The sequence below is a fragment of the Apodemus sylvaticus genome, chromosome 5, assembly GCF_947179515.1.
Source record: "Apodemus sylvaticus chromosome 5, mApoSyl1.1, whole genome shotgun sequence".
In the NCBI taxonomy this organism is placed as follows: Eukaryota; Metazoa; Chordata; class Mammalia; order Rodentia; family Muridae; genus Apodemus; species Apodemus sylvaticus.
In genome coordinates this window covers 163,815,815-163,876,762 of record NC_067476.1, presented here as the reverse complement: position 1 = coordinate 163,876,762, position 60,948 = coordinate 163,815,815, and the positions used below count along the sequence as shown (strand labels likewise).

The window sequence follows — 60,948 nt, the reverse complement described above, 5'->3', positions numbered from 1 at the left end:
TACCCAAAGTGGGTGAATGAGGGATGGGCTGGGGACAGCTAGTAAAGAGCATGGTAGCACTGCAGAGGCACGTCTAGGAAGGGGCAAGATTGGGCTAAGTGGGGAATGGGGAGCATCAAGTAGCAAGTTCCTGGCAAGTGGGCAAGGAGCAGCTGACCAGGGAGGGGGCCAGCCTAAGGCCAACTTGGGGCAGTGGGCGTGTCTTTGAAAGGGTGTGATCAAAACTGGGCGTGGCCACGCGGGCGGGGCGGAGCCTGTCCAGGGTTTGAACTAGTGCAGCACACCCAGGCCACGGGTGGGGGGGGCGGGGGCGGGGCAAGCGGGCGGGCAGTTGGCTGGGGGGCGGCGGGTAACGGAGGGGCGTGGCCCAAAAGGGGTGGGGTTACCGTTGTGGGCGGGACTGCGCAGGCGCACTGCTCCTGTGGTGCTCAGCGGTTTCCCTCCCCCAACGGCGCGCCCGCGGTGGCCGGCGCGTCGTCTGCGGAGGCCGCGACCCCGCCTCGCCGCCCGCCCGCGTCTGCGTCGCCGTCCCCGCGCCCGCGCCCCGCCGTTGGGCCGCGCCGCGCCGGCATGTCGGGCCCCGGGCCGCGGGAGCCGCCGCCTGAGGCAGGCGCGACGGGCGGCGAGGCGGGCCCCGAGGGCGCGGGCGGCGGGGACGCGGCGCTGGGAGAGCCGGGGCTGAGCTTCACGACCACCGACCTGAGCCTGGTGGAGATGACGGAAGTGGAGTACACGCAGCTGCAGCACATCCTCTACTCGCACATGGAGGCGGCGGACGGCGAGCTCGAGGCGCGCCTGGGCTCCGCGCTGCTGGCCGGCCCGGGCGCGGGCTCGGGCGCGGCGGGCTCGCTGGCGCCGGCGCCGCCCGTGTACCCAGTGCTGTGCCCGCCGCTGGCGGCCGACGCGCCGTGCCTGGGCCACGTCGACTTCCAGGAGCTGCGTATGATGCTGCTGGGCGAGGCGGGAGCGTCGGAGAAGACGCCTGGCGGTGCGGACGGGACGCGGACGCGGGCGGACGGCGCGGCCAAGGAAGGCGCGGGCGGCTCGGGGCCCGACGGCGCACCCGAGGCCCGGGCCAAGCCGACCGTACGCGTCCGTCTGGAGGACCGCTTCAACAGTATGCCGGCCGAGCCGCCTGCGCCGCGCGGTGCTGAGCCCGCAGAGTCGGGCGTGGCGCTCAACAAGTGCGTGCGGGGCGCAGGCGCGGGGGCGTCGGGGAAGGAGGGGCCTGATCACAGAGCTGGTGTAGGCAGATGGGGTCCTTCTGGGCACCTGCCGGGTCTGGGTTGATACCTGAAGGGCTCCAGCAGGGCCACCTTTTGGGTCGGGAAGGATACCTGGACGGGGTCAACAGGGCTTTTTGCGGTGTCTGCGTGGACACAAGGGCAAGGGTAGGTCTTATACTTGCGAGGGCTAGTGTAAAGGGGCAGGCAGTCTGGGAACTATATAGGTCAGGCAGGTCGGCTCTGACTCACCTGTAGGTGAACTGGAATATGCACTCTATACAAGTGCTAGGTGGCAATTCTAAGGAGTACCTTGGAGGTTGTGAACCTTCGGTCTGTCTCTGCACCCCAAAAAGTAAGGGAAGCGTTCTGGGAATTGTCCCTTTTGCTCATGTTTCCCTCCTGAGTGACATGGGAAGCTACTCTGGCCTCCCATGCAGATTTGGGATATAGGCTTACAGATGTGGACTTGTGGCAGGAAAGGAGAGAGTTTTAAGATTAAGTTGAAATGTGTGGCAGCTCCTGGCCCAGTAAAGTGACCTCTCAGGTAGCTGTTGAAGACACTGACTCTGCAGTTTTCTACTCTGGCTGTCCTGGTCTTGCCCATCCTTGTCAGATTTTAAGGATGACAAATTGGTATCAGGGAGTGTTGCAGGCAGGGAGGAAGCAATGGACTTCACCAGCGCTACTGGCCAGTGGATCATTTGGCCATGTCCAGGACCATTTGAGAAACAGGGCAGAGTCTAGCATGACCTGTTAGTGGTGGAATGGGTGATGGCAATGTTTTGGGAGCCTCTCTGCCACTTATTCCTCAGGTTTCTGGGTTTTCTTTTGTCTTGGCAGTTTGGTAACTCTTATTCGACATCCATCTGAATTAATGAATGTTCCTCTTCACCAGCAACAAAACAAATGTACGACCTTAGTGAAAAATAAAACTGCTGCTGCCACTACTGCTTTGCAGTTCACCTACCCACTGTTTACAAGTGCCTGCTCCACTGGTGGGAATGCCAGCCTTGCACAGACGCAGGTAGAGCTTCTTCATTTGTGTTAAATGCAGAGCTCGTAAGTTAGTGTGATCTTGTCCCAGGATTTTTGTTTTTAAGTACGTCTTGGTGACCTTTTTAAGTTGAAATATTCGTATTGTTAGGAGCTATTAAGAAACCTAATAAAAGGGCTGGAGAGATGGCTCTGTGGTTAAGAATGCACATTATTCTGCTATATGATCCTAGGTCAGTTCCCATCTCACAGCTGCCTGTTAACTTCTGCTTTAGGGAGAATACCTACAGTCATATGCACAAACTCACACAAATACACAGTTTAAATCTTTTTTTTTAAAGGTGAAAGTTTTTCAGAAGATTTGAGCATAATTTTGTTGAGTGCAATTTACTCATTCTGTAAAGAGCTGATATTGATAGCATTCCTATTACTTAATTTTTTCCAGAGTTCTAGTAACTCATGCTCTATACTGGAAGCTGCCAAACACCAGGATATTGGACTGCCTAGAGCATTTTCTTTCTGTTACCAGCAAGAGATTGAGTCAACCAAACAGACAGGAGGAAGTAGAAACAAAGCCTTGCCGGAGCAGGTTTGGATTAAAGTGGGAGGTAAGTGTTTTCTTGGTAAACTGTAGCTGCAGGGGGCTTTGCTGGGTGGAGCCAGGAGTGGTAAGAAACCTTAGGGGTTCACCCTGCACTCCTCATTTTCAGTAATCTCTTTGAACTCTTCTGAGTTTTGAACATCAGAGTTGGCCCAAATTTGGACATTTTGAATTTGGGATCCTTTTCTTTAACAGTAGAATGAGGACAGACAGCTTCCAGTGCCTTAGGCACTGAAGGCACTTCTGGATTTTGTTTGTTTTATTTCACTTTTTGGAACAGGGTTCCTCTGTAGTCCTAGCTAGACAGGCTGGCCTCGAACTCTGAGCTCTGCCTGCCTCTCCCTCCAGAGTTCTGGGATTAATGACGTGCACTACCGCTGCTCGTGGGATTAAACATGCAGGCCACCACTGCCCAGCTGCAGCTTATTTTATTTCATACTTTGTGGGTGATGATGGGGTCTGAAATTAGCTGAGAGCTCAGAAGAGAAAGAAAAGCACTGTGTCATGGGAGTGGCAGGGCTCAGCAGGTGGTCTCTGGTATAAAGAAGCAGCATAGGCAGATGAACATTAAGGTGGGCCGTTCTTACTGTGGAGGCCAAGGAAGAAACAGCAGAGCTTCTGAATTCTTTCTCTGTCTCTCTCAAGATGTTATCCAGAATTGGTGTTAAGGACCCTTGGCTTTTTGAAACTTGTGGGAGAGGCTGTCTATCACCTGCCCTTTTTTTTGTTTGATTGAATTTGACTTATTTCTGTTCTGTGTACAATAAAGTATAAAACTGTGTTGGTTTTTGTTTTTGTTTTTTCCTTTTTTGTGGAATCACTTTAGCCTGAGAATATATTTAACTATGAACCACTTAAGTTTTGTTCTTATGTGAGGTAAAGTATCATATTAGAATATTCTCATATTAGAATAATTAGATATGAAGAAAATAATTTTTGGTAAAAATATATAATATATTCTTTTCCATCCCAAGTTCTAGAAAAAGAAAACAGAGTCTCTGTTTGTACATTCATGGGTAATAACAACTGTTGACTAAAAGGGAGGAATGAGGGTTTTAGTTCAGTGGTAGAGCACTTAAGGCCCTGAGCTCCAAATAAAAAGAGGGAGAAGCTGACATAGTTGTGTTGTTGCATGACACTCAGAAGGGGCGTTTCAGTCAAAGTTTGCAGTGTGCTGTAGGATTGGCGCTCACTGCCCAGAGACTCTGACATCACAGCTTCTGATTTCATTAATTCCTACTTGATAGTGTTAGAATATTGGATTGAAATGCAAAGCATGTATGTGCATGGGCAGACACATACAGACACACATGGGAAACAAACCAAAAAACAGAACTGAATGGTGCACACCTGTAATCCCAGTACGTAGAAGGATCAGGGATTCACAGATATCCTCAGCTACATTGAGTTAAGGCAAATTGGGCTTCCTGAGGCTCTTGGTCAGAAAAAGCAAACCCAAACAAGGTGTCAAAGATATTCAACATTAATAGGGATAAGTTAAGAATAAAAAATTAAATGACTGCTTTTTTCTTCTTTTGCAAAGAAGAAGCGCTATGTAAACAAGCAATCAATAAGAGGAATAGGAGTAGAATCCGCCAGCTGGACACAAGCGTGGAGCGAAGAGCCCTTGGAGAGATTCAGAATGTGGGTGAAGGCTCTTCAGCTTCACAGGGCACCTGGCAGTCTTCAGAGTCCTCACAGTCAAACCTGGGGGAGCAGACACAAAGCGGACCCCAGGGAGGAAGGTCTCAGCGTCGGGAGAGGCATAACCGAATGGAACGAGATAGAAGGTAATACAGTGATGGGCTGTCAGCTCCACGCATACAGTTGTTTGAGATTTGCTGATAGTCAACCTCTGTTTGGAGGGAGGTTTAGGAGCCCCTAGACTCTGGTCTCTGGTGGGCTCATGCTCTGACTGACTATGGTGGCATAAGGCCTCCTAATTGATTACTCTGATGGCATGCTCTGAAGCTACCAATGAGGCCATCTGACAGGAGGGTACTATATTGGTGCCCATCACATGATAGTTGCTATCACACAGGCTGCCAGTGTGAGCCATGTTTCCTGCATTAGTGAGATCCTGTGGCCTGCTCCCCAAGCCCAAGTTCCAAGACACTAGTGAAAGGCTAGCCTTGTCAGCAGGTCTTTAAGGAGAGTATTGGGCCTTCAGGTTAGTTGCACAGTAGATAATGTAGCTTTGTTTTGTTTGGAAGACAGGTGTGGAGGCACACATTTGTGACTGTAGTGTTTAGGAGGCACCACCACCCTGATGAAGTTGGACAGCCTCAAGTGTGAGGACAGTCTGAGATGTATAGTGAATTCTAAGCCAGTCTTATGTAACAAGACACTGCGTCCAAAAAAAAAAAAAAAAAGAGGAAACAAAAGAAAAAAAGAATGTTGGAAAAAAGGAGGTTAAAACTGTTACTGCAGTGAGTTTTATTTGTGCTCCTCAGGGTAGTATAAAAGTTGTAAGTTTTTCTCTATTGGAGTTGTTTTGTTTGAGATTTGTAGTCCTGGCTATCAAGAAACCAGCTCTGTAGACTAGGCTGGCCTTGAACCCACAGAAACCTATGTGCTTTTTCTTCCTGAGTACTGGGAGGTGTGCGCCACCACTGCCCTGATGAAGTGGGTTTTTATTATGATGTTCAATAATAATCAATTTGGTTACTTATTATTTATTTCATGTCTGTTTTAAACTCAGTAATAATAGTATATAATTTATTTTATGTATGTTGGTGTTTTGCCTGCATGTATGGCTGAATTAGGGTGTCAGATTCCCTGGAACAAGAGTTACAGACAGCTGTGAGCTGCTATGTGGGTGTTAGAAATTGAACCCAGGGCCTCAGGAAGAACAGCCAGTGCTCTTACCTGCTGAGCCATTTCTCCAGCCCTGAATAATAGTATTTAATGAGATAATAGTGAGTATTAAAGTCCCATTATTGAATGTTGAGCCAAGGTGATTTATTGCTTTTTAGAGGAATGTATTAAAACCGAGTAGATCCTTTCTTTATTTTTATTTAAAAATTTTTTTTGTTATGGTGTTTTGCCTGCATGTATGCCTGTATACTACTTGTATGCCTATGGAGGCCAGAAGAGGGCATTGGATTCTAATTGAGTCTAGAATTATGGATGTGGGTGCTAGGAATTGAACCTGGGTCCTCTGGAAGAGCAGCTAGCCCCTGGGCCTTCTCTCCAGCTGTGTTCTCTCTCTTTAAATTTAAGATTTATTTATATAATTATGTGTATGAGTGGTTTGTCTACATGTATGTATGTGTACCATGTATGTACCTGGTGCTGCTGTGAAGATCCTGGAACTGTGATTACACATGTTTGGGAGCCACTGTTTGGGTGTGGTGATCAAATTTAAGTCTTCTGTAAAACATGCTCTTAATTGCTGAGTGTCTCTCCAGCCCCGTTGTGATCTTCTTTGAGACAGGGTTTCCTTCTACAGCCCAGGCATTTTTCTTGTTACATCTATACACGGGTCATGTTATACCTGAGGAACTTCCCTTAGCCTACTCTGAATTGTAAAGCAAGTTCTGCTTACCCTGATGTGTGCTGAGTGACACGAATGGGACAGCTGCTCTGTTGAATTCTTGACAGCTCCTCATTTAATGACTTCCAATGAGTTCAGTGTCTCTCATTGTAGGGTAAGGTTACTACCTATCATAGTCTTGAGGTCAGAACGACCTGAGCTCATAGGAAAGGAGTTTGGGCTCTTGACCAGAAGTCAGAGTGCATCCAGTGAGTGCCAGTTACCATTTGATTCTAGCTGTGGGGATGAGGATGTGTAGAGTGAGCTGTACTGTTTAACTGAGTCAGCACAGTGAGGGCTTTATTTCTGGATGTGATATGTAAAGCTTAAAACAGGATGTGACAATTTTCTCAAATTTTTTTTTTCATGATGGGCATGGAAGCTAGGACCCCAGGGTTCAATAGGCAAACATCTACCACTGAGCTTCAACCCCAGCCCAAGCGCTAAATTCTCTTTTACAAAAGGAGGGGAGGGACAAGTTTGTTTTATGAGACAGGGTCTTATTACATAGCCCAGGCTGGCCTTGAATTTATGATTCTTCTGCCTTACTCTGATGCTGTCTTAGAGGCATGTTATCATCATGCCCCACTCATTTTGAAAGCTGTTCATGTACCTGAGTACATGTTTCTTCTATACATGGTAAACAAGTCATGATGCCTGAATAACAATGTGGTTGTGGGTTCGGAGCCCAGCACTGCAAGAAAAGAAAAAAAAAACAATGGAAAAAATACTTACAGAATTTTTTTTACAGAAAAAGTGCATACAGAATTTTGATTCTGAGTTCAGATATTTGCAGTCATCCCAGATGTAGAGAACTGGGCCATGAGAAGTAAATAGAGAAGTATAAGGACCCGGAGGCTGTCAGGCGTTGCAGGTGCCCTGGGGACCATGGGCAGCAATAGCCTTAGTGCTCAGTGGCAAAGGGCCTCCTGGCTCACCTGAGGCTTACAGGTGGGGCATGTCTCCAGGCCCTCAGAGGGCAGCTCCATGCATTCTGCTTTCTTTGAGTGAATGATGAACTCTGTTGCTCCTGCACTTCACCAGCTGCCCTGTATGATTACTGTGGATTTTGACTGCAGGCGCAGAATCCGCATTTGCTGTGATGAGCTGAATCTTTTAGTTCCATTCTGCAATGCGGAGACAGATAAAGCAACAACCCTTCAGTGGACCACAGCATTCCTGAAATACATTCAGGAAAGACATGGGGATTCTCTTAAAAAGGTGAGTATTCATGAAATGGACTTCAGTATTCCTGAGTTTGCTCAGAAGATGGGGATTCTCTTGATGTGGTGACTGAGCAGGTGGGCAGAGCTTGAGAATTTTCTGTTCTAGTTGTCAGTGTTACCTCTGATCCCTCTTCCTAGACTGCACTGGGTATCCTGGGCTCTGAGGTCAGATGTAAAGTCCAGTATGAAGGGAGTTCTCCCTGTTGATGTCACTTACTGAAGTCATGGTCACGACCCAGATTGCTTATGAAATATATGACTGTCAAGTGTCAGTTGTCAAATACCAAATTGTACCTGTTGTGTAGTAAATTACGTTGGGTCTGAACAGCGTTCAGGACATGATGTTTTCCTCTCAGGACTTGGTAAGGACAGCAGCTGTAGGTTTGTGGCAGAGTACTTGCCTAGTGTTTGTGAAGCCCCAGGAAAGGAAAAACAAAGAAAGCTTTGAAAGAAATGAAAGCAAGAATAGCAAAAAAGATATCAGTGTGGGATGTGCAGATAAATGCCAAATCAGGAGTCTGGCCTTCTGGTACAGAAGGAAAATTATTAGATTTTTTTGGTGTGATTAACCAGACCAGGCTGAGCCTTCACTGCCCACACACTTCTGGTTCCTTGGGGACTGCTGACTCTGTTCCTTTCCTTTCCTTCCTTTCACATGTGGGCTGTAATAGCTGGCCAGCCCTCCTGGTTTTGCCAGGACAGCTTGGTTTGGGAGTTGGCTTAGCCCTGGGATGCAATGGAAGAAAGGGAGCAATTGTGGGTTGTTTCTGTGCTGTGATTAGGAGACCCCAGTGCTAGGTTTTGGTCTCAGAATTCTGGTGGTCATAATCTGTAGCCTTTGTCCTTCAGGGATAATAAGGCCTTAGAGAAGTAAGTGAATTACTGTTTTAGGTGTATTAGAGTTTTCTAGAGGATCAGAACTGGCAGGAAAAAAAAGAGGGATTTATTAGAATGGTTTATAGGCTGTGGTCCGGCAAATCCAACAATGGTGTTCTCAGCGGAAGGCCCAAGAATCTTCAGTACACACCGGAATCCAAAAGAAGTAGGCTCTAATGCCAGTGAAGAAGTGGAATTGCCAGCCAGAGCAAGCAGGCAAAAAGCAAGCTTCCACCTTCCATGTACTTTGCATAGGCTGCTAGCAGAAGGCTAGCCCATATTAAGATGGATTGTCCCATCTCAAAAGATTTGGATTAAAAATGGGTCTTCCCACTTGAAATGATTTAATTAAGAGGAAAAAAAAACCTTACAGGTGTGTGCCCAGCTGCCTGGGTTTTAGTTAATTCCACATGTAGTCAGGTTGACAACCAAGAACTGCCATCACAATTCCACCCCTTTTCAACTCACCATACAATCTATATCTCGATATGTCATGCTTAATTTCCAAATAAAATAATAACCAGGTCATAATTACACCTAACATGATACAACTATTCTCAAGAACAATTTCAAAAGCATTACATATTTAACCATGTCATAATTACACCTACCATGATATAAGTTCCTAATACAACCACAAACACATTATAAATTTAGAATTGGTGATAATGCCCCTTGAAGGACATCGTTTTAGTATTTCAAACTTAAATATGATAACCATTGATATTCTATTAATTGATTTTACATTACATGATAAATCAAAAAACCAAATATTTCTGCAAACATTTTTAACAAAATATGACAAAAACACTCATGTCAGTTATAATTCTTATTTCTGCAACTGGTTACATGGCCTTAGCTAGTATTTACAACTTCCCCTCTACCCATTCTGTATTTCCTCCACTGTACAGTTACCTTTGTAAAAGGCTATAAGTCTGTTTGGGGAAGGACTGAAGAAAGGTTAACAGTAAAACTCAGGTACCTGTTTAATCAAGGTTCTTCCTCAGGGGAACCTGGTCATCGTTCATTCAAGGGGTTCTGAGTCTGCAAAGTGTCTCATGTCTGGAAATTGGTTTATGGGCCAAGAGTCCATTCTGCCACAATTCAGTGTAGCCTTTCATTTGAGAATTTTTCCACATAGGTAGATCAAACAAAAATGTAGTATGTTTCTTAGCTATTTCATGCTAGAAACACTATGATTGATTAGCCAGTACCAAAGGCCTGTGCTGACCATTATAAGTCAGGTCATTATGGACATTGTTTTGTCTATGCTGCCCATTATAACTGATTCATTATGCTCTTCAGTATTTTAGTCCACCTCCCAGAGCACTACATACACACTCTCTCCTCTAGAAGCCTGCTTAACTTAAGTCTGGTTATAGGTCTAGAAGCAGCTGTTGGTGACTCGGAGGAATGTATTGTCTTGCTTGGCATTTCCTTTAGACAAAGTCACTGTTGGTTTAGCATACAATGAATAATTTCCTTAGTCAAAGATGGAAAAGACAATCTTTCCAGGAGTTGAGGTGTAAGTTCATCTTCTTTGGGTGGGATAAACCCTTGAGAATCTTCAGGGTTCAAAGTTCTCAGCTTCAGTAGGTTCTTCCCACACATCCCTATCCCAAGTTACAGGATCCCATTCTTTACCAATTAATGCCCTTACTTTAATCGCTGACACCCTCTGAGGCTGGGACTTGAATTTTTGCTGTAATTCAGCCAACTTTTTTTTTTTAGATTTGGTTTTTTAGAGACAGGTTTCTCTGTATAGCCCTGGCTGTCCTGGAACTCACTCGGTAGACCAGGCTGGCCTTGAACTCAGAAATCCACCTGCCTCTACCTCCCAGAGTGCTGGGATTACAGGCGTGTGCCACCACCACCTGGATCAGCCAACTTTATAATGAGAGCTTCTATTTGATTTTCTGCAACTTGGGCTCTGTGGCTGCTGGAGAGAAGATTCTCTTCCAGGGCACACTTAGAAACCTTTAGACTGTTATGTGCACATGAAGTCAGTCAATTTTATCACTAAGTTCATTGTTCTCCTCCACTGTATTCTGAGATGTTAAAAGTTGGTTAATTTTATCACAGAGCTCATTCTTTTCCTTTGTCAATTTATCCAGAGATGCTAGGGACAAGCAACCAGCATCTTCATTTCTCTTATTTTTCCACAAATTATTGAAAGTTTTATATACAGAATCATTAAATCTATTGCCACTCACAATTGGTGAATCAGGATAAGCCAATGCATTTGTCTCCTTAAGTTTGTAAAATAGTTCACACCATGGGTTTTCGATACTCTCTGAACTTCCAGGAGAAGCTTCAGTAATTTATCTGAGTAGCAACATCTTCAACACTAAAGGTTTGGCACAAGGAAAAGGAGAACAATAAATGTCTTCAAATGCACCAGTGCCCCTATGGCTTCAGTAACTGTAGGTGTTGACAGATTAAGAAGCCTATTCTGGATACTTTTAAAAATCCGCCCTAAGACTTCTGTTGCTTCAGAACCACTTCTGGTACCAAAATCTGTATTACTCAGGGTTTTCTAGAGGAACAAACTTATAGAATATATAAAAGGGATTTATTAGAATGGCTTATAGGTTGTGGTCCAGCTAGTCCTACACTGGCTGTCTACCAACAGAAGGTCCAACATTCCAGTAGTTATTCAGCTGGTAAGGTCTCAACTTGTCTTCAGTACACACTGGCATCCTGAAAAAATAGGCTGTAATGCCAGTGAAGACATGGAGTGAGCGCAGCTTCCTTCTTCCAAGTCCTTTATGTAGGCCACAAGCAGAAGGTGTGGCCCAGATTGAAGGTGGATCTTCCCACCTCAGATGATTTAGTTAAGAAAAATCATCCCTCACAGGTGTGCCCAGATGCTTACTTCCAGATATAGTCAAGTTGGCAACCAAGAATAGACATCACACCTGTGTTGTGTGGGGCCCAGCAGGAGTGTGCTGGGAATAGGTTCAGATGGCGTGGCAGACCTGAGAGGCCTCCAGGGAGCCAGCCACACTGAACTGGACATTGCCATCCTTGTCTTGGCCCCTTTTATCACTTGTGTCTGAGTGACATTTACATCTGTACACTGTGTTGTTGCTGAGCTTTTCTTAAGTACACCTGGAGTGCACGTAGAGCTGTGCTCTTCATGGTTATTGATAACATTATTTGCTAGAATAGACTGCTGGTCTGTCTCAATAAAGCTTTACTATTTGTTAAAAAGACTTAGTGTTTGGCTTTGTGTACCTATTTGTGGTAAATTGTTGATATAAACCAGTCCAAAAAAGTGTTTATAATTTTTTAAATAAAATCTTAAAAATATGCTCAAAAAATGAAGCTTTTAAAACTAAGGATTTTTTGCTTTTTGAGATTATAACGTAATTACATTATATCCCCCTTACCTTTCCTTCTAAATCTTCCTATATATTCCACCTTGTTCTCTTTCAAATTCATGGCCTCTTTTTTTATAATTGTTGCATATATATGCATGTATGTATGTATGTATGTATGTGAATGTATATATGTGTGTGTGTAATAAATTCTTAAGTATAACTTAATCTGTATAATATCATTTGTATATATGTCTTCAGGGCTGAACGTTTGGTATTGGATAACCAATTCATGTCCTTTTCTGTGGGAAAGACCATTATATTTCTAGGCTGTCTCTGAGACTTTGTCTCACTGAACTTGTAGATGGTTTCTAGATCAGATTATTGGGCCATCATTGGCCTGAACATAATTTTGATTATTTCCATATAACTTTCTGCCTCTTATTTGCATATATGTCTCTCTGTGTGTGTGTGTATGGTTTTTTTATTTGTTTTTTTTTCGAGACAGGGTTTCTCTGTATAGCCCTGACTGTCCTGAAACTCACTCTGGAGACCAGGCTGGCCTTGAACTCAGAAATCCACCTGCCTCTGCCTCCCAGAGTGCTGGGATTACAGGCATGTGCCACCACTGCCCAGCGTATATTCTTGTTCTTTAGGATTCAATAATAAGAGTTTGCTCAGCAGATGTAATGTAATAGGTACCTACTCCAGAGTCTAGGAACCTGGTGGAGATGAGGGCTCCTGCTGGTTCACAGGGAAACAGCAGACAGTACACAGTGAGTGCCAGTCAGATTCTGCCATGGGGTGGAAGCCCCAGTGGGCCAGTAGGACTACAGGGGAGCTTTGGGTTTTAGTCAGGATGTGCAGACTGGGAAGCTGCAGTTGCACAGGTTTTCAGGTGGGATTGGCACATGTCATGGCTAAGGAGACAGCAGTGTCTGCAGCTCCACTTCTAGGGTTGGAGGGAACATAGAATTGGCAGCTGTGAGTGCAGTGGTTCTTGGGTCTTTCTGAGAAGGAGAACCCCTGAAAAGGAATTTGAATGGAGAAGGATACATGGTTAGACCACATTTCATATCCATTACTTGCTACTGGGTTCTGGTAGAAGGCTACAGCTGCAGCTCTGGAGACAGACTTGGCCAGAGGGCAGAGGAAGGAACAGCCAGCAAAACTCAGCACTGCTGTGGGCCACGGAGTGTGGGACACAATGGAAAGGTTTAGGGATGGCTTGCAGCCCCTTGGGCTGGGCATGCTGAGTTTTCAGGTCTGGCCAGCCCCTAATGGAGATGCAGAGGTACTGCAGATGAGATTTGATGTAGATAGATAACCATTGCATAGTTGAGTTCATAAGCATGTGTAGAGCCAAGAATGTGTGCCATTACCTAACCCTCAGCTGGTGTGTTGTCACTTCATCCATACATGAAATACAAGCATTATACAGATTAAGTTAAATTTAGGAATTTATATATTATACACACATACATATACATTCACATATATACATATTATTAATTTTTTTTAATTTCATGTGTATGAATATTTTGCCTGTATGTCTGTGAGCTATATGTGACTGTGGTTCCCATGGAGGCTAGAAGAAGACTTTTGAATCTCCTGGAACTGGATTTAAGATGGTTGGGAACAGCCATGTTGGTGCTGGGAATTGAACGTGGGTCCTCTGGAAGAACAGCCAGTGCTCTTAATAACTGAGCTCCCTTTCCCCCCCATTTTAGACACAATTACAGGCTTCTGTCTTCATCTAAGACTTTTTCTACACAGGCCTCTAAAAGACAGATCTTGTCATATCAGCACAGAGCTGGTGACAGAGTCTAATACCCAGTCTTACTGACACTTATGTAAGGATTCTTTTTTGTTTGTTTGTTTGTTTGTTTTGGTTTTTTTTTTTTTTTTGATTTGGTTTTTTTGAGACAGGGTTTCTCTGTATAGCCCTGGCTGTCCTGGAACTCACACTGTAGACCAGGCTGGCCTCAAACCTAGAACTCTGCCTGCCTCTGCCTCCCAGATTGCAGGGATTGCAGGTGTGCGCCACCACCCAGCTCTAACACCCGGTCTTCCTGACACTTCTGTAAGGATTCTTAAAATGACCTGTCGAAGTTTTTGTTTTGTTCATCCAGTTTCCTCCTCTCACCCCACTGTCCAGCCATGGCTCATGTACTATGTTTGATTCTACCCTTCAGTTTAAGCAACTACAATCCCACCACCCCTGTTTATGGAGGTGTTGAGGTTTGAAGAGAGATGGCTAGTGGTCTGTAGAATGTCCCTTTTGGAGTTGGGTCACTGGTGGTGATTTCTTAATTTCAGGCACAGTTATTACTTTTTAAATTAATAGTAATTTTTAAATCTCAGACACAGATATCACAAGAACCCATCCGGGCCTGCTCAGTTTCCCAGGTTGCTTGTGTGTCTGAATGATTTTTTGTAGTGAATTACAGATGCCATCTTATACCTAAGTGATGGGCTTTTTCTCTCCTTTAGTGACACAGATATAGACCAGATTAGATCAGATTAAAAGTAGATAAAGGCAGGTTTATTAGGTGCTGCTCCTGAAGATCAGGGCTCAGGATGTCGTGTACCTGGGCTAGGATGGGGAACTTACGATGTATCAACCATAAGCTGGGTCCATGCCCACATATGGTCAAGAACTGAGCACTTAGGTGGGGATTTGGGTGGCTGACAGCTTCAGGGGAGGAGGTTGCAACAGCTGCCAAGAATGTGGAACTGGGTACTTGGAGCCATTCCTTTGATCAAGTGTTTCAGTACAGGCGGGGCTGGGGGGAAAGAGGGCAGACAGGGTTTCCCTGCTTGTGCAAGGTTCCAGCCTAAACATCCCAACTTTTTTAAGTATAGGGGTGCTGGTTTAGATCTGGCTACTTCCTGCTGGCAAGGGACGATGTGGGGGTGGGAGGGGGTAGTCAAGGGTCTGGGCTGGTTATGGGTGTAGGAGCATTTAGATAACTGTCATCCTGGAGATTTTGCAAATCCATTCCTGAAGGAAGAAGAGAAGGCAAGGAGCTAGAAGAAAAGACAGATTAGTGCCATCGGCTCTATGACCGGAGCTAGCTGTGTGAAGAGTGAAGACTGCCAGAAAGAGTGGAATGGAGATGTGCCCTGCTTGTACTGGCAGAGTTCTTCAGACAGTTGTGGAGTGACTCAATATGGGTCTCCACCAGGCCAGACGTGCTCGATGTAGTAGCAGCACCTCTCTCCCAGGAAGACGCATGTGCCACCCTTACCAGCTGTGAGGAGGTCAAGGACTTTGTAGTTAGTTTTGCAGGGCTATTGAAGCTTATGAGAATCTTTTTAAGTTAATAAAAAGTTAAGTTTTAGGCATGTTAGTATTACTGTAATCTGTACTGAAATCCACATAGTAGAAAAGACTCATACCTTTGTGTCATAGTAGAGGCTTGGGAAATGATTTTGGATTAAAAGCATGAACTTCCTTTTTTTATATTTTATTTTTATTTTATGTACATTGGTGTTTTAACTGTATATATGTCTGTGTGAGGATGTCAGATCCCTCTGGAACAGGAGTTACAGACAGTTGTGAGCTGCCATGTGGTTACTGGGAATTGAACCTGGGTCCTCTGGAGTTGTAGTCAGTGCTTTTAACCCCTGAGCCATTTCTCCAGCCCCGCATGAACATTTTTAAGGTGAGCTCAGGGAAGACAAATCTGTGGAACAGAAGGGGCAAAAGCTTGATTTATCTTGATTATTTATTTATTTATTTATTTTGGTCTTTTTGAGACAGGGTTTCTCTGTATAGCCCTGGCTGTCCTGGAGCTCACTCTGTAGACCAGGCTGGCCTCAAACTCAGAAATCTGCCTGCCTCTGCCTCCCAAGTGCTTGCATTACAGTCGTGTGCTACCTCGCCCGACTTATCTTGATTTTTAGTATGACTACAAACTGTGAGAAGGGGCTTTTTCTCTCTATCCAGAAGACTGGATACATATAAATTTAGCACAATGAGAAGTCTCTTTTATGTCTATACTTAAAAGACAGCCAAAGGAAGTTTAAAATCTTGAACTTGTGACTATGATAATACCCATACTATACAAGAGCTAGAATAAATAGTGTATCAGAACTCCATTGATTAGTGTTAAAACTTCGACCCTTTGAAGTCTTTACAGTAGTATAGTGAGGGAAAGAGGCCAGAAGTATTTTCCATCCCTTTGCCACCATGCAGCACATTATCACTGTTGAAGCTTTCACATCTGACCTTCGTAATTTGGATTTACCAGCCTTACACTCAGTTCTCCAGTGTTTGCCTTTTGCACACTGTCTTACATAAGCAGAGCTCTGTGGTCAAGATTGGCATGTGGAACATTAGTGAGCACTGTAACCTAACACTGTTAATGTTTGTATTTTGCTTCTTGTCCCAGTAATACCCATCTCCACAGCTATTTCCCTGGTCACAGGTAACATTTCATTGTGAAAGGCTGTTAGGGATTTGTTGCTATAAACTTCAGCAAAATGTTCAAGGCTGCTGAGCCCCTTCTCTTCCCCCCTCTTCAAGGAAGACTCTTCCTCATGGCATCACAACACCCACTGCCATCCCATGGCTCATCTGCTTTCCTTTCCTCTTGTCACCAAGGGAGGCCACACCATCACCTGGTTACTCCCAGACCCTATCCTACCACACAGGGCTTGACCCCAGACCTTCTCTCTTAACTGAATAAAAACGGCTACCATTTCTCCTAGTGTTCTGGGGAGCTCTGGGTCTGTTGTCCTCTGCTGACACTGCCCTGTTCTTTGCCCTGCTTGCCGCTAGCTGAAAAACACCTATGCATCCCCTCAACTTAGCCCTGCTCTCAGGTCTCAGGTCTACTTCCAGAAGCCTTTCATTGTTCCTCCCAGTGTTCAGCCAGACAGGGGCCCAGGCAGGTCCTGGAGACATCCCTTGGCTTTCTGCACTGACTTTTTAGGACATCACCCTCCTGGGAGTCCTCTATGTCTGTCTTCTCAACTTAATTATGGGGTGCCCCTGGCTCAGTCTGGGATCCTGAACCTGAACAGTCAAGGCAGGTAGATGGACAGTGTGCCCTTTGTGTGCAGTGCCCCCTGTTTGGGTAGATAGTAGTGTATGTTTCTGAGTCCAAAATTCCTCCATCATCCTTTCTAGTCTAGATTCAACCTTTTGCACCCAGTGTAGGGAAGACGCACCTAGCAAAGACTACACCAGTCTTTTTGAGAACCATCTTCCTTGCAGAGATTCTGAGGCTCTCATGGCAAGACTCCTGAGGGTCTTATCTACCATTGACAGCTGGCAGCCCTTGGCCTGTCTGCCTACCAATGCTGTGCCCCATGCTCTGGTTTGCATAAACCAGAAGCTGTATTATGTATATGATGGAGAATGCCCATTTAACTGCAACCTTTATTATCTCATCCAAGTACAGTCCCTGCTACAAAACAGACCCACACCAGGTAAGTGTCATTCATGCAGCCTGTGGGGGTTGCCCTGCCTGGGTGCACTGGGGAGCTGAACTCTCTCTACCACTGACTTTACCAGATGTTGGGGGCTGGGGTCCAAAGTGGAGCTGATACAGCAGGTAATAAACACAGCTTTCCCAAGAAGAGGAAAGACAGCCACCACCAGCACTGTATGGGCTCTGCAGTGTTGATAAAGAACCTAGCAGCTAGAGTGAGTGCTGAGGCTGGTATAGAGCCCTTTGCTACACATAGCCTACACTCAGAGGTCCTAGGGTTGGGACATGAAGCTTAATGACTACACGTTTCCAAGGGTCCTGTGGGAGCATGGTTGGCACAGATGCAACAGTAGGAGAGCTAGAGAGTCACGCTTTTCAAACATTCCCAGGGAAACTGCTGTTCGTTGTAGATTGACCCCCTTTAGAACATGCCACCAGAAGTATCTGTCAGCCACCAAGCAAGCAACTGTGGCTTGTCTGTCACTGAGTGGCCAAAACTATGGTGATATGTTCTAAAAATAAAGTATTTTACACAAAATATCCCTGTACTCTATGTCCTGATCTGTGCCTGCATTGCCCATTTACTGTTCTGGGTGGCTCCTTTCTAAGGGTCATGCTCCAGGTCATGCTTCAGCTTCCTTGGTTTATTCTGTATGCATTAGTTTTTTATTTTGTTTTGTCTTTTTTAGTTCTAGTTTTACCCATTCTTGCTCTGTCCTTCCTGAGTTAAAATTAATGTCCCCTAGTCTATTCTTAGTGGGTGCATTTAAGATAAACATTTCTTTTCTCTCTTCTTTTAGAGTTAGGAGACAAGACCTCATACTACATGTAGCCCAGGCTGGCCTCAGACTCTGTGTAGCTAAGGTTGACTTTGAACTTCAGGTTTTCCTGGCTCTAGTTCTCAAGTTCCAGAATTACAGGCATATGCCACCATACCCAGTTTATGTTGGGGATTAAACCCAGGACATGAGTACCCTCTCAACTCCACCTTCCTCTCAGTCTTAGGTCTATTCCCAGAAAGCCTTTAGTTGCTGCTCCCATAGTGTTGAGCCAGAGATGAGCCCAGGTGGGTCCTCAAGACATTCCTTGGCTTTCTGCACTGGCTTCAAGAGCATCTCCCTCCTGGGGGAGCCAGGGATATAACTTAGTATTAGAGTACTTGCAAAGCCCCAGGCTTGATCCCCAGTGCTGGAAAACAAAACTAAACATTGAGATACTACTGTCAATCAGATTATTAGGAAAGAAAATAACCAGTGTTAGGAAAAGATCTGGAGGAATTCTAACACTTGTGTGTGCCCTGTTGGTAAGACCTGGTGTAGCTACCATGGAGAACGGTATGACAGTTCTGAGAAAAGAATTACCACATGACCCAGCAATTTCCACACAGTATGAAAAACCCTAGAGATTGAAAAGACTGAAACAGACATTTGGCTCTGAGCATTTATAGCAGCAGTGCTCTACAGAGTGCCAAGCAGAATCTTCTATGGGCAGACACCCATGGCAGTGTTCTGCCATGAGAAGGGTTGGCGTCCTGGCACCTGCTCTGTGGACACCCTTTGACAAGCTGAATGAGATAAGCCAGTCACCAGTGTGAGGTGCCTGGAGAGGTCAGACTCAGAGATGGAAACTGGTGTGTATCAGGGCAGGCAGTGGGATGCCACGGTTAATGAGGACAGAGTTGCTGTTTGGAATGATAGACATTTTGGAAGAAGCTTCTGGTTCAGTGAATGTACTTTATGCCTTGGAATTTTTAACTTGAAAATAATGAAACCTCTATATATTTATTTGGTAAATATTGATATCTACTAAAACAAAAATGTACAAACTCTAGATTTATTATACATTTCTAAATGTATAAAAATGGAATAGAACACTGAAGCCCCACATCCTTGAGCCTAGCATTAGACAGGGTTCGTTCACTACCTTCTCACTTCAGGGAGTTAGAGCATTTCATGCCGTTTTCTCTCATTTGTAGATGGCCATCCCCCATGTCTCTGTACTCATAGGTCTCTATTGTGTGTTTCAATTGAGACCTAAATATTTGTCCTTTTCCTCTCGGGGTCAGTTATCTTGTAGGAATTCCCACATTCTGCATTTCACAAAGTTATGGAAATGGTTAACTACTTTTTCCTGTATCTTCTAGATTAGCCTTCCTGAGGTGTCTCCCCCAGTGCTTGGGTCATCAGACTTGGTATCTATCTGGTGACACTGGTGCCAACCCTATGTTTAGTGGGTTGGCCTTACCTAGCCTTTAGACATAAGGCTTTTTAAAAGGCAGGGAGAGCTGGGCAGTGGTGGCCCACGCCTTTAATCCTGGCACTTGGGAGGCAGAGACAGGTGGTTTTCTGAGTTTGAGGTCAGCCTGGTCTTACAGCGTGAGTTCCAGGACAGCCAGGGCTACACAGAGAAACCCTGTCTCCAAAAAACAAAACAAAACAAAAAGCTGGGTGAGCGAGCAGAGATTAGCAGCTCGCAGGGAGCTGCTTTTGGTTTATACAGAGCAGCATCAGGGACTGCACCTAGCCCTTGGCTGACCAGGGATGCTCTCCAGTGTGTGTGAAGAGATAGGCCCCAACCTGGACACTTTACAAATGATGAAAATGTTATTTTTTCTAACTACAAAAAAAAAAAAAGAAGAAGAAGAAGAAGAAGAAAAAAAAAAAGACCATTTTGGCAATGTGCTCAGTCACTGAGAATTTATTGGAAAATATAAAAAATAAAAATAACACAACTGCTACTGGGGGGATTAGAGATCCCTGTTTTCTCACATACTCCTCAAAAGGTGTATACATGTTTGTGATACCTTAAATGACTGCACTTTGAATAGTTTACATGACTCCTAATTTCAGTCTCTTGTACTTTTGAAACTAGCAGCATTGATATCTTTGAACTCAGTGCATTAACAATCACTTCTTGACTTCAGGAATTTGAGAGCGTATTTTGCGGTAAAACTGGCAGAAGGCTAAAGCTGACCAGACCTGAATCCCTGGTGACCTGCCCTGCACAGGGCAGTCTGCAGAGCAGCCCTGCCATGGAGATCAAGTGACTGGACTGACCCAGGCCCTGGGAGAGAACCGCCGTTCCTGCGGCATCGTGCACATGCCTGCCATCCCGGCGTTCAGCTTGGAGTCCTCGAGAGGGATGTGGCTCCAGTTGGTGGGACTCCAGTAAGGACTTTGAGAGCACATTTTGTGAAAGTATTTATCTAAACAAAATACTTACCCACTAATGTCCGGATGACCATTTGAGGATGAAGACATCTTGATAATTAGTAATTTTTCAATTACCTGTCCGACACCATCATGTGTTCTTAACATGATAACTTAAAAAAATTAACATCCTTGGTAATTTCTTGAGTCTGGAGACTAAAGAAAACATTGCCGTTTACTTATTTTGTTTACATTTTAAATGTGCCCCTTTAGCAATTGGAAGAAGGTAAATTGTTCTTAACTAGAAGAGGTTTGGAAACTTTATTTCATTTGTTCTGTCCCCCCTATTTCCAGTCTCATGGTACTGTATTGGAAAATGCAGTGCCATTTTAAAACTTTGCTAAGAATTTTCCAGAGACTTCTTTTAAAGCTCCTTTTGCCCATAAACATTTTCGCAGTACATTGCTTTAATGCCCACATTTCCATATTGTGAGGCAATGCTTTATGTGTAATAAACTGTATGTTTGGAACAAAGGTTTCCAGTGAGTAGCTTTATTTATTATGACAGATGGTGCAGTGTAGTCCCTTGAATAAATACTGGGTGTCAGAGATACTAAGCTTGCAATAGAAAGCAGGTGAAGCAGACATTAAGTTCCTTGCCTTCATCACACTGTAGCCAGAACTAATCTTAAGGGTTAGAAGATTGCTTTATTGGTAGTCTATCATAGGCTTTATATAAATGTTATGTAAACAAGTCTCTTGAGTGTTTTTATCTCATGGAATTGTACAAAAACTCTTAGATAATGCCATCCCTCCCAGATGCTGGGTTTAAAGTCTCCATCCCTAAGGCCTGTGTCTGAGGTATTGCTGTCACAGATGAATGGGCTGCCATAAATCCTGAAGATGGGACAGCAACAGTGCCACCAATAGATGCTCTTGGGGCCAGGCAGCAGGCCAGGAAGGACCAGCCGACTGTAGCCAGCCACTGCCCATTCTTGTCCATAGCCACATCGCTCGTCCCTGCTGCCTGCTGGAGTGCTCTGTCAGTCATTTCCTACCGAAGGCCTTGTTTATGAGCTCCGAGGACCCGACTTTTCCCCACCTCCTCCTAACACAGCTCCTTGGCAGGCTGAGGTGTCACAAATCCCTGGGGTCCCCTGAGCACCAGCAGCTCCAGGAAGGCCAGGATCACCGGGAAGGCCAGGCTCACCATGAGCACCATCTCGACCATCTTTGCTGATGCCAGGCACACCTTGAGGCCCTAGAAACCAGGAGAGCACAGTTAGAGGCCATGAGAACCCCATAATAGCGGCCATTCACAGTCTACTTGGAAGAGTCTCTCTAGTGGCTTACTTCTGAACAGTGCAAAAGGTCAGAGATGAAGAGCTCAGGCACAGAGCCCAAAAGAGCAGGGGAAAGACAGGTGACTGGGTAAGAGGTGGGCAGGTAGGTACAGCGGAGGCCAGGCTAGTCACAAAGAGTGTATGTTCTGAAGATACAGTGCACTCTGGTCTCAGAAGGGCTTGTGGGGTACATATCAAGAGCATATTTAGGAGGGGCTGGAGAAACAGCTTAGCAGTTAAAAGCACTGTTGCTTTTCCTGAGGTCCTGAGTTCAGTTCCCAGCACCTACGTGGTAACTGTGGTCTCCTATAACTCATGGAATCTGATGGCCTTTTCTGGTAGAAGGATGTATATGCAGACAAAAACACCCATGTACATAAAAAATACAAATCTTTTTTAAAAATCAAATTTGTTGTTGGCAGGCAGACTGGGAAGAAGTTACAGTTTTACCTAACAGTAATAGGCCATAGCCATTTAACATGAAATGTTCCAAATGTGAGGACACATCTGGGAGTGGCAGCTTAGAGGTAATACTTAAGGCCACACAGGTAAACATGTAACCCAGGGCTGTCAACAGGACAGTAAGGAGAACAAATAATCAGAGGGTCAGGGGTGCCTTGAAGAAAAATTGTGCCTCAGTGAAAGAGGCAAAATACCTCATGAAGGAGGGTACTGCACCTCACAGAGGAGGAGGGGTGTACCTTGTGAGGCTTATGAGGTGGGAGACACCTTACAAAGGAGAGGTCACAGAGGAAGTAAGGAGGGTCACCCAAGCACATCTGCCTATTTCTGGCTAGAGGAACCCAGAGAGGAGCGCTCTCTGGGATACACAGGTGTGGATGAAATTCCTTAGGAGGCCTGTAGGTGTCATAAATTCATCCTACTGCAGCCTCCTCAGTGCTGAGATTACAAGTATGTGCCATCACACCTGGCCCAGAGCATTCAGGTTTTACATTAAGATACTGAAACATGGCCATCAAGATGACTCAGCAGGTAGAAGCATTCGCTCAAGTCTGGTAGCTCGAACTTAATATCCAGGACCCATGTAAAAGAAGAGAACTGACTCCACAAAGTTGTGCTCTAATCTCTACATGTGTGCTATTGTACGTGTGTATGTGTGCACATAGGCTCACACATACACAAAGTAAAAATAATGTTTATGTGTTCAATTAAGAGAAAGAGAATTTGGCACCTCACTTCCAGAAGATCCTGCTATACTACTCCTGGGCATATACCCAGAAGACTCCCCACCATGTAATAAGGATACATGTTCTACAATGTTCATAGCAGCCCTATTTATAATTGCCAGATGCTGGAAAGAATCCAGGTATCCCTCAACAGAAGAGTGGATGCAAAAAATGTGGTATATCTACACAATGGAGTACTATTCAGCCATTAGAAACAATGAATTCGGGCTGGTGAGATGGCTCAGCAGTTAAGAGCACTGACTGCTCTTCCGAAGGTCCTGAGTTCAAATCCCAGCAACCACATGGTGGCTCACAACCATCTGTAATGAGATCCGATGCCCTCTTCTGGTGTGTCTGAAGACAGCTATGGTGTACTTACATTTATAATAAATAAATAAATCTAAAAAAAAAAAAAAAAAAGAAACAATGAATTCATGAAATTCTTAGGCAAATGGATGGAGCTAGAGAATATCATACTAAGTGAGGTAACCCAGACTCAAAAGGTGAATCATGGTATGCACTCACTAATAAGTGGATATTAACCTAGAAAACTGGAATACCCAAAACATAATCCACACATCAAATGAGGTACAAGAAGAAAGGAGGAGTGGCCCCTGGTTCTGGAAAGACTCAGTGAAACAGTATTCAGCAAAACCAGAATGGGGAAGTGGGAAGGGGTGGGTGGGAGGACAGGGGAAGAGAAGGGGGCTTACGGGACTTTCGGGGAGTGGGGGGGCTAGAAAAGGGGAAATCATTTGAAATGTAAATAAATTATATCGAATAAAAAAAAAAGAGAAAGAGAATTTTCTGGAACAGGCAGTATATTTAGCAGGATACAACTTAACCAAACCTACTTACAGAAAAAATTTTACAAACTAAAGAAATTAGAAGCAGTTCCTAACCAGGTCCTTAATGCTTTGCCAAATGAAAAAGATTTCCAGCCCTTCCCCAGAACTGTGTAACGACAGTGGCCTACCTTGGTAGCCCTGGTCCCCAGCAGGCCCGTCCAGCCCTGCACCTGTTGCTCCCTTGTCTCCTCTGTCACCCTGGCCCCCTGCAATGAGGAAAGGAACAGGTGAGTTAGTGCAGATGCCCGCCTCCAGCTATGGCATTTCCCATCTTGTTTCCACAGAGCTTGCTGCTTTTTTAAGCATTTCCTGAACTGAGGCTGTTTACCAGAGTGCGGCTCAGTGAAAGTCTGACAGAGTTAACATGCCTACATCCCCAACACATCAGCTGATACCACCCTTACCTCCAAAATCACTGGTGGAATTTTAGTTTTGTTGGAAATATTTATGACTCTGAAACAAATGTGTTGTTTGGTGTTCATGTTTTCAATGTGAGTTTTGACCCATGGTTTATCAAAGTTGCTTTATTTTACTTTTATTGAGACAAAGTCTCAGTCTGTGGTCCAGGCCTATAGCTCACTATGCAGCCCATGCTGAGTTCCAACTCACAGTGATCCTCCTGCCTCAGTCCTTCAAGTGCTGGGGTCACATGGGGCGCTATAGTGTGTGGGCTCTGCCTGCCAGGTGTTTTTAAATATCCCCCTAAGTGTTCTTCAATTCCTTCACCTCTGTTTTGGTCTAGTTATGGTTACACAGGGCTGGGGCTACAGCTCCATGACAGAGCACTTGCCTAGTATGCATGAGGCCCAACCTTTCCCAGCAACTCAAGAACAGCAAAAGTAAAAAGCAAACAACCTCCAATGACAGAGGTACAGCTAGGAGGGTTTTCTGGCATCTCAGAGTTCTAGGACAATGACACATGGAGGTGTGATTGTGGTTCAAGTCTAAAGCCATTGCTACTTGTTTTGAACTATTATACCCTCCTGCTGTTAGGAGTGGTGGTGGTGTCTGCAGTTGCCAGTGGTATGGAGAGGCTGCCCTGGTGTGTGAGATTTAATGCCTTCTGAGAGTTCACTGGTTCCCTGTGGTGGATCTCAATTCAACACTGTGCTTCCAAGGAGGTCTCTGGACAGCAATGACCATGGCCTGTGCCGGGTGTTTGAGGTCTAACCACACATGTATATTCTCCACAGTGGGCTCATGGCATCCTGATGCACACTCAAAATCAAAGTTTCCAAGTGCCTCCCACAGAATGGACAATGTGGCATGCCTACCTCCAAACAGAAAACATGTTTACATGGCCATCCCAGCAGGCTTCCTGGAACCTCTGTATCCCTGTCATGGCCTTCAGTGTCAAACTGGTTACCTCAGAGGATCTACCCAGGTACAAAATGTTCTAAGTTTTCATTTTAGCCTAGAAATAATTCAGATGTCCGTTTGGAAATCCTATACATTTTTTTAAAAAAGGTAGTCACTCACACCATACCAGATGACACAGGCTACAGAGGCCACACTCTGGAGGAGTGGCAGAGAAAACAGTTATTAGAAAGTTGATTTGGGATAGACACTGCACTGAGACAAAATGAATTCTTCATGTTTGCTCTCTAGTGTTGAAATTTCTCAATCTCCAAGAATTTTAAAAACAAGTGAAAATGATGTGCAAATTATACCAAGTCAACCAGCATACCAGAGTTTTAAGTTTAACCTTGAAGGTGACAGGGACTCAGAGAATCGCTTTCCATACAGATTTTTTTCTTAAAGCTACTTTTGGGAAGCAGGAAGCTATTGGCCAATCAGTCAGAACCAGGTGGAATCAGGCGCTTAAAACTTATCACCAGAGCAACATAAGGCTTGAGAAATCTGCATTTTAAAATACATGAATTCCAACGGGCTTTGGAAAAGGCTGGTGCCCATTGGTTCACACAGTAGGGCATCACAGCCCCCAGTTTGTATCTGATGCTCCAGCAGTCTTTCAGCCAGCTGTCTATAGCTTGCACCAGTAGCTATGACATCAGCAGACAATAAGGTCTGACCTGTCTGATTCTCATCATCTTAAATACAGCTGAACTAGTTGTTTTTGCTGTTTGCAACTGACATTAATGTGTACCACCAATCTTCATTAAAGTCTGGGCTCCAGAGTGAAAGTGAGTTCCTATTAGTTATTGTTCACAACCCAAACACATTTTGTTCTGATGGAATTTGAACAACATATCACATACCACAGATTGGTAAGAAATTACCTGTGCTGGCCCCCAAAACACAAAGGCCCAGCCCTCTCCCTGAATGAGTCCTAGAATGTATGTGGTATAACCAGATTGTTGACTGCATCTTTATAGCATTTCTAGCTAAGCCATATAGATTGTGGTGTTGCTTTCAGGTCTCATGACCATGAGGCGAATCAAGGGCAGAAATGGCATTCTCTCATTCAGCTGACATTGAACCCGAGTGTTTCTTGAGTCCTCTCTTCCCTGCATCTCAGGAGGAAGGTATCTCAGCACAAAAAGGCAGGGCTGTGCTATTCAGTGCTGCAGAAAACTAGGGTTTCCTTATGTGTCTGAGATACTGCAGCATGACCATGTCTTGCTTGAGTCAACTACTTACCCCTTGGTCCAGGATCTCCTAGTTCCCCAGTTGGACCACGGTATCCAGGGGGACCCCGAGCGCCCGGGTGGCCAATGGAGCCTGGCGGGCCTGGCGGGCCTGGGGGTCCAGCTGGACCAGGCCTGCCGATGGAGCCTGGTGCTAAGGGCTTCCTCAGGTGTGCAGCCAACTGTGCAATTTGCTCTTTTGGAAAACAAAGTGCCAAGCACATACTTCAGAGATGATTACCAAAACATCTTCATGCAAAGTATAATTTAGCTCTCTTGTCAGAAGGGGATTTTCATTTACTGACCAGAAACGATTATTTTATCTGCTCTAGAGTATTCCAGGGGAGTCAGGAGGGTCCCTTCTCTTGGGCTACCTCACATGCTGGAATGAGAAGTTCAAAGCCACTCGAGAAAGTGTCCCTTCTAGTCAAAGGACAAGGTGGTTTCTTCCTTGTAATTGCTTTATGGTTTTTCGAGACAGGGTTTCTCTGCGTAGCCCTGGCTGTTGGGGAACTCACTCTGTAGACTAGGCTGGCCTCAAACTCAGGGATCCACCTCTCAAGTACAAGGATTAAAAGCATGCATCACCCCCACCCAGGTTCTTCCTTGTAATTGTTACCCTCAGTGGTTAGTTGGGGCTCCTCTGAGGACCCTGCCTTGTGTCAAGTGCTGGGAAGAGGGTAGCCCTCCTTGAGGTCAGAGAACAGGTAAGGCAGAAAGAACAGAAGGGCAGAGCTGTGTGAGAGGCAGGGTATGCACAGGAGACTCACCACTGATCATCCCCCCACATAGCTCCCTGATGCGCTGTTCACTGGCTTCCTTGCCCTGAAAGTCACCCAGGTTCATCAGCAGGTGGGGCAGTGCACCAGTAGCTCTGACCTAACCCAGCACCTCACTCCCAAAACAACTGATAGTTCTCAAACAAAACAAAAGAAACAAAAGCATACCCAACCATGATCTAAGCCTAGCACAAGTCCAAAACCCACAACACAAGAGAAAGGAAAAGCTACAAACCGCAATTCCAGGCTTTCCTGTGATGCCTGGGACACCCTGTAGGCCTTGGAGGCCCAGTGGACCTGGGGGACCAGGTACACCCTGGACTCCACTGGTGCCATTGGGGCCCTGAATGCCTTTGGGGCCCAGTTCCCCTCGGCTGCCAGACTGCAGAGAAACAAGAGGAAGGAGGTCAGAGTGAGCCCTCCTTGGGAAGGCTTATACCTCAGGAATGAATGGCCACCACAACTCAGATCTAGACAGTATCTTACAAGGCACCTACCAACTTAGAGGTGGATGGGAGCCTGTGGGCTCCTCAGATGTGTTGTCAAAGTATCTGGGATGTACTTACCTCTCCTTTTTGTCCAATGGGGCCATTAGGACCCTGTGAAGAGGAGGTGCATGTATCAACTATGGGGTGTGTGGAAGTAGCTCTGAAAACTGACCTAGCACATGATTAGTAGAGGTCAGCACTCAAGTACCTCCCACAAGAACACACTGCCAACGATGTTCTTCCCTCTCGCCTACCAATGCAGTTTTCATCTCTTTTTCCCCTGAAATTTGACTTCAGTGGCTGCATGGAACTTGCTCTTACACCTGAATGTCTCACTTCCAGTCTCTTCACTGTGGCATTATAAATGCTGAGTTGAACACCTCTGCCCTGCGACTCTGGGCCTTTCCCTAGCTGGGACCTCATCATTTTGACCAGCTCCAAGTGTGTAAGTGAGTTGATTGAGCTCTGCTTGATACTGTGAGCTATCTGAAGCTGAGGCAGGAAAGGATGAGTGGGGAAGTCCCCACTGGCTCACTATTAAGGTAACTGGCACCTCATTGATGTTTGTAGCTGGCAGGAGCTCTGTCCCACACAACCCCTGCCTATCAATCCATCAGTTTAAGGATGATCAGGTGGGACTGATTCTAAGGCTCTGTCAAGAATTTGCCAAGGTAAAGAACAATCAACTGGGGTTATTTACATTAATGGTGTAAGAGGTTTACAGTGGTCAATGGTTGCTACCTGAAAGCAAGATCCCCAGAGTTAGGCTAGCTCTGTGTCACTTGGACAAAAAGGAAACACATCACGACAGAACTGAAATTCCTAGCCACCTTGAAGCCAGAAAGGACTTCCCATCAGAGACCCAAGGCAGTCCTGTTCCTGCTGCCTCAGGAGAGCTGTGAGGTGGGACTCAGCAGGGGTTTTGTTTTATAACAGGCCCAGGTTCCAGCTCTGTAAAAAGTGAGGTTTTCTCTGCTTAGACCTCAGCAGTGGCTGATTCAAGCAAGGTGACCTTCCTAGGCAGAATGTGACAAAGTTCCCAGAGAGTCCTACACCTCAGCAGGGAACCACCCTGCCTGTGTCTCCTGGATCCCACTTTCCCCTACCACAAAATGGGATGCCAAGGCCTGGGCACATGGTGGGTATTATTCATACCTTACCCATCATCCTCAGATACCTCATCAATGAGACAGTTACCACCCAAACTGACCATGTGGCTCTCAGTTTGCAGTAAGGGGCTCAGCCATACTCACCAGCTCTCCTTTGTCCCCTGGAAGACCATCAGAACCTGCAATGCCCTGGGGACAACACACTAATGTCACCAATGGCTCCTCCCCACCTGAAGTCACTTGCCTATTTATTCCTGATCCTAAGACTGAGGCCAGAGTCCAGGCCAGGATCCTGTACTAGACAGAACTCCCAAAGCAACACAAAAACCCCAGAACCACCGTCCACGAGAACTACAAAACTGAAGACACTTATTTGAAATGTGAGGCTTTCCTAATAGTAGCTCCTTGATGGTATTAGATGGAGAAGCCCTGGATCACTCAGGAGGAAGCAGTCACTGTGAAGATGGATGGCAGCAGCCACAGTTCACCCTCTGAGCTGTTTCAGGAAGGAAAGGGCTTCAGAGAGAAGCCACATGGCTCTAACCTGCTTTTACAACATAAATCTTAGAGCCCAAACTTCACCCCTTTTAAAAACCCAGTAGCAGCTTTTTTCACCCAAGCCATATAGCAATCATCTGGACAACTACTTTTCATAGAGAAAATCTCTTATAAGTATCAATTAAAAAAGCCAGTGAGCTGAGGCAGGAAATAGGTGGGACACCTCCAGGAGAGAGAGGATTCTAGGAAATAGAGTATAAAGCAGAGATTGAGGAGGTGTGTGTGTGTGTGTGTAAGTGTAAACCAGCAGTTAGTTGATCTCAGGATAAAGAGAAAATAAAAAGAGATTCAAGGGAAATGCTCAGGAGACTCGAAGAAGTAGGCCAGGACTGAAGAGAGGTAACCAACCAAGTGGTAGACATAGAATAGTTTGAATGGGTTAAATGTTATGAGCTAGCCAGGGAATGAGCCAAAGCTTGTGGCAAATACATTTAATAATAAATAATTAGTCTCAGAGTTGTTATTGTTGAGAACTAAGTGGCCGGAAAGGATAAACAGATTGAATTTTTTACAACTTGTACCCAGTAAAAGCAGATGACTTTGTTTCTGCTGACACCCAGGGCTGTGCTAAATGGGGGTGGGGAAAACAGAAGCAAAATGGAGGGAAGAGACACATCAGAGCCTCTCAAGAATTTTGAAAGTAAATCCACAGCCATCTGGCCTAGAGCCGACCTGACCATGCACTGGATTCTCACCTGGTCTCCCTTAGGGCCTGTGGCACCTCCTGGACCCTAAACAGAGAGAAGGTTTTGGATTAGAGGAACCCTGGAAATCCCCATGGGGGGGCTCACAGCCCTGCATAGCAGAGGCAGGAATCCCACCTACAGCAGGTATAAAAATGTCTCCTATGGCAGGAGGCTTAGAAACAGCACCCCAGCCCCAGTTACCAAACCCAAGTCCATAGATGACAGCAGTAGACAGCCATCCATCCCCACCGGTCCTTCAAGGGTCAGCTTTCCCTGGACAGCAGCTGTCTATTGCTCAGTGGACAGTGAATAAATCAGCTACTGCTGTCTGTGATTTCTCTCTCTCTCTCTCACACACACACACATATTTACTCATTCACACACATGAAAGAGAAAGATAGAGACAGACAGACAGACAGACACACACACAGAGAGAGACAGAGAGAGAGAGAGAGAGAGAGAGAGAGAGAGAGAGAGAGAGAGAGAGAGAGAGAGAGAAACTGCTCTTGTAGTGAACCTGGGTTTGGTTCCCAGCATTGCGTCAGGGGCTCACATCCATCTGTAACTCTAGTTCCAGGGACTGACATTCCCTCTGACATCCTTAGGCTCTTGTATACCTGTGATACACATACATCCACGTAGGCAAGCACCATACACATAAGTTTAAAATAAATAAAATCTTTTTTAGAAAGATAATTAAATGTGAAAACAAAGGCAAGAGCTATCCAAAGAAGAGAAAGTCAGTGAAGCGTCTCCTCCCTGCTGGGACTGGGGCAGACATCTCCAAGGTTTTCCCTCTCCCTGCTTAGAGTCCTCAGAGTTATTGGCAAATTCCCTAACCCCTGGAATTTCCTGTCTAGAGGCTAATAAAACACCCACTGTCCTGCTGCATGGTGCTGGTTTCTGTACAGACACATGGCTCCCTGTGTCTGTAGAGGTCCTTAAAGCCTCCAGTGGTTGCATGCACACATTTAAAGAGTGCTTTGTTCTTGCCAAGTGGGAATCAAGAAAGCAATCACATAGCCTCTAAATATCTGATGTATGTATGGTCTAGGCCCCAGACCAGACCCCCAGACTCCTTCCAGGGGATTCCAGGCCTTATCTACTAACCAGTGAGGACCTGAGTAAGCTACCACTCCCTGGGCCTGTCCCTGCAGAACGCCAATGTTGCTGGCTACTGTAGGACCATCAGCAAAGAGTCTTGGGGAGTTACATGTTTGAAACACAGGGGTCATTCAGGTCTGAGCTCACACCCAACTGCAGCCTAGAGCCTCAAGTTTCCACTTCTGCCCCTGCCCCAGTTACTGGTTCTTCTAGGCCTGCACGCAGGGCTTGCGATAGAGCAGTGAGGATCCTAGATCCCTTCTTGTCCGAGAACACCACCAAGAGAATAAGCAAGAAAAGAATTGAGGGCACCTGTCCTCAGAGTTGGTGCTACCATCCCTGCCACCCACATGGGAAGGAGTGGGCTGCTGCTGGCTTGGGTCTATGCAGACTGGTTAGAGGAGGGAGGCGGAAGAGAAGGACCCTTACCCGGTCACCCACATCTCCCCGTAGGCCTTGGGGGCCTGGAAGGCCAGGGTCTCCTATGCTGCCTTTTTGGCCCTGTGAATTGGATAAGATCCCCATTAATCAGTGTTAGGGTTCTGTCTAAGCTCCACCCCACAATTACCTGGCAACAGCTAGGTATGCCCCTCCCCACAGTTGCCTGGCAACAGCCAGGTAGGCCTGTCCTATAAAAGAGGGTGCTGGACCCCCTCCTCTCTCTCTAACCTTTTGGCACTCTTACCTCTTACTCCTCTAGACCCTCTTGGACTCTCCTCCCCTCTCCCCTCTCTCCATGTGGTCATGGCCTCCACTTCTCTACTTTCTCTCTCCTCTCACTGCCTTTCTCTGCCTCCACTACCCCGTTAACTCCCGTCCTCTGCCCTGAATAAACTCTACTCTATACCATGTCTGTGTATGTCTGGTCCCTCGGGGGAAGGGATGCCTACTGGGGCACCCCCTTACCCAACACTGCCATATACCATTCTTTCTAAAACCTCTTTCTCTTTTTATGAACACAACAGTCAGCACCCAGAAGAATCCAGCCAGGATTACTCCTTTCCCCAGCCAACCAGGGCTCAATGGCTCAAACCTTGCTCCAACCTTACTTTACCCACCTGGAAGCCACGGACGCCAGGAGCCCCAGGAGGACCTTGTGGGCCAAGGGCCCCCTAAAAGACCAAGATATGAGTGGATATTGTGAGATCTGGGAGTTCCTGGAGGCTCTAGGAGTCTTTGTGGTCTAGGAAAGGTCTAGGCACCAGGTGTGCCTCCATGGGAGGTGGGGGGTGAGTAGACAGTGAACAAGTCTTGAGCCATCTCTCTAAGTTGCTTCTGTTTGGAAGCACAAGACATGTTCCGGGACAATTAAGTGTGGGAAATGCATCTCAGGGCTTATGTAGTCTATATCCAAATTGTCAGGCTAGCTGAGTGCTGTCCACAGGCCCTTAGAGAAGGTTGACTCCACAGGTTATAGTACATCTATAGATGCCAGGGTCTCAGCTGCATTGTAACATATAAAGAATCTGAGGCTAGGGTAGCCTAGCATGGCACCATTATTCTAGAGGATGAGGGATAAAGAAGGCCAAATTCACCCATCTCCTACCATTCCCAGGCGTTGAGGAACTGAACCATTTATACACCCAACATGCTACCCCTATGCCTCTCAAGGAGCTCTGTCCTCCTACTCACCACTGAGCCCCTGTGACCAGCCTCACCACGCTCCCCTGGAACACCAACATCTCCCTGTAAGGGAAGAAAAGGTGAAGTCAGGATCCCCTTTGACATATGTGAGAAGGGGCAAGGTCTCTGTGTACATATGGAGAGAGCAGAGTCCCTATGTACACATACAGGAAGGGGACAGAGTCCCCCCCCACACACACACACAGTGTAGGGAAGGACAGGTCCCCAGCTTGCATAGACAAGACAGTCTTCATATACAACAGGGAAAGGGCAGGCTCCCTGTGTACACATGGGGGGAGAACAAGGTAGTCCTGCACATATGTGTACAGCTTTTCCCTGTACACATGCCAGAGGGGTAGAGTCCTTGTGTCCACACAGGGGAGGAGGAAAGGGAGAAGCAATATCCTCCTATGTACACATAGGGAAGGGCTATGAATACTCACGGGGATACCTGGCTCTCCAGAGGGGCCAGCCTCGCCCAGCTCCCCAGTTCTACCCTATACAAGTGAAGAGACAATGAACACTATGTCCTCTCCACCCACCACACAGCACTGCATGCTGTGTCTCCTCTCTTTAGGGGGAAACAGCCACTTACCGGTTCTCCCTTCTCGCCTTTGGATCCTGCTCGTCCAGGGAGACCCTGCCAGAATAGGGATCAGGGGTCAGGGTCAAGATAAGGGCCTAGTCAGGTTCAGAGATGAAATGAAGGTAACAGTCTTGGTCAAGGCTGGAGTTTGGGTTAGGGGTAATGCTAGGGCTAGGGTCAGGGCTGGGGGCCAGAATCAGAGCCAAGACTGCTGAGCCCACAGAGGACATCCGGGTAGAGAATGTTCACAGTGCGACTGCATAGTGTCCACATGGGCAGTATGCTAAGCCAGGCAGAGTGCTCCCAAAAGGTAAAGCTGACCCCAGGGGTAAAGTCGACTCTCACAGTCTCCTCAGTCTGACGCAGAGGCCCTGTGGGCACTCCCAGGCAGTGTCCTCGGGGTGACCCCACAATGTTCCAGGATGAACACAGGCGCATTTCCACATGTCCCACAGGTGAGAGTACAGCTGTGCTAAAGTAGACCCCTGACTTCTAGCACCAGGGATGGGCTAGATCCCAATAGATCCATTCCTAGGACAAATGCAGAAACTAACCCCAGAGCAACTAACCTATCTATCTGGGGCACTCACCGGCAGCCCATTGGGGCCTTTCTCTCCTGGGGCACCATTGCGACCAGCCTCTCCCTGTAAGGACAGTGAGCAGGGTATGAGGCCAAATGATGCTGAGGCCTTGGGAAGCTGAACTCCTCTACCTCCTCCCAGCAAGCATCCAGCAAGGCACCAACCTTCTCACCATCAAGTCCTGGTACACCATCCTTGCCATCCTTGCCTGGCATGCCCTAAGGACAAAGGACAATGTTAGGCCCTTCAGACAGAGAAACACCTTGTCCCCCTGAAAAACCCCTTCCTTACCCTCTAAACTAAAAATGTCTCTTGAGTCTCTGATAGTGGCTATGTTTTCCAGGCTAAGTAGCAATATGCTACCCTCAGAGACCCTGCAAGGGAGTGTGTAGACAGGACGCTTGGGACCCTCAGCATACCCATCCTGTTTGCTGACCCGGCCTATCACCCTTTCTTCTCAGGAATCAGATAAGCCTGATCTTAGACTACCAATTTCTGTAGGGGTATGGCAGCTGCAGAACTTCAGGCTGGAGCAAAAGGGTCATGAGAGCTACTGTGGGGTGCAGTGGGGTCTCAGGCTGCAGGGAGTTGGTAGGTGCTGATGGAGATTTCTGGGAACTGCTGGAGATATGGGAAGCTGCCAGGGAGGCCATGGGTTTCTGGGACAGCTAGAGTAATTGGTGGTTACTGTTGGGAGTATTGATGTGGCTGTGGGTACTGGGGCTGCTAGGTGTTGCTATGGGTTTCTGGGAGTTTTGGGAAGCTGCTGGGAGTGCTGGGGCTTCTGGGAGCTGAAGAACCACAGTGGTTTGAATGGCAAGGAGGTATTGGGAGGTTAGACTACATACAACATGGGCACTTTTGAGCAGGGTCTCTGATCTATCATGGGTCATACACCTGTGAAGCAGGGCCCTGTGAATGGAAGGACTAAAGAGAGCCTAAGGAGAATAGTCACAACTGACGATAGCTACGCCAAGAGTAGCAACACTGGGGACAGTTTGTATGACCCCAACACAGCGCTTGACCCCGCATATGTCCGAGATACTCACTGGTTCTCCACCTGGCCCAGCCACTCCAGGGATTCCTTTGGGACCAGGCCTGCCCTAAAAGAAACATGGGACAGAAGCAGCTGTAGTTGAGAGACCCCCAAGGAACATTCCCTCTTGCCTGTCCCCAAAGGCTCAGCCACACAGGCCCAGCTTTTGAAACATCAGGTATACTGTGCTTCCCCTGGGGAGAGTCATGGCTCATCCCAACCTGTAGAGACAGGTTCCATCATCAGAGCCTCTTTAAGCACCTTAGGAGTTGTAGACACTGTGGTACTGCTCAGCCACTAGTCTTGGGTGGGGAAGAAGAGGTTTGAAGGCGGCCAGAGGCAAATGTTTGGTGATAGCCACTTTTGTTCAGGAGAAACCTGGGTGTCTACTTAGCTTCTGTCCCCATGCCTCACTACAGAGCCCCCATCTGTAGCAGAGGAGTCTAAGATGGTGAAGTACAGGAAGTAAATGTCTGCCTAGCACCCAGGGCTAGCAATGGGTGCCAGCCCACTCTGGGACTGGACTAGAGCCAGGATTTGAACTCAGTGGCCTATTCTCCAGTCTCTGCTCAGAGATCTTTACTGCTGGCTGCTCTGGAGAGGCCCAGAATCTTCCATATGAGCTTTGGGTGTTTGTAGGGGGCAGGTAGAGGGCCTGAACCCTTCAGATCCAGGCCCCTTTCTAGCAGTTTATACCTCTTCCACGACAGGGCACAGCATAGAGAGCCTCCCTACCCCTGGCAGGGGCTCTCTTAAGTATCCTCCACCCCCAGCCACAGAAATTAGATCAGGCTCTTCATAGAAAGGTTGAGAGAACCAGGCTCCCTCTCACTTACCAGGTCTCCCTTAGGGCCACGGAACCCTTCTGGTCCCCTTTCACCTCTGTCACCCTAAAATATAACAAGGGGGTAGGGACAGGGTTAATACCACAGAGAAGGCAAAAAAGCTGTGGGTCTTGCCTGAAGGCCCTCCAGATTTTGCCTGGGTTAGCTCTCTAGACCTGGTCACAGGCAGCCTCCTGCGGCAGAAAGTCACATAGGACAATGACATTCCACCACAGTCCCCAGCTCATATCCAGACAACAAAGGAAGCAGATTTCCCATGCAGGCCAGATGCCCCATGCTCCAGCTGTCTGTCACCAGCATGCCACATTGTCCTGTGCTACTTCTCCTGTGCCCTGGGACCTCATAGATACACCACCCCTCGCTATGTCCCGAGTCCCCCATGTGACAGAGTAGGGGCACCCCAGTGGGATGAAGGGTAGCATGTCTGTGAACCAGCAGCAGGATGGTAAGGCCGAGGTGTCAGAGGGTCTGGGTTGGTGCAAACCAAGTCCACCTTCCAGCCTAGATAGATACGTACCACTTTTCCAGGTGCTCCTGGGATCCCAGGGGGGCCCCGAAACCCAATGGGACCCTGCAAAGGAGAGAAGGCATATAAAGTCCTCTCATAGGAAAAGATACTCAGAAGGAGGCTCCAGCACAGCCTCAAGTTGCCATCCAGGAAGAACATTTTTGTTTTAAAGATGTATTTATTTTATGTATGTGAGTACACTGTTGCTGTCTTCAGACACACCAGAAGAGAGCATCAGATCTCATTGCAGATGGTTGTGAGCCACCATGTGGTTGCTGGGAACTGAACTCAGGACCTCTAGAAGAGTAGTCAGTGCTCTTAACCACTGAGCCATCTCTCCAGTCCCCAGGAAGGGCTTTGATGCTGGATGCTGAGGTTCTTTTATCTTGAGCCTCAGCAGAATTGGGGCTTGAACCATTCCAGATACCCAACGGCCTGGGCTGACCTCAGTGGACCCAAAGCCCCGCAATGAGCCAATAGCACTTACCCGGTCCCCAGGGGACCCTAGTGGCCCTGGAAGTCCTGGTGATCCTCGTGGGCCCTGAGGGGACAGAACCAGAGCTACAGGGACCAGATAATACATCTACCTGAAGAACACCATAAGTGTGGCCTCTGAGTCCCCCAAACCCTTGCCATCATCCCTAAAAGTGTCTGATGTTGCTAAGGCCTTGGGAGCGAGCAACATTAGCCCTGGTGTCAGCGTGGATGTGACCCTCTCTCAAGAGCTGGTTAACTATCCCTGAAGTCTAAAATAGCTTTTTTGGGGGTGACCATCAAAGGGGCCTCCACCTTACCACCCCCATCCCTCCCTAGTCTCACCTGTAGCCCCACGGTGCCTGGGATTCCAGGAGGCCCAGGGGGGCCAGGATTACCCTACAACAGAGAAAGCAGTAGTCAGACAGTTCACCCTGGTTCTAGCATCTTTCCACTGCCCACTGGCCCCTCCCACAAGCCTGAGCCATGAAAGGCACCCCTCCTACTTTAGAACTGAGCCATGAGGTTGAATGAGGTAGGGGAGGGATACTTGCCTACAGCTGTGAAAAGACAACATAAATCATGGTGACCTCATAGTCACCATCATGGCCTGGGAGGGTCAGGGGTCTCAGTTCAAGCAGGGTCAATGGGGAAATACCTACTCTACGCTCAGCAGTCTGTACATCCAGAAGTCTGAACTCAGCCACTCCGGCCATCTAGACCTCTTCCCAGAATGCAATAAGGACAGACAGGGCTTTCTAGGACAGTGGCCGCTGGTTGAGAGTGGCAGAGGCTGCTATGTACATGTTAGGCTCAGAGCCAAGTGTCCTCAAGGGACCCTCAGCATCCCAGGAACTTCCACATAAGGTCAGATAGGGTAGAAAGGAATTTGTTTACATGAAAGGATCCAGGTCACCCAGCTCTGACTAGCCAGACCCCACTGAGGAAATATTGGCAGCAGGTACCTACCCAGAACAAGCATATGAGGTTCCAAGGTTCTAGGCCCTTCCCCCAGCCACCACCCCTACCACGGCTGCGTTTCTAGGTCAGTTAGCCACACCTGGACAGCGTTTTTTACCTTCTCACCATCTTTGCCAACTTCCCCTTGTTCCCCTTTGTAGCCAGTAGGCCCCTGAAAACAAACACAGAAGTTACAGTCCGCAGACCCACGTGTGCCCCTGCACCCATCTGCCTATGCAGAATCAAGGGCTGTGTAGCCATTTAGTGAGAACAGTAGCCTGTCATTCAAAGTCCAGGGCCAGGAACCAGACAAGGGAAACTGAGGCCCAAGGGAGTTTGTGACTACGCTACCCAAGGGTCTCAAGAGGAATAGGGTTAGGATCAGGCCCATCTCCTCTCTGTCTCTGCCTCCTCTGATCTCCTAGGCCAGGTCTAGCCTGGTCAGAGCAGCTTCCAGTATGTCACTGGAGTAGAGAAGTCAGGATGAGTTGATGGATAATTCTATCTCCCTCTACAGTACAGAGTCTAGACTCAGACTCTGAGTCTGCATAGCCTGTGGGGACCCAATGGCCTCAGTCAGGTTAGTGGAGATTATGCTCAGCTCACCCACAGCTGCCAGCTCACCTTGAACCCTGGCATTCCCGGGGGTCCCGGAGGGCCTGGAGGGCAGATGGCGGGACACTGTTGAAAAAGTAGAAGGATCAGACCCTTCCAAGACAAATGAGGCAGGATGAGAGAGAGACCAGCAGTAGGGAGTGGGAGAACTGCGAAGGACCACCTCTCCAGTGATGGAGACAAGCCTAAACAGGGCCCCATTCAGTGCTGGCATGAGGTGAAGTGACCGCAGAGAGCTGGGTGGCAGCCAGTTACCTTCCTGCACAGCACAGACTTCTCTACAGACAGGCTCAGCCTCAAAGCAGCCTATTTACATACCGCTGCGACTCCACAAAGGGGCCTTCATCGTGTGACTACCAGGCACCTGGTGACTGTTAGGAGGAATGCCACATGAACTCGACTTATGGTGCTAATCTCTGGTTTGATGGCATATCCCATGCCACACACCTAGGGAACTGATGGTTTCTAGCTCTCTTCACACTGATTCGGCCAGGTCGAGGCTGGGTGTATAGTGAGTTCCATATTGACTTCTACCCACCAGCCCATCCCAGAGGCTCGACACTGGCCTCATTTAGAAGAACCCTACTTCCCCCTTCTAGAGCAAATGCCAGGGATGCCAAATAAGGGTGAAGAGACTTGGACAGATGACCATCAGTGTTACATGGAACTGCATCTACATGGGGATGAGAACCAGTCACAAACTCTCTTTTGGGAACTAGAAACCTTCTGCAACAGACTTGGCCTGTTGATCACCCAGTGCAGTGGCTACTTAACACTGACACTGAGAGCAGCTAAGAGGTGACTGCAGGAAGCAGAGTTGCCACCTGAGGGATCTGTACTGATTCGGTGTCAGCTCCCTATGGCTAGTAGCTTTGTTAGGGACAACGCAGAGGTAGGCAGTGAGGTCAGGCTTGTGCCTGGAGCCATCTGCAGCTCCCTCTCAGGCCTTCTTGCTGAGCAAGCAGGTCCCTCTAGGAATAGAAATGCTGTCTTGGAAGACAACCTCCCACCCCCACCCCCACCCTCCACCTCTGCCACACAGCAGCCTCAGGCAAGACCTGTCTTCCAAAGCAGGAACATCCCATAATCCCTCCATAATCACCACAAATGCATACCTGCAGATCAGTAGCACCTTCAGGGAGGACTCCAGGGTTTCCCTTCAACATACAAAGAGGTAACTGGTGTGTATCTACCCTCCTACACTTTATCCTTGACTTCAATCTAACAGGGGCTTGAAATCCTCAATCCTATCTCCCTCCCCAGTGGCCAGTGCAAGACACTGCTGACTAATCTGTAGTGTGGGGGACAATAGAAAACATCTATCCTTGGGGCAAAGTGACCTTAAGTCTCCCACCTGCTTCTGGAGAATGGCACAGAGCCTGGGCAGGGATTACAGTGGGCTAGTCCATTTAATCTAGGATGCCTGATAGAGTCCCCTCCAGTACTTACAGGAGGTCCAGGAGGTCCTGGGGGGCCAGGCAGGCCTGGAAGTCCAGAGGGTCCCTACAGAGGATTCATGACTCAGAGTAGAGCTTGCCCCACTGAGTGAGGTCACCAGCTTCCCCCAAAATGGAGGACACTACAGCTCCCTTTAATCCACCCTGGATGAAGCCATGCCGGTATCTGTCTGTCTGTCACCCACCCTGAGTCATGGGCCACTCTCTGCCTGGGCTTCTGTCAGTGCCCACCAGGTCAGGAGGATTGGGGTTCAGGGGAGGGAAGAGTGAGGAGAGAGTGAACAGGAAGAGGGAAGGGACCGTGAGAAGGTAACTAGGAGGAGGAACAGGGAGCCTCTGGTTAGGTGTGGAGACCACATGCACCCCTGCAGCAGAGGTACAGGGAGTAGTCACTCACCGGGGGGCCTCGTAGACCAATCCCACCTGGGAGGCCACTCACTCCTGCCTCTCCCTGGAGGAGGTAAAAAAGAGGGAAATGGGCAACCTGTGACCCTGAATGGGGGAATCCCACCAGCGCCATCTGCCCTTTGAAAACTCCAGGACTCCATATGTGAAGTAGTCAGGAAGTGTCCTTAGAAGACCACTCCACCATGATCTGGGATATCCCAGAGAAAATGGGCTTCAGTGAGAGCTGCTCTGGGAACATACATGTTGGGGAGGGGCTGGAGGGTGGTAAATACTCACAGGAGGTCCAGGGAGGCCTTTGCCCTGCAAAGCCAAGAATAAGGTCAGAACATAGGTGGACCCTGACACCCACAAGGCATGGTGTGTAGGAGTTCAGGGAAAGTGAGGTACCTGATTTAGGAGAATCACCCCTCCCCCCCCACTAACACAGAGGTCATAGCCCAGATAAAGCTCCAGGAGTCCAGGCCAGAACACAAGACACAGGAGAGGCTGCAAGGGACCCCAGGGATGCCATGCCACAATAAAAACTCCACGGGAAGGAGAGGATGGTACTTACTCCAAGTCCTGGTGGCCCTGGGGGTCCTAGGCTTCCCTGGAAAGGAAAACAAGGGTCAGAGTACACAGGAAAGAAACTCCAGCCTTTGTTTGCATTTTCTTTCCATTGGAGCCTAAGTCATAACTCTGTCAAGATGAGGATCAAGGAGAGAAACCTCTATAGAGAACAGAGGCTGTGCACGGTTCTGCTGTCCTAGAAACCTAGGTGAGTGTGGAGAACAAGTGTGGGCCAAGAAAGTTGCTAGTGGGTGGGCAGAACCAACAGGAGGGGCAAGATACAAAGGAAGGCATGAGCCATACAGTTAGGGACCCCGGCCTGCCCTCTGGGAAGCTGTGCCAACACTAGCCTACAGAGGCTCCTGAGACTTCAGGCCTTGGTTTATGTGAGAATAAACCTGCTTGGTAGAAAGGTCTGAAATGATTGGTTTCCCAAGAAATGGGTACATGCTGATCCTTACAGTGTAGTCACAGTGTCCCCCAGACAGCCTGGGCCCTGCCCATCCCAGCCTAAGCAAGTAGCAGTCCAGCTGGCCACCAGCTAGCTACTCTCATTCAGGTGTTCCACACATCTGAGTCCCCATGCTAGCTCTGTTCTTGTGTCCTGCCCACCCCTCTTGCTCTCTGGGGTGCTTTGTGATCACCACCACCTCTTCTGAAGTGAAAGAGAATTGTGGACACAGCTCTGCCCTCAGGAACAGTGGAAGGAGAGAGTCAGTTTGCTAGGGAATGGGGGATTCAGTGAAGATGGTCGGACTCAGGGATGTGAAGTGGTTTCTCCTGTGCGGAGAGGAGGGACACCTGTGCTATGCTGCACGGCTCCGCCTGCTCTGAATGCCAAGATGATGCTGACCAGGTGTAGCTGTGGGGTTTCTGGGGAGGAGGACCCAGGGGCTGTGCACTCAACATTCCCCACCCCACCTGAAATGGAGCAATGGGACAGGGCCTAGCAAGTACAGTCATGGACACCATCCACAGAGCTTCTACCCTGATGGCCTTGTGAGCCACCTGGGAACCTAACCGTGGGATAGCAACTATGAGACTTGAGACACTTACCCGTTCTCCAGGGGCACCTTTGGGTCCTGCGGGTCCATCCCTCCCTGTCAGACCCTGGAGAGGGAGGCAGAGGATGGGCTCAAGAAGCCACCCAATGAGTAGTACATGCTATGCCATGGGAAGAGTGACCCACAGACGCTTAACTACGAACCCAGAGACACAGACCAGCACACACACAGTGCACCCGAAGCTCTAGGAGGGGATGGGGCCAGCATGTGGAAAAATCTGCTACCAAGCCCCGTGATGACTAAACATAGGCACAGCAGCTCAGTCCTAAATCCTGCTGGCCAGTGCCGGAGCCGGGCCTTGACAACAGCACTCACTATCCATCAAGGCATCAGGGGGCTCGGAGGGACACCGGTGTGGCCAGCATGGGGCAGGAAACCTGACAATGGGCCCTTGTTCTTGAATCAGCAAGAGCTGATGGGGCTGCAGACTACAGGAAACTGGTTCTGTCTCAGCCAGGAGCTGGCAGAGTCTGGGATGAAGGCCAGGGACCCCCGTTGGGAACTCCTGTGACCTCTGTCAAGACAAGGTTTCCTGCCTGAATAAGCCCAGCTGCAGGAAAGCAGTGAAAGCCTGACCCTTGGCTGGGCCGGGACACGGGTGAGGTGAGGCAGGGATATAGGAGGAGGGTGCACTCACGTCTACACCAGGCAGTCCTGGCAGTCCTGCCTCTCCTGGCTTCCCCGGCTTCCCTGAGGTCCCTTTGGGTCCCTGGGTGGGAGGAAAGGACAGAGTTATGCAACAAGTACTTGGCTTTAGGCTTTACCTTCCATCAAGGAAGATAAGTCCTCTCTGTGTTGGGTACCAGCCAGCCACGGTGATGGGTCCTCACCCTGCTACTCCGCTGGACCCCATGAGACTGCCCCAGTCCCGTTGCATCAACTGGATGTTCACCAACAGACCCAGCATCACCAGCAAAACACCAACAGGGTTACTGCACAGGAACGTCAGTGGCTGAGGATCTTCAGCCAAGGTGAGGGGCCCACACAGGCATAGTGGGGAGACATTACAGAGTTCTATCCCCTTTCTGGTTTGGGACTCTGCTCAGTCTGGTTAAACACTGGCACAGCTTCCAGCCAGACTGAGCAGAGTCCCATAGACTGGACTCTGTCCTCCGGCCTCTCCTAGGACAACACAGGCCCTCATCAGTGAGGACAGGTCCACCCCTCCCCTTTTCTTTTTCTTTTTCTTTTTTTAAGTAGATTTATGTATTTATTGTGTATACACTGTTCTGCCTGAGTATAGGCCTGCAGGACAGAAAGAGGGCATCAGATCTTATTAAGGATGGTTGTGAGCCACCATGTGGTTGCTGGGATTTGAACTTAGGACCTTTGGAAGAGCAGTCAGTGCTCTTAACCACTGAGCCATCTCTCCAGCCCCACCCCTCCCCCTTTTCAAACAGAGACACTTACTGGAAGGCCAGGCAGACCCGGAGGGCCAGCTTCTCCCTGCGGAAATGAAAGTGAGCACATAGAAAGAAGCCCTGCAAACAGGAAACACACCCCAGAGCTGGGCCATTCTCCAATCCAGTCCTCAAAGCTAGGCCCATGGAAATATTGTGGGGTCCCCAGATCCTCTCATCTATACCTGGGGACCTCGCCTCTGCAAGCTTGCCAGGGATGGGGTGAGCTAGGAATCGGCTCAGCTACACAACATCTGGGATCATCTAGGAACACAGCGGCACAGTAGCCCCCAAGAGACACTCCGTACGGTCCCTCTGCGCTGACTTAAGAGCTTTACAGAGTGGCTGTGGCTATCTGAGCGACCTCTTGACTCCAATCATTAGGGAAACAGCACTTCCTCACCCATTCTCTAAGGTGTCCCACCAGCCCTATGCTCCGTGGACACCTGCCGACGGGTGAACCTTTCATATGAAGCTTTGAGAGCCTCAGAGCCTGGACACTCAGCTACAGCAGAGGGTAAGGTCCCGAGCTTCCCAGGTCCAACATGGTGGCCCAGGAGGGATGTGAGGGAGCCTGTGGCCATTACAGCTGAGCTAGGTTTTTGGGACTCTTGGGAGTCTGAGAAGAGTTCAGGGCATTCTTAGTGTAACTTCCCACAACTCTCTATGGAGTCCCTAGGGGAGCACATGCATGGCTGGAAGCTGACCCCATGAGAAGCCTTCCACTCTAGATGATGGGACAGGGTGCGGTTAAGCTGCAAGACTTCAGTTATCCCTCCCCCCCCCCCGCCCCCGAAATGTTTGGACCATAACTGGATGGATGGTACTGCCTAAAGATACCATCTCCGAGGTCAAGTTGGATCCCAGTCCCTCCCTGACTAGCTCTATTCTCAGCCCCAGCAAGACCCATAGGTCTCCAGAGTAACAGGCCACTCACCCCTGAAATATAGGACCACATGAGTCTCGGGGCCCAAATTTCTAGCTCAAGGACCACCCTGTCATCTGTACTCCAGAATCTGACTCAAAAAGGAATGAGGTCCTTTTAGCTCTACTGGGGTACCCTGTGTCACTCTAGCTCTCAGAGGAGTCCCTTGGGTTTGTGGTCACAAGGCCAGGAGTCTCAGGGCACCTTCCACATTCCTCTCCCAACTCACATCGATGCCATCCTTTCCGGGCTTTCCAGGAGGCCCTTGGGGACCAGGGGGGCCTCGAGGTCCCACTTTCTGAAATTGAGATAAGTTATTAGGTAGGCCTCTTTTCCAGCATGTCATCTCTCCCGTCCCATCTTCCCCAGCCCAGGAAACTCTGGGGCCTGTGACAATGGCCCATGACCTTCCTCCCTGCCTGCCTTAAAAATCCCCAAAGTCTCCTGCACTGGAGCCTGGCGCCAAGGCAGTTTGGCCCCGTTTGCGCCAGGAGCCGCTATGCTAGGGCCCCCGCAGGGAATCTCCAGGAACAAAGGCAACATTGTTTGTTCTGAGCGTGGTGGCAGTGGTGGCAGCGCTTGGCAGCGGTCTGACTCGGTTAGGTGAAGACAAGTGGAAGCCTAGGATCATGGCTGGCATGTCCCGGTGTCCGTGGGGCTCAGCTGCATCACCAGAACTCGCTGGCCGGAGAGAGGCCGTGAAGAGACTGCCACAGATGTCCTCGAGGGTCCTTGGCGGTGGGACTCAGGTGTTGGCCCCAAGGGGACTCAGGAGTTGTCCCAGGCTATACAGTTCGATGTCCGGCCCTATCCCCGACCCCATAAGCACCCGCGGGCCCACGCTCACCTGCGCGGAGGTGGCCGTCAGGAGCTGCCCCAGCAGCAGCAGAGCGAGGGCAGGCGCTCCGGTCATGGCTGGCAGGCACTCTGAGCGGCTGGCGCTGAGCGGCTGGCGCCGAGCGGCGGGCAGCAGGGTGGGGAGAGGGGCTGGAGGCGGCGCGAGGCCGTGCGCCCCGCCCTGCCCCGCCCCACCCGCGCACAAGCCCCTCATTCAGCCGGGCCCACCTGAGCCGGCGGGGCGCCGCGTGGGCTGGAAAGAAAAAACCCAGCAACATTTTCTGGCCCTCCTGTTGAGTTAAAATTATCCCAGGACCGCGCGTTACACACGCACCTTTCAGCGCACAAGAAGGACTCTTTTTCTCTCCCACTCCTCTCCTGGAAGAACCCCCACAGTGAAGGGCACGCCCAAGCCGCCCAAATCCCAGGAGATCCCTGTGGGTAGAGCTTCCTTTCCAAAGCCTACCATGGCAAGGATTCTGTATAATGACAGTCCAGCACTTCTTGCTAGCCACCCCAGCCCTTTCTCTAGAGCTTGGAACCAGGTTCTGGTGCAGGTGGTGGTCGATAGTTCTTTTCAACCACCACAGCAAAGCCTCGTAAGCTGCACCGTGACCCAGGAGGGATCAAGATGAACTGGAAGAGAAGCAGCCTGAAGTTCAAGGCTGCTGGAGGAGATAAGGACCCAATGTTAAGACCTGGAAGTAGGCCTCCAGTATCTATCCCTTAACCTTCCTTCAGATTATTTTACTAGGTTATATGTATGAGTGTTTTGCCTGCATACAAGTGCATGATGTGCATGCCTGGTGCCCAGAAGTCAGAAAGATGGTTATGAGCCTCCAGGTGGATACTGGGTATTGAATATGGGTCCTCTACAGGAGTAACAAGTGCTCCTAAATAGCTCATCTAATGCCCTAGCTAGCCCCTTCCCTTGAATCTTTCAAATGCCGAAATCACCTGAGGCTGCAGGCTCCCAGCCTACCTGTCCTTTCTGCAAACCTGAACTTCCAGGACGTGGTAAAAGTTTCATGCCTGCAGGTAGGGATCACGTGACAGGAGTTAACACCAATAGAGTGGTTAAGGGTAAGGGTGTATATATAAGCAAAATGGTCCCAATAGGAAGCTATGGCTTTCACCTGCCAAGTGAGGTAATTGGAGATTCTCACTCCACTACCAAGCATTGCTACCTGCTCAGCTCTGCAGCAGGTGTCTGAGAAAGAACACAGGAGTGGAACAAGGCAAAGCTCAGAAAGCCTTGCCCTCAAGCAGCCTGAGACACACCAAAACAACTCATCAGAAAATTGTATTGTGGGCTGGTGAGATGCCTCAGCGATTAAGAGCACTGACTGCTCTTCCAAAGGTCCTGAGTTCAAATCCCAGCAACCATATGGTGGCTCACAACCATCCATAATGAGACCTGACACCCTCTTTGGGTATGTCTAAAGACAGTGTACTTACATATAATAATAAATAAATCTTTTTTAAAAAAAAATGTGTTGCGCCAGGCGGTGGTGGCGCACGCCTGTAATCCCAGCACTTGGGAGGCAAAGGCAGGTGGATTTCTGAGTTCGAGGCCATCCTGGTCTACAGAGTGAGTTCCAGGACAGCCAGGGCTATACAGAGAAACCCTGTCTCGAAAAAAACCAAATCAAAAAAAAAAAAAGAAAAAAAAAGTGTTGCAATAAGGGAAGCAGTTCAGATGGCAGAGGCTGCAGTTGGGATTAGAGCATCATGGCCCCTATAACGTACTTCCCACCTGACTCAGGTTCCTCTGGCCACCTCAGCACCTAGCATGTGGTGTGTTGGACAACTGGTGGAAGCCACTCAGATGAGGCACCGATGGCCTTTAGAGTGGGTCTGGGGGACAGTTTAGCACTGAGGCAGACTTGGGCTTCAGCTGTGCCACACCCCCAATATCTGCAGACCTCCCAGCACCTGCCTTTGAGCTGTGCAGAACTGTATGAAGCTTTGCTTACCTGTTTTGGTCATGATTCTTCTTAAAGGTCAGGGGGATCAAGTGAGCTACAATGCCCAGTCATTTCTAGAGCCTCTCCTCACTTTCAAGTGTTGATATTCCCCATCCAACTTGACTCTCAGTTATCTAGTCAAAGGTGCCTGGATACTTGGGATCAGAGGGCCCCCAACTGAGGTTACCAGATGCCTTCTATGCATCTCACAGCATCTATTTCTACATCATGATGGAAGCCTTACCAATGAGCCAAATGTCAGCTAAAGTGCCAGGGGCTCATAGCCTCCTTGAGTTAGCCTTAGGAGGGCCCTGCACCACGGCTGAAACGGCACTGGGCCCTTAGATTCAACTCAGGGGTAACCGTGCTTGCTTTCCACTTCATTTGCACAAAGACATGTGTGGCTCTCTCTTCTCCAAGGTTCACATTGGGGAATCAGAAGAGGTAAAACCAGGACAGAGAAGCTATAATGGGATGCCAGTCTGATGGGCCATATGGCCTTAAGATAGCACCTCTGGGAGGCCTGTCAGTAGAGGGGCAAGACAGAACGGACTGGTCTAGACTTGCAGACATGCAAACCCAGCACTGTTCCCAGGCGGTGTACCAGCTAAGGGGCTGATAATCCAGCCTTCTATTCACACAAACACACACCCCAAGACAAGGTTTCTCTGTGTAACAGCCCTGTCTGTCCTGGAACTTGATTTGTAGACCAGGCTGACCTCAAACTCAAGAGTCCTCTCCCCCTTGAGGACTGAAATTTAAAAGCATGAGCCACCACATCCAGCTTTCAGAAGGCTGTATATTTAGAAGCCTGTGTGGTGTATTTGTGCTTGGAACCTGTTCCCAGCAAGAGCTATGTAGGCAAAATACCATGAGTGGCACTGGCCACGATGCTTTCAACTGGGGACAACAGAGAAAGCTAGAGGTTACAGGCAACCAAACAGGACACTGGCCACACCAAAAGACAAAGTCTAAAGAGTTTATTCAGAAAAGGCCTCACTTGGCACCAGACTAAGAAAAGAGGCCCCTCCCCCTAGACCCTTAGGGTCTGTTCACAACACAGGGCTCAGAGGGCAGTGGAGGAGGACACAGTGAGGTAAGGAGGCTTCTGAAGGCCTTGGCCTTCCCTGAGGGCAGGGCCTCAGTTCCTCTGGTGGCCACGTCAGTGACCACTAGGGAGAGGCCAGCACTGTGGGGCACCAAGAAGAGCCAACAACAGGGCTCTGGGACAGAAACGCCCTGCAGTGCTGAGGACTGAGAAACACCTCTAAGGCTTTGGGCGTTCAGCAGAGGCCTCAATACTTGCCAACTCCTTTGACTCATCCACTAAGGTTCCTGTAGTGTCAGAGTCAGGGTCTTCCACCAGGTTCTTAGAGGCAGCCTGTTCTGGCCCCACCTGGCTTTTTGGGTCTTCTCGCCCTGTCTGGCTTTTTGGGTTTTCTGGCCCTGTCTGGCTTTTTGGGTCTTCTGGCCCCAGCTGGGTTTTGGAGTCCTCTGGTCCTGTCTGGCCTTTCGGGTCCTCTGGCCCATTCCCATCTTTTTGGGACTCGGGACACTTTGAAGGGGTAGGAGGCAGGACACTGGCCTGCACTTGAGTGTTACTGGCTACTCCATCACCCTCAGCCCCTTCCTCCACCTTCCTTCGTTTTCTTACCTCATTAGGCACCCTGGCCACAGGACAGGGCTGTTCAGTCTCCCTGGGTTCCTGGCTGATAGGGCTGAGGGCACACTCTTCAAGGTTGAGGGCAATTTTCTCTACCTCAGAGACGCCCTGGGGATCTGGCTCCCCTGGGACCTGTTCCTGTCTGTTCCCCTCCAACTTCCTCTTCTTGCTTTCTTTGGGACTCAGAGACTTAGCCTCATCCCTTTGGTCCCCATCCAAGGTTCCCACATCCTGGGGCTTTGTGCTTAGCAGTGAGGGATCCTCAGCTGTTCCACTGTCCCCACTCACGTCCCTTCCAGGTCCACAGGTCCAACCCTGGGTGCCAGCCTCTTGGGCGGGGTCCCTGGAGCCCTCATCTTTATCTGCCTGCCCTAGTCCCATCAGTGGCCGGGGTATAGTCTGGGGCCTGAACCTCCGCAGCTTGTTACGGGGACCCCAGACAAACTCTCGGCGAGGCTTGAAGTGCTCCCACGCAAAGTGCACGAGCTCTCGGCGCTGGTGCCGGCAGCGCACTGCAAACAGGAAGTAGTCCAGGGCACTCTGGCGCACGCTGGGCAATTTGTGCTGTACTAAGGTCTCCTCCAGGAAGAAGCGGACCAACGGTGCCTGGTAGTGTTCTAAGCCCAGCTCGCCCAGCGACTTGAGGATGCGTGTAATACGCAGGTTGTTGTGGCTGTGGCTGTGAAGGGAGGTGACAGGAGATTGGATGGACCCTGTCCTAGGGAGGCACATCTGGCCAAGGCATCCCCAAGTTGGCTCCATCTCAAAGTTCTAGGGTCTTCTCAGGGCCCCACCTAGGAAAATGACCTGGGTACTCTTGACCTGTGGACAGGATCTGCAAGTCCCAGGAGATGCCCCAGTTCATGGACTCCTGTCTGGGAAACATTGCTGAAAGATAGAAAGGGCTGACATCCTTCAGACCCAAACAGAGCAACTATGCCATCTGTAGATCTCCCTTGCCTCTGCTTTCTGGGTGGATGGGGATCAAACTCTCCCAAGCCAAGGAACTGCTTTGTTCATCATCCCACAACTCTGCAACATGGCAGCACCTACACCCTGTGGGTGCAACAGGCATCAGAGCCTGTATTAGACCTTTCTGCTTGAAACCCAGCCCCCAATACTAAAGGGGAGCAACAGGGATGGGAGGCAGCCAGCAGGGCCCTGTCCTTACCTGTTCAGGTTGTGGAAGCGTGGCTGGAAGTTCTGTGCACGGCATACAGCACCTGTGTTCCGGTCCTCAAGCTGGATCCCATAAAAGCCCAGCATAAGCTCATAGGCCCGGATAAGACGCTCTCTGACTTCCTTGGAGCTTTTAAATGCCTAGAAAACAATCCCATGGGACTCAGGTGGCCCTCACTGATCACTGTTCCCAAGGAGCTCTGGGTGGGACCCTGGATACCAGGTAGGACAATTTTTCCCTTAGACCCTGATTCAGCCTGAGGGTAAGACAACCCCAACACTTCTCCAGCTTTCTTCTCCGAGAGGCTGAGAGGTCACCTCTATCCTGAGCCACCTGCCACAAGGTGTTCCTTGCTGATGTCTAGGGACCTCCGGGCCCTTATCTCTACCAGTCTCTTAGAGCTGGCCTCCTTTCTCCTTTCTCCGAGGTCCCCAAAAGTGGGATGGGGCTATTTTGGCCTGAGACAGCACAGACATTGTCTCAGGATGACTGCAGGCAGGGATAGCTCTCCATCCTCCCCAATTCTGGCGTAGGAGGAATTCTTACCTCAACCTCCTTCAGTGTGAGAGGCTTGGCATGCCAGTTCACTCCTGGTTCCCTCAGAGGAAACAGCCTGAGAAGATGGTAAGGATACAGGAACTTTAGTGCCAGGCAGCAACTTGTTTATTTTGAATTCAGTGCCTGTCTTTCATCTCTGGGAGGAGCTAGCTACCCTTTCCTACCCAAGGAACTGGGTGAGGATGGCAGTCAGCTGAGAGTGGGTAAGACAGTTTCTTGGAGACCCAGCCTGTGTGCTCAGTGAGCTGTGTGGTGGAAAGTCGCAATGGCGGAGACCAGTGTGCCTTTCACTTGTGGGAGCTTTCTTTCCTAGAGATTCAGTTTGGTTTTTTTGTCATTAACCCTGCAGAATTATTCCCACAATGTATTCCGTGACAAGAGGATACTGGGTGCAGCTCAGTAGGTTGTCCTCAAGCAAGGAATCTTGTACTTGCCAGGAAATGGCATCATTTCTGAGTCTGCTTTGTGGTACCTCACTTACATCCTGTTAAAAACCAAGTCAGATGTAGTCCAGCTCCAGGTCCTCCCAGGACATAAAAGCCTGCCCACAGACCTGTGCACAACAGCCCCCATAGGACCCAACAACAGGCACACTAACTAGAGTTGTACATGCCATATATACATATACAAATAGGCTTACGGAAAGGAAGAAGTGTCTCTTTACTCATCTGAACCTGGACATGGCTTGAGAGCTCCCACCAAGGTGCCCAGCCCAGCTTCCCTAAGACTCAGTCCCACTCACCACTGGATGTAGGAGTGATTCTCTTCCAGGAGGTCATAGTTGTCCTTCCAGTTCTGAAGAATGTCCTCAATGAGAGCGCCTGGACCCATGGAGAGAAGTCAGCCACAGTGGTCACCTTGTCATGGCTCAGAGGAGAGGCCTGTCAAAGCACTGCCTACTCCTCTATTTCTTTAGGGTCCTAAGGACTCAGCAGGGCTAGCCATAGCTCATCTGATGTAAGAACACACTAATTTTAGGTAACTAGGTAAGGGGTGCAACGCTTCCTCTCTGAGACATATACCTTCTCAGCCAGGAAGCTCTGTGCTCAAGAGAAATCCCCATAGAGACCAAGCATGGAGCATGGTCTAGGAAAGGTGTCTTTGAAGGGCCAGAGGGCAGACAACTGGGCTATGTAGACACACAGTCTTTTCAAAGAGTACGTGAATGGATGGATGTGACAAAAAACTGTTTAGTTTCAAATTTTTATGTCATGGAACACATATGGTGACTCAAGCCTGCCTACAATTTCAACACTCAGGAGGCTGAGATGGAAGATCCTGAGTTTGAGGCCAACAACTCAATTTGGGATACACAGAAAAACCACCATTTAAAACCTCAAAAGCTTATTCTTTGGTTCTTCAATCTAATATCCTAAGATCCAAGCTCCAATCCCCTGAAGCAGGTACTGCAGGGCTATGTTATTGGGTTGAGGACATCAAGCAGACGGAAGCAGGGTACTCATAGACTAGACAAGCTGCCAAGGGCAGAGGTGCTGGGGCTGGGAGGGGCAGGTACCGTTTGGCTGGAAGCAGATCTCATTTTTGTAGAAGCTCAGGTTGCACATGTCACCATTGCAATCTTGATCTGTCAAATCCTGGAGAGCCAGAGGGAAGGATGGCTGAGGACTCGTGGGAAACAAGCTCTAAGGGCCTCTCAGTCTCATGCAGTCAGAAGTAGGGACAGCTGTTCAAGATCCCACAGCTCAGCTTGGGAGCCTTTCTGTGAGCAAGGGTACGTTGGGGGAACAAAACTACCCTCATCTCCCCACCAACAGAGGCCACGGATGGTAGCTCCCCTTCTGTACCTCAAAAATACCACAGGGATTGCCAGTAACTAACTCATGGGTACAGAGGAGAGGGTCTGAAATGAGCCATGTGTGAAGCACTGAGCCACATGTTTTGTCAGGAGGCTGAAGATAGACCCTCATTTTAAAGCTAGGCTGAGGCTCAGGTCAGGCAATATGCTCTACCACCCATAACTAGAAGGGTCTGGATCTGAACTGACCGGGGGCTTGTCTTCCAGACAATGAGGGACACATCCAAGAACCCAAAGCTGGATTTTCAGCAGGTCGGGGGATGCTCTATTTGGGGAGAGGGCTGTGACTTTCGGTCAGGGGCTGCATGTACCTACCGGGTAGTTGTGCCGGTATCTTTGCATGTCCTGCATAGCACGCCAGTTTCGGTACCCTGTCATCCTAGACTGGGGAGAGAATACAAGGGATGAGGGATTGGAAAGTGTCCAGGATGAAGGCAGCATGGTTTGGGCCAACCACCACTGAGCTCTATACAAGAGGAATGGGTGTTTCTGTTTCTTTTTCTTCTGGACCCCGCCCAGGGTTCTGAAAAGACAGATCTAGACGCTAGAGAAACATCCCTCCATTTGAACACAGACAGTGGAACTAGAACAGCCTCAGCAACCACCTCTGCAACTCTCAGTACTTGATTTTCCTCTGTAGGGAGTCTTGGCCCAGGCTAGTCTGCACACTGCCAAGGTGTGTGGCTGATGCTCTTCTGTCTTCAAGTCCCAGTTGCATCTCCTCCTTGGTCTGCTGGTCAACCTTATTTTGGTCCAAGATCTTTATATGCTCCCCGTCCAAACCCAGTCTCTGAGTACAGTATGATTCTATGAATGGTCACTAGGCTGTATCCCCAAGTGGAGCTACTTTACCAGTCACAGCCTCAATTAAAAAAAAAAAAAACCAAAAAACAAAAAACTTAGATGCCTCTGATGGATGGGTAAATGAGGCCTCGTCTTTGTAAACCCCTGCTTCTCCCTGACCCAATGTGACAAAGACACTGTGCCACTGGACCTGGGATAGGCTCCTAAGTGACTACTGCTTCTGGTAGGATCTAAGAGCTTTTGTGGAGAAACAGCAATTCTATCAGAGTTTTTGGAAGGTCTCACCACCCACAGGAGGAGCCTGAGCCTGCACTATAAACCTGACTACCCAGCCTCAGCTTAGTCCTAATGTGGTCAGGCAGAGGCCAGCTCTGGCCTGCCTGAGAGCTCCTCCAGATTCTGGGCTGCTTTCCCATAAATAGCAGACAACTAGAGATGGTAACAATGGGGAGAATGGATTCTGGGGTCATAATCCTCACTCTCGTTTTTCTAAGCTCTCTGTCACACCTGGAATCACAGCTATAAGCAGGCCAATGCGTCTTATAGAATGCCATTAAGGCTTACATGCTGCCTGACACAAAAGTGTAACGGGAACATGCTCCTGGGGGCAACAAAAGTTACCAGAGCTAAGGGCAGACAGACAGATCCCTGCCTGCTCCTAGCGTCCTAGGCCGGGGTCATTTCCGAGCGGGTGGATGCTGTCTGCAGTGGGGTAGGGGCTGAAGGGAGGGCAACCCGAGGAAAGGCCACCCACGCAGGATAAGGCCTGGGGCGCGCTCTGACGTCACCCACGCACGACCCCCCATCAGTCGCTTCCCTGACGTCACCAGCGCTCGGTCCGCCACGGCCTGGGCCAGGCGTTCCCCCCCACCTCCAGGGGATAGCGGCCTGGGCCGGGCGATCAAGGCCTGGCGTTGTCCTGTCCCCCTCCTGTCTTCCTGCGCCGCACCTGGAACAGGCCTGGCCGTGCCTCCTCCGCGTCGCAGTCATCGTCACCCGTGTCCTCATCAGTCGTATCATCCGCCTGACCATCCTCGCCGTCCTCCTCGCTCTCGTCCTCCCAGGTGGAATCGCGGTCCAGGTCGTCCATACTCGACAGACAGGACCCGCTTTCCGCGGAAAGGAAAGTGAAAGAGGAGGAAGCGCGGGGGCGGGGCGGCGCCAGGTCCCGCCCACCGCCCTGTTTCCGCCCTTGCGCGGAGCCCCCCCCTCCTCCCCCCCCCTCCCCGCAAAGGCAGCTGCGCTTGGAGCTAGGCGGGAAGCCGAGCCCAGGAGAAGGCAGTCCCCGGAGAAGGACAACCCTTGGAAGCTGTGCTCTGGAATCCCTACCTCTATTCCTTCCCGGAAGACGCACCACCTCTCGGACTCAGCCCCAGGTCCTTCCCCTTGAGATTTCACTTTCCTGCAGACTAACCAGAGAGGAGGCTTCTCCTCAGTCCTGCAGGAAGCGCCTCTTCCCAGGACTGGCTGGGTGCAGGTTCCTGATCTTTGTCGACCTAACTGCAGTCCTCCTGGTTGCCCTCTGTGTCCATACTAGCTCACTTTGTGTTTGTGTATGTGTTTGGTTGCCCAAGGACACCAGAGGTCCGTATTGAGTATTTCCTCCGTAGCTTGTCCACACTTTCATTCCGAGCGGAGCTCTCACTTACCTGGAGTCCATAGGTTGGTTACGTGAAGTTGGCTAAGCAACAAATCTCGGAGACACTACTGTCTCTGCCTTCCCAGCACCGGAATTACAGGTGCACACCAAGCGCAATTTCTAGGTGGTAATCAAACGCAGGTTCTACTTTTAACAAGACTTTTTTTTTTTTTTTTTTTTTTTAATAGCAATTGAGCCATCTCCATACGCCTCTGCTTTGAGAGTTCTGTCCCACTCCTGTCCACTGCAGATTTCCTGGACTCATGTAGGTATGTTCCTAACATCCATGTTCCTTTGGATGTTAGGTGGGCTCTACTGCCATGAGCTTGACCTTGTTATGTAACATACTGCTTGAAGCAAGATAGCAATGGGAAGTAAAGGAGACATGGGTGGGTAGCAGGGGAAAGGACCCTCATTCAACCATGGTTGAAGTTTCTCACTAGCTGAGAGTTCTGAATTCTAGTACAGTTGACAAAATTTGCTTGAAGACTGCCTGCATAGAGAAAATATTCCTTTTATATAGCCATATTCCCAATAATATTAATCAGGCTTATATGACCTTCAAGTGTGGCCTTACTGCTTGACCCATTGTGTACCTGTAATATTCTGGGAATCTCAAAGTCAAAATATATTGTCTTTAGTAACAGTCCAGTATGTAACAGATACTACAGTATGATCTGTTAAAGTTCCCTAGCAACTCCTTGAGTTGGAACCTTAGAAACCACCAAAATCAGACTGATGGGCTACTGTGGAGGCTTGGATGTCTCAGTCCCTGGGACCAAGATAGGAGAAGGCAAGAACTGACTTCTGAAAGTTGTCCCTAATCTCCACATGTGCACCCACACAAATACATATGCTCAAATAAAAATGTAAACTCAGTGGCTGTCTCTCATCTGCCCCACTGCGTCTGACACCAACCAACCATACTCAGGCTGGGATCTGGTTAAAATGCCATTAGATAGGGAAGCCATGCATGGGGTGTTAGTGGGTGCTTGGGACAACTCAGGGTTGTCCCTTGGGTGGACACCCCCTCTCCCACAACTGTCCTAGAAAGCTGAAAGATGGGCTTGCCATGGGCTGACAGTAATATTTGCAAGAGGCAGTGTGCCATGCTGCCTGGAGCTGGTGCATAGACCCAATGGTCAGTGGCATCTCGTAGGAACACAGGGACATGCCTGTGAGCCACAAGGTCAGAACAGATCAGGAAGGCAGCAGGTTTGAGTTCAGATTGGGACACTGGGCTGTTGGGGGAACAAATGGAAAATAAGAGACTCAAGGCAAACACCTTGACTGGGCCCACCTGCGTGCTCTCATCCCCCTGGATTGTTCTTTCAGACGGGTTTAGAAGAGTGAGCCTGATCAGGACTGCAGTCCTGATTGTCACATACTGCTCATCAGGGTCATCACCATCTGCTCCCTATTTCTCCTGCTAGTGCTGGATTCAACGCTTAGGCTTCCACGGAACAAGCCTCTAGTAGTGGACACTAGGTAGGGACAGAATGAAGTAACCCTAGTCATTTCCTAAAGCATGCTCTAACACTGCTATCCCTGTCTCTTGCACTGAGTACACAAGCACTGGTCTAGATCTGAACAGTCTACAGTGCTGCCACTTCATCTCAGGGGCTGCAGGCCTTTACCTTCTGCCCAATTCCAGGAGGCAGGGAATTGTTGAATTATGACTTTGTCCAGGCTCTACAGAAAGAGACCAGAGACTTCCCACTGCTGGTTGTTCCTAGAAAATGACAGGCCAGATTAGGTGAGCTCACCTATGTCAACTCAGGATGCTCTCTGTGCCAGGGAGCTGGGTCTAGTGGTACATTTATGGTGACCTAACTGCCCTGACTAGGAGTGGCTGGTATAGGCCAGTTCTCATTGCCTGGGACCCTGCAGGTAGCAGCAGGGATTTCATCACAGGCAGTAGTCAAGATGGTCTGGACAGTACACTGTGCCCATCCCACATGGCTGGACTTGGCTATGGAGGGACAATAGGCAGCAGCCAGGTAGGCAAAGGTTGGGGGTTAGGTGTGGGTGTCCTCCAAGTCTCTGATGAAGGTTCATAACCTTACTGCATCCAGTGATGTGAAGAAATCATCTTAGTGCACTCTACAATTATGAATCCTGGAATGGGGAGACCCTTTCCTCTGTAGGAAAAATTTAAAAACCAACTTAATTTAGTAGCAAATCACACAACTCCCAAGATAATTTTTTTTAATGTTTTAATAGTCTGCAAATGAAAATGTACTTCAACCATCAGGCCACTGGCTTTCCAGCCTGATGGCAGTTCCTTTGTCCCATCCCTTTATTTGGTCTTTTCCAAGTTACTAAAATTACAAAAATAACCGCTAGAAATTCTCTGTATCTGGCATATAAAAACAGCCAGATGTATCTCAGTAGTTACCTTAAAACAAAACAGCTCAAAAAAACACATCACAAGTTTAACTTCTGCAGTATTTTTCTTCATATAAAACACTAGTAAAATAGGCTTCTTAAAAATTAAATAGTGAAATACCAACTAAATTATATACACTATTACAGTACAAGTGAATGAGGCAAAATATCCAGTTCTATTTCCCAGATTGGGGAGGCCTTCTGTGCACAGTGTGTGCTATATGAACTTCAAAGACACTTTCTCTGGATGCCAGTGCACAATGGAGTCTTACAGGAAAAGCAGATGCAAAGACTGGGCACCCAGGGAGGATGCGTGGCTCCTGAGGGCGTGAGGTGATGTCTTATTGCTGGCTGACTCTCGGTCCTCTGGCCCCATGCACCTGCTCTTCTCCACATGCTGTGGGCATAAGGGAACCAACCAGGAGAAAGCAAGAAGCGGGCTCAGAGGCTTCGCCATCCAGCAGAGTAGACTCCGGTCTTGCTGGTCGTTTGGACCAGTCAGGTGCTCTGGAGGTCTGATGACACAGCGGAAGCCCCACTAGCATCTCTGCTGGATGGCCACATTCACCCAGGGACCTGAAGAGAGGCGGTTGGAACATCTCTGTGGCCTCCTGAAGCTGAGGTGTCTATGTGCGGCGCCTCTTAGCAGCACTGGGGCTGGAGGGATTGCTGTTGGCAGTCAGGACCTTGTCAGTGACCCGGCTGCGCTTCCGCTTGTCTGCCCCTTCTTTGCACCCCAAGTCTGAGGAGTTCTTCTCTTTGTCTTTGCTGGATTTTTCTAATGCTTTCCCCAAGCTCCCTGAAGATGAAAAAACTGAGAAACAAAATTATTTGGCTGAAAATAGAATAAACAGAAATGCATCTCATTTTCTTGTTCAGCTAGAGAAATCAGACGTACATCGGGCTCTTTGTACCTAGTATGTTCCCCTGGGTGAGTGCCTGTACAGCTAGTCTCCAGGGATCTCCTGCCTGAGCCCACATGATGCTCCTAGCCTTGGCCTCTTCCTTCATGGCCCTCAGAGGCCTTCCTGCCTAAGATGACCTGCATGAGTTCATCTTTAAGTGACCATTCACTCCTGACTCCATGGCTTCCAGACCTCACTTTGTCTGAGGCTGGCCTACAGGAGACTGCAGGGAGGCATGTTTGCTCCAAAGAGCACTTCACACTCACCATCATCAGCCCCACTGTGGGGGTCCACATCCTCCTTCATCTCCTCCTTCATTTCTTCTTCAATGACCACTTTTCCTGTGGAGGAGACAGCTGCCGTTCACTGGAAACCCACGGTGGTGGCCAGCGCTGGGGGACGGTCTGGCCATGACTGCTTCCGATTCTCGCTGCCCACACAGGCCTCGGCGTCCATCATGAGACGGCATCCATCAGGAGACTGCCTTTGAGCACCGCTCTCCCCAGCCCTTGGCTCCCAAAACCTCCCAGGTGCCACTGGAGGCATGGTCTGAGCAGGATCCTTACACCTCCCTGGAGGCCCCAGACCTCCCCACCTTTGGCCTGGTGAGGCTTTTTTTATTCCCAGCCCTGGTGGTGGCCGAGTCTCACCTTCTCGGACTTCCTGAATGATCTCATCTGGAAGGACAAAGTTCCTCTCTGGATTTGGGAATGGAAGAATCTCAGACTCGTGCTGCCGGCACAAAGCATTTTGTATTTTCAAGAAACAGAAAACAGGATCTCAGCTCACTTAGATGTACAGGAGGAGCAGGCAGGAGGCTGCAAGCTGGTGGGGATCCCTGCTCCAGCTTGCAGAGCCCACCTCAGCTGGACTTTTCAGATGATTAAGGAGAGCCAGGCTAGCACCGGTCAAACAAAACCAGAGGAGAGGACCAGGTTCATGCCAACTGAGCGAGCCCTGGAGACATAGCAGCTCTGCTGATGTGCACACAAGGACCTGACCTGGCTTACCACTGGAATACTCCTGCCAGGACAATGTATACAGGGGTACCATGACCAACCACAGGCACCTACAGCCCCACCCATTCTGGTTACCTAGTCTTACTGCCTACCAGACACTAAAGACAAATCTGACTAGCAAGGTTACTAGTTACCTGCAGCTCAGACACTGCTAGCTCTCCAAACCAGTTACCTAGCTACTCATCAGACACAGCTATCTCTAGGCTCTCTGAAGAGGAACCATCTGGCTCCCACAGTACACAGATTCTTAAAGGACTCTGGACCTCCCCCCCCCCCCCAAATACTGACACTGTACCCTGTTACTGCTTTTTACAGTGGCTGAGGCATCTTTGTTATCTCAGACCTCAACCATCTCCCCCGACACTTTTTGTGCCACCCAGTCTAAAGCAGGTGCCCTGAAAAAGTAGTCAGTGATCATCACTAGTTTGTGCTTCTCACAGCAGGACTTGAGCTTTCCTGGGGAAGGAGCCCCATCTTTTGAGATAGCCTTTGCTCTGCATACCAAACCCCAAGTGAGAAATAGGCTTTGTCCTGTACCACAGCTGACAGGATCCGGGACTTGACTCCACCTTCAGCCCCCAAATGGGCAGGCCAAGGTCCAACTCACCAGTGCTTGCATGTCGTACATAGTGCTCAGATGGTCCCAGATCACCTTGGATGGAACCTGACGCCCAATATTCTGGCTGAACTTGTCTCGGATACAAATCATGTGGAAGTGTCGATTCACCCCTGAGAGGCAGGATAGTGGGTTGAGGTTTAGGACAGCACCTCTGTGTGGAGGACACGGGTGGAGGGGCCGGAGTGTGCAAACCGCAGGTGCAAGTGTTGCAGGAGTCACGTGTCAAAGGGGAAGAGTGGTGCTACAAGGCGGGTGGGTGTTCCAGGGGCTAGGGTGCATAGTAGGCGGGTCCAGGGCAAGGGGGCTGCAGAGGCGGGGAGAATGGAGGCGTTCCCTGGGGTAGGAGTGTCTCAAGGGCAGGGAAGTCAGAAGTGTCCCCAGGGCTTCTCGGGCAAGAAAGTCATGGACTATTGGACTAACAGGGCACTCCAGAGTGGGAGGTCCCGTTCCGTGCGGGGTTGCAGGCTCCGCCAGCCCGCCCGACGGTTTGTCCCGCCCCACCCCCACGCCGGTGCGCGGCGCGGCGCTCACCGACAGGCTTGTGGCCCAGCATGGCGTGGAAGAGGCACACCTCCACCTCAGGGCTCCACACCACCGTCTCCTCAGCAGGGCTCGGGGCTGCCTCGCCTGGGCCCTTGTCGCCTGGGGCGCCCGTGCCGCCCACCTCGGCCTCCCCCATGGCCGCCGGGGAGCGACAAGCGCCCGGCGCGAGAAGGACTACTACGGGCTCCGCGCAGGCGCACTTGGTGTGGAAGGCGCGCACTCGCTGGGCTGGAAAGCGCCGCGTGCCCGCGTCCGCGCAGGCGCAACGAAGACTGGCTTCCGGTGCAGCAGCGACTCCTGGTGGTTGACTCTTTTACTGCCTGTAGCTCTGTCCTCCAGAGGGAGCAGGAAGAGACCTTAGGCTTTAAAAATGGGCGTGGTGACGCACTCCTTTAATCCTAGCCCTTGGGAGGGAGAGGCAGGAGGATCTCTGTGAGTTCTAAGTCAGCCAAGTCTTAATAGCGTGACACACACGGCCCCAAAATCTCTAATCACGCCTGATTAGAGAACTTGGAAAAGAACTCAGGTTGCACAGCTAGAAGTGACAGGTGTGTCTTCCCTTGCCAGTAATAAATTGTACAATATGTAAATTACACCTCACTAAAACTGTTTAAGAAAAGTAGTTTTTTTAAAAAAAAAACAACAAAAATCTAGGGGCTAAGGACTTGGCTCACCCAAAAGAGATCCTTATGCAGAAACACGATAACTGGAGCTCCACCCCTGGATCTTAGATGAGGCAGGAGAGAAGCAATTCTTAAGAATTGTACTCCAGAGCTGGAGAGATGCCTTAGCAGTTAAGAGCACTGACTGCTCTACCAGAGGTCCTGAGTACAGTTCCCAGCAAGCACATGGTGGCTCACAACCATTTGTAATGGGGTCCGATGCCCTCTTCTGGTGTGTCTGAAGATAGCATAGTCATATA

The 60,948-nt window shown here is 49.0% G+C and overlaps 4 protein-coding genes across 6 annotated transcripts; 1 reads left to right on the top strand and 3 right to left on the bottom strand.

Moving 5' to 3' along the window:
* The first annotated feature begins 570 nt into the window (after positions 1–570).
* Tcfl5 (transcription factor like 5) lies at positions 571–20,359 on the top strand. Of its 2 annotated transcripts, none has more exons than XM_052181603.1 (6): positions 571–1,184; positions 2,067–2,250; positions 2,665–2,827; positions 4,367–4,610; positions 7,435–7,576; positions 20,142–20,359. In XM_052181603.1, exons 1-6 carry the CDS (start codon positions 571–573, stop codon positions 20,262–20,264), a joined length of 1,470 nt encoding a protein of 489 aa, XP_052037563.1. In that variant the 3' UTR covers positions 20,265–20,359. The 2 variants fall into 2 exon arrangements, with proteins under 2 accessions (XP_052037563.1, XP_052037562.1); XM_052181602.1 differs by having other exon boundaries at positions 4,364–4,610.
* Positions 20,360–20,903: 544 nt separating this feature from the next.
* Positions 20,904–45,054, bottom strand: Col9a3 (collagen type IX alpha 3 chain). Its single transcript, XM_052184531.1, has 32 exons — positions 44,936–45,054; positions 44,318–44,386; positions 43,174–43,209; positions 42,401–42,472; positions 41,756–41,809; positions 40,704–40,739; positions 40,427–40,450; positions 40,140–40,193; positions 39,735–39,788; positions 39,401–39,442; positions 38,295–38,351; positions 37,789–37,842; positions 37,056–37,109; positions 36,724–36,777; positions 36,246–36,299; positions 35,720–35,773; positions 34,897–34,950; positions 34,012–34,065; positions 33,857–33,910; positions 33,276–33,320; positions 33,124–33,177; positions 32,690–32,743; positions 32,116–32,169; positions 31,487–31,558; positions 29,963–29,998; positions 28,854–28,898; positions 27,679–27,711; positions 27,348–27,494; positions 27,104–27,158; positions 26,347–26,529; positions 23,874–23,951; positions 20,904–21,628 (listed from the first exon to the last, which is right to left on the bottom strand). The coding sequence occupies exons 1-32, from the start codon at positions 44,999–45,001 to the stop codon at positions 21,438–21,440; spliced, it is 2,043 nt and encodes a 680-aa protein (XP_052040491.1). The 5' UTR covers positions 45,002–45,054; the 3' UTR covers positions 20,904–21,437.
* Positions 45,055–47,855: 2,801 nt separating this feature from the next.
* Positions 47,856–54,035, bottom strand: Ogfr (opioid growth factor receptor). 2 transcript variants are annotated; one of them, XM_052184530.1, is made up of 7 exons: positions 53,863–54,035; positions 52,425–52,488; positions 51,810–51,888; positions 51,036–51,114; positions 50,282–50,348; positions 49,727–49,875; positions 47,856–49,234 (listed from the first exon to the last, which is right to left on the bottom strand). In XM_052184530.1, exons 1-7 carry the CDS (start codon positions 53,943–53,945, stop codon positions 48,160–48,162), a joined length of 1,596 nt encoding a protein of 531 aa, XP_052040490.1. In that variant the 5' UTR covers positions 53,946–54,035; the 3' UTR covers positions 47,856–48,159. The 2 variants fall into 2 exon arrangements, with proteins under 2 accessions (XP_052040490.1, XP_052040489.1); XM_052184529.1 differs by having other exon boundaries at positions 52,425–52,493; positions 53,863–54,003.
* A 2,716-nt stretch (positions 54,036–56,751) lies between these two features.
* Mrgbp (MRG domain binding protein) lies at positions 56,752–60,239 on the bottom strand. Its single transcript, XM_052184528.1, has 5 exons — positions 60,015–60,239; positions 59,472–59,593; positions 58,496–58,577; positions 58,112–58,186; positions 56,752–57,754 (listed from the first exon to the last, which is right to left on the bottom strand). Exons 1-5 carry the CDS (start codon positions 60,160–60,162, stop codon positions 57,567–57,569), a joined length of 615 nt encoding a protein of 204 aa, XP_052040488.1. The 5' UTR covers positions 60,163–60,239; the 3' UTR covers positions 56,752–57,566.
* Positions 60,240–60,948: the final 709 nt, after the last annotated feature.

Bases quoted from the DNA above. Each gene is read 5' to 3' on its own strand.
- Tcfl5 (XM_052181602.1), top strand. From the start codon at position 571: ATGTCGGGCCCCGGGCCGCGGGAGCCGCCGCCTGAGGCAGGCGCGACG. The intron at 2,828-4,363 runs GTAAGTGTTTTC...TCTTTTGCAAAG, and splicing joins GGTTTGGATTAAAGTGGGAG to AAGAAGCGCTATGTAAACAA. The intron at 4,611-7,434 runs GTAATACAGTGA...TTTTGACTGCAG, and splicing joins CGAATGGAACGAGATAGAAG to GCGCAGAATCCGCATTTGCT.
- Col9a3 (XM_052184531.1), bottom strand. From the start codon at position 45,001: ATGACCGGAGCGCCTGCCCTCGCTCTGCTGCTGCTGGGGCAGCTCCTG. The intron at 40,740-41,755 runs GTAAGTGTCTCA...TTTCCTTTCCAG, and splicing joins AAGGTGCCCCTGGAGAACGG to GGAAGCCTAGGACCCCCAGG. The intron at 33,178-33,275 runs GTAAGTGGCTGT...TCACTTGTATAG, and splicing joins AAGGCGAGAAGGGAGAACCG to GGTAGAACTGGGGAGCTGGG.
- Ogfr (XM_052184529.1), bottom strand. From the start codon at position 54,003: ATGGACGACCTGGACCGCGATTCCACCTGGGAGGACGAGAGCGAGGAG. The intron at 51,889-52,424 runs GTAGGTACATGC...CTGGCTCTCCAG, and splicing joins GATACCGGCACAACTACCCG to GATTTGACAGATCAAGATTG. The intron at 49,235-49,726 runs GTAAGGACAGGG...CTCCCTTCACAG, and splicing joins CGCTTCCACAACCTGAACAG to CCACAGCCACAACAACCTGC.
- Mrgbp (XM_052184528.1), bottom strand. From the start codon at position 60,162: ATGGGGGAGGCCGAGGTGGGCGGCACGGGCGCCCCAGGCGACAAGGGC. The intron at 59,594-60,014 runs GTGAGCGCCGCG...CCTGCCTCTCAG, and splicing joins GCTGGGCCACAAGCCTGTCG to GGGTGAATCGACACTTCCAC. The intron at 58,187-58,495 runs GTGAGACTCGGC...TCTCCTCCACAG, and splicing joins CATTCAGGAAGTCCGAGAAG to GAAAAGTGGTCATTGAAGAA.